Raw genomic sequence first — 72,089 nt, 5'->3', positions numbered from 1 at the left:
CGCCATATGCCACAGGAAAACTGGTTTAAGATAATGTAGTGCTAGAGGCACTCTTATGGTTTGACACCACGTTATGACCTTTGACTACCATGATTTGAATTGACTTTCGGTGATTTACTTTACCCTAGCATGAATGTACATCCTACATATGCCTTGTTTCTCTTGAAGATTTCTTCTTATAGTTTTAAAGTAGGAGATATCATAGAGTAGAACAGCCTTGCCAGGAACAGAACGTGTGGGATGTGCATTTGAAAGCATGGGAGAAAGAGAGAGGTGTGGAATGTACTTTTTGGTCTCAAAGTGCAGTGTTATGAGCTGTGGTGTTCAAATGTGCATTGTGTTGTACATTGAGAGATGAAGTATGTGATGTTGTAGGCAGTGGTGCACAGATGTGCATTGGGTTGTACATTGAGAAGTATTATGAAGTTCTTACTATTGGCTTTGACATGGCCTCATGTCATCCTGAATTCTGACTCTGTCTGGTTGAGCTTTTTGCGAGCACAGAGTGCTCAAGTTGTTTGGGTTAATTACGTTCAAGGTTGCTTTGTTTTGTTTTTGGAGAAGAGATTGTGGAATGTACCCTCAAAGGCTTACATAGGCTTTGTTAAGATAAAGGCTGGAACATGTGAAAATGCAGAGGGAACGTGGGAATTCCTTTTACCCTGGAATGCCTGCATGGAAGGTGGCCACTTCCTGTAAGTTTCCTTGGCATGAAAGGAAAGACTCTTGAACCTTCTAGTGTGTTATTAAGACTATAAAGATGAGGGTTATTGATTTAGAAACCGTGATTGCTTGAGCCTGAACAATGGACGCATCTTCAGTGCAGGCATGTAGTTGCTGAGTCTCCTGGCTTCGGCTGTAAGTCCCCCAGTCTGGAGTGTATCAGGATGAAGATTGCACCAGGTGAAGTGTTTGAGTTTTGATTGTTGCCATTGTGATGTGTGGCTAGTGGCTATGATCATTTGAGGTGTTTTCTTTATGATGTTTGAGTGAGTCAGAGTGCACATCCAAAGTAATCATTTGATGTATTTAGTGTATGTATCCTTCTGATTTATTGCAGGACGTCCAGTATTATTAGCTGCTTGTTTATTCATATTATTATTCATGCATCTAACTGTTGCATTTGCCAAGTGTGCTATTATTGCATATATATGTATATCGCTGTATACCAGCATCAATCATGAAGCAGGATTGAAAGCAGTGAACCATTGTTTGAGCAAAAGATCTTGCGAATACTATGGTCACAATAAGATGTTATGTGAACTAACTGCTTGGTGTTTGAATAATAACTTATTTTTCTTTGGTAAGGAGACTTGAAAACAAGAAAGGGGTGTGGTTATGGGATCCTGTTTCTCCCCCAGCTATGCATGCTTGCATGTTGGCTGGTGGGAGGAACAGGTCCTCAGTAAAATAACCAACATACACCGAGTGCGCCACTGGTTAAGGTTTATAGATGATGTTTTCTGTGTATGGGAAGGGGATGAGGTCAGTGCGCTAGAATTCATTGTCAATTTAAATGATAATACCAGTAACCTTAACTTCACATGCAATGTCAGTAAAACCAGAATAGAATTTTTGGATGTGAAAGTCTCAATACAAAATAACAGCATAGTAACAACTTTATTCAGGAAAGATACAGCAGGCAACTGCATGCCACCAGTGCACATCCAAGGCACCTCATAGAGAGCATCCCATTTGTGGAGCTTTTGAGACTGAAAAGAATATGTAGCTCAACACAAGAATTTGAAAGCTGTTCAAAAGAGATGGTAGGTAGGCTGGAACTGAGAGGCTATAAAAAAGCAACCCTCACACAAGCTTTAAATAGGGCCAATGAAAGAACTAGAGAGTCCCTGTTATCCCCTAAGGAAACATCTAGTGATGGGGAGGTAGCAAGCTCTAGGCTAGTTACCATGTACAGCAAACAGGAGTAAAGTAAAGTAAAGTCCACATTTGTAAAGCGCACAATCACCCGTAAGGGTCTCTAGGCGCTGGGGGCCGTCGGGAAGATTAAGCGAGCTATTGCCCAGAGTCACATGGTGCTGGGCTAACCTGCCGCCGGAGCCGGGGATCGAACCGTGGTCCCCAGATTCCAGCGTCAGTCGCCCTGGCCGCGGCGCCACACCTCTTCCCTAGGAACAGGAAAGAAAAATCAAATCGATAATCAAAAAGAATTGGCCAATTGTGCTCACAGATGGGGTGTTGGGAACCAGACTGCCTGCAACACCTACTATAACATACAGGAAAGCTAGATCTATGAAGAATCAACTGGTCAAAGTAAGTCCAGGGATTGGTACTGGCAGTACTTGGCTCAAACCCAAAGCAGGTTTTAACAAATGCTCATCATGCCGAGCTTGCAAGTTCGGCATAAATATACCCCACGACACTACTCCTTTTTCTGATGTGAGTATGCCTATTAAGGGTAGGTATGGATGTAGGTCAGAGTATGCTGTACATGTTCAGACGTGCACCTGTGGCTTGCGATATGTTGGTAGTACCAAGCTGCAGGTGCACGTCAGAATTTTACAGCATCTCAGGACCATAGTAAACAACGATAATGCTTATCCAGTGGCAAAGCATTTCAAGAGTGAGCACAACTATGATCTGAAATGCCTCTCTTATTTTGTGATCAATGCGATGGCCCCCCTGAGAAGGGGCGGAAATAGAGAAAAAGCATTAAGAAGATTAGAGACCCGCATGATTTTAGAACTGGATAGCAAAAGTCCGAATGGGTTAAACACCACTGAACATGTACACAATTTTTTATGAGCAGTATATAAGAATGCTATTGGGAATTGTATGTTGAGATTTTTTACCTATGAGAATGCTTATTTATTTATTTATGTATTCTCGTATATATATATATATATATATATATATATATATATATATATATATATATATATGCAGTTCCACTTCCTTCCGAAATGCCGGGACCCTTTAGACAACGGTGCAAATCAGGGGCGAAGGTTACCCTGTGTAAATGCAGGTTCACAGCGTGTAGCCACAACAGCTACGCCATGCACTCTCCTTGACAGCAGCAAAAGTTACTCAATCCCAGTCTCGTGCGTGCATCTCAAAAAGTATTTTATTCTTTCAGTTGCAGCATCATGAAAATTAAACATGGAAAAACCCAACGCGTTTCAGCGACTCCTTCGCCTTGGTCACGGGTAATTTACAATGTCAACATTTCAAACAATAAATAAAGTTTCACGTGAGAAAAGTGCTCAAAATAAACAAGGGACTCATGGTCCTAATCTCGCGGCCATCTTGGAGTGTAGTAATAACCTCAATGTGACCCATGCAAACGTCTTAAACCTTCCCACACCTAAATAAGTAAAGACAATCCAGTCATTTAAATCAGGTATTAGGGTCGATTATAAAAGCGTTATGAAGGAAAATCAAATGTCATTATGCCAAATGGAAAACTGTGGCTTATGATCTGTGCCAAAGGCTGTCACCATGATCAAAAACATAACATATGTTGATATTCACATATTGTTTAGACTCAAGTGAGTTAGTGTAACCAAATATAAGGTTATTTTCTTAACTTATAACCGGTGACCTCCCCACTAGGCAATTCAGGTCTGAATTTATACATCAATGGTTATTGGTACAGCTTATGTTTTGAAAAAGTCTCAAGTGAGAGATCATAGTCACAAGTCCATACGATCTTCAGTGCTCAACACCCCAGTGAGGTTTCCCTTCCTTTCATCATGCTTCCATACCTGAAATATAAAGCAATGGGCCAATCAGAACTCCTATGTTATAACTCCTCTAAGTCTTATCACGACCATGAGTTTTCAAAATCAGTGAAAAAGTGAAACAATAACATTTTAAAATCATCAAAGAAGCACTAAGTCGACTCTAGATACCATCAAATGCATACGATAATACAGTATTAATTTCAACATTCTATTTACATTATTTTTACATTATTTTTACAAAGGCAGGTTCTACATCTTCTCAACTCTACACCCCCGAACTTGTCACTCCCCCAAATGCCACTTCATCTCTTCTTCAGAGTTCAGACCTCTCGGCATCAGAGTGTCTAATTCGAGGATATACCTATTCTCCATCTGTCTGAGTTTGCGAATTTTGTCTCCCCCTCTTTTCATGACCGGGAGTTTATCAATTACAAAAAATCTCAATAGATTTCTGTTGCTCTTATGCAACTCCTCGAAGTGACGAGCAACTGGGGAGGTTTGATCTTTGTTTTCAATAGATCTCATATGCTCCAGGACACGTTTCTTTGCCGGGAACATTGTACTACCCACATACTTCCTAGAGCAAGGACACATGAGTACGTACACACAATACTCTGACAAACAGGTGAGATGTTTACTAATAGTTTTCTCTACAGCTTCTACTGGGAAAAAGACTTTCTTAATGTTCTTACTATACCTGCATGCCTTGCATTTCATACAGGTAAAAAAGCCATGAATGTCCGGGCTCTTTACTGGAATAGCATTCACGTCATTCCTACTCAGTTTGTCTTTCAGCGAGTGAGCCTTCCTAAACGTCATGTTCGGATTATCACCCAAAACCTCAGTTAGAGTAGGCTCAGTCTTCAGGACATTCCAGTGGCGTTTGAGACTCTTTTGTATCTGCCAAGATCTTGTATGGTACGTAGAGATGAATCTAATCACCTCATTTTTCTCAGTTGGTTTTGAGATTTCTTTGGCCTTCAACAAAGAAGAGTGACTGATGATACTAGCTTTTTTCAGAGCTGTCTCTATGACTGAGGGTTGATATCCCCTTTCAAGGAAACGTTCTCTCATGCATTCACTCTCACTCTCAAAATCGTTATCTGTACTACAGTTCCTCCGAGCCAGGAGGAACTCACCAAACGGAATGCTTTTTATCAGGGCTTTAGGGTGTGCACTCTCCGCGTGCAGAAGGGTGTTGCCGGCAGTCTCTTTACGGTATAAACTGGTTGATAGGCTACCCTCCCGTACCTTCACCAGTAGATCCAAGTACACCATGGTTTCTGCACTGATCTGACCAACCAAAACGATATTCAAATCGTTTCTGTTCAGGTCCTCAATAAAATCTTCAGCCTGCATCTGCGACCCTTTCCAGATGATGAACAGATCATCGATATATCGTAGCCATAATTTCACATGACCACGATACATCGGATGTGTCCTCTCTACTTGCTGCTCCCAGCCCGCCATGAAAAGATTGGCAAAGCTGGGAGCAAAGCAAGTTCCCATCGCCGTACCTTGCCTTTGTCGGTAATGTTTCTCATTGAAAACAAAAAAATTGTTTTCTAAACAGAATTTTATCATCTGCATGATCATTTCCGTATGACAGAAATATGAGATTGATCTCGCACTCAAGAATTTTCGGCATGCCTCCATACCATCCTCATGTCTAATCGACGTGTAGAGACTGCATACGTCAAGTGAAATGAGAAGGTAATCATCATGCCATCCAAAATTAGTCAGTTTGCTGATGAAGTCCCTACTATCCTTAAGATAGGAAGGAACATTCTCAACAAAGGGTCTTAAAAAGAAATCAATATATCTTGACGTGTTCTCAAGGAGAGAACCAATCGAAGACACTATTGGCCTGCCAGGAGGCTTGACGGGGTTCTTGTGCAACTTGGGCAGCAAATATAAACTTGCTATTCTCGGATGTCGGTTTAACAAAAAAGAATATTCCTCCCACTCAATAATACCATCCAGCCGCCACTTATTTAGCATCTCATGATAAGTGCTATTGCTCTTTTCAATTAGCTGGAGTGAGGATACTTCATAGCAATCTTCCATACTCAGTTGCTTCATGCCCTCCTCAATATAATCTTCCACATTCATTAAAACAACATTCCCCCCCTTGTCCGATTGACGAATAACAATTGAAGAGTCACATTCCAATGATTTAACAGCAAGCCTCTCTTGTTTGCTTAAATTATCATTTGACCACTGTTTTTTCTTGGCCAAGTTTTTAAAATCATTAATGACAAGGGTTTCGAAGGTATCAATACCACATGCAGGCAGTGTGGGGTTGAATGTGGACTTGGGCCTGAAAGGATTAGGGCAATTCAGATTTATTTTGTAGCCCATGGCTATAGCATCATTTGGTGTATTAGCTGGTGTCCCCAACTCCAAATCTTGCATAGCAATTAAAGTAGCCACCTCATCAATAGTCTCACGTGCAGGTTCAATATTTGGCACATTTACGGCAGTATTTTTGACCTTGAGTTTGTTCCATTTCTGTAACCTAAGCTTTCTAGTAAATTTAAAAAGGTCTATCCGTTCCTGGGAGTAGTTAAAGTTAGCTGAGGGACAGAAGGAGAGACCATATTGCAAAACATCATTCTCTATTTCAGATAATATATGAGAGGATAAGTTTACCACATTACGGCGATTCATTTTTCTTTTGTTTTCTTTGAACCCCGTGTTTCCACTCCCACTGGGGTTATTGTGTTTCCACTTTTTCCAGCCGCCCCTCCTGATTGGCTGTTCACTTGAGGTGTGCTTCCTCCACGATTTCCTCTTCCTTTGCCTCTTCCTCTGTTTCCTCTCACTTGTCCCCGTCCTCTGTCTATCTGCCAGCTTTGGGGTTGGTTCGTTTGATTCATCATCTGAAATTCCTCCCAAAAATTTGGAACCTTACTCTGATTTTTGGTTACATTCCTTGTTGTCGGTACCTGGCCATCCTCAGACACATCACTTTCTATTACTTCTTCCTCCGATATTACTGCCGCCGCACTCACGGTGTCAATGCTTGCTTGCACACCCTTTCTCTTGATGTTATCATATTTGCGGCTGAAAGTGAAGATCCGGCCTTCTTGATAGTCAATTTTATCTCTAAGGAACTTTCTTTCTTTTTTCCCAACAATCTCATCTTCATGTTTGGTCATTTTTTTATTAATTTCTTCCATTTTCTTTGTGAAATTCTCATTAGTATCTTCTTTGGTTAACTCATCCTTGAGCTCAGAGATCATCTTTAATAGCGCCATTCTATCTCTCCATGCGCGTTTAATCAAAATCGATAACATACGGTTGGAGCAGTCCATTAGATTTGCTGCCCATTCTTCTGCCAACTCTATGTCGGGTTCCTCATGCGAAGGGGCAATTAGGATCCTTAAGCCTCTAGGAATCCTCTTTTCCTCTTGGTATTTTTCCAGAGTAATTGCCTCCCACCACCGTGAAATTTCCTTACGTATTAATTTCTCCAGTCTCTGATACTTATTCACGGTTACTTTCACCGGGGCAGCAGAATCACTTTTTGCTGCTCCATTGACAGATTGCACAAACATTGATTGTGCCCTACGTGAAAATTAAAAATGGATGATGATGCAGAAGCACGAAGGAGATTAAGGGCACAATCAATGTTTGTGCAATCTGTCAATGGAGCAGCAAAAAGTGATTCTGCTGCCCCGGTGAAAGTAACCGTGAATAAGTATCAGAGACTGGAGAAATTAATACGTAAGGAAATTTCACGGTGGTGGGAGGCAATTACTCTGGAAAAATACCAAGAGGAAAAGAGGATTCCTAGAGGCTTAAGGATCCTAATTGCCCCTTCGCATGAGGAACCCGACATAGAGTTGGCAGAAGAATGGGCAGCAAATCTAATGGACTGCTCCAACCGTATGTTATCGATTTTGATTAAACGCGCATGGAGAGATAGAATGGCGCTATTAAAGATGATCTCTGAGCTCAAGGATGAGTTAACCAAAGAAGATACTAATGAGAATTTCACAAAGAAAATGGAAGAAATTAATAAAAAAATGACCAAACATGAAGATGAGATTGTTGCGAAAAAAGAAAGAAAGTTCCTTAGAGATAAAATTGACTATCAAGAAGGCCGGATCTTCACTTTCAGCCGCAAATATGATAACATCAAGAGAAAGGGTGTGCAAGCAAGCATTGACACCGTGAGTGCGGCGGCAGTAATATCGGAGGAAGAAGTAATAGAAAGTGATGTGTCTGAGGATGGCCAGGTACCGACAACAAGGAATGTAACCAAAAATCAGAGTAAGGTTCCAAATTTTTGGGAGGAATTTCAGATGATGAATCAAACGAACCAACCCCAAAGCTGGCAGATAGACAGAGGACGGGGACAAGTGAGAGGAAACAGAGGAAGAGGCAAAGGAAGAGGAAATCGTGGAGGAAGCACACCTCAAGTGAACAGCCAATCAGGAGGGGCGGCTGGAAAAAGTGGAAACACAATAACCCCAGTGGGAGTGGAAACACGGGGTTCAAAGAAAACAAAAGAAAAATGAATCGCCGTAATGTGGTAAACTTATCCTCTCATATATTATCTGAAATAGAGAATGATGTTTTGCAATATGGTCTCTCCTTCTGTCCCTCAGCTAACTTTAACTACTCCCAGGAACGGATAGACCTTTTTAAATTTACTAGAAAGCTTAGGTTACAGAAATGGAACAAACTCAAGGTCAAAAATACTGCCGTAAATGTGCCAAATATTGAACCTGCACGTGAGACTATTGATGAGGTGGCTACTTTAATTGCTATGCAAGATTTGGAGTTGGGGACACCAGCTAATACACCAAATGATGCTATAGCCATGGGCTACAAAATAAATCTGAATTGCCCTAATCCTTTCAGGCCCAAGTCCACATTCAACCCCACACTGCCTGCATGTGGTATTGATACCTTCGAAACCCTTGTCATTAATGATTTTAAAAACTTGGCCAAGAAAAAACAGTGGTCAAATGATAATTTAAGCAAACAAGGGAGGCTTGCTGTTAAATCATTGGAATGTGACTCTTCAATTGTTATTCGTCAATCGGACAAGGGGGGGAATGTTGTTTTAATGAATGTGGAAGATTATATTGAGGAGGGCATGAAGCAACTGAGTATGGAAGATTGCTATGAAGTATCCTCACTCCAGCTAATTGAAAAGAACAATAGCACTTATCATGAGATGCTAAATAAGTGGCGGCTGGATGGTATTATTGAGTGGGAGGAATATTCTTTTTTGTTAAACCGACATCCGAGAATAGCAAGTTTATATTTGCTGCCCAAGTTGCACAAGAACCCCGTCAAGCCTCCTGGCAGGCCAATAGTGTCTTCGATTGGTTCTCTCCTTGAGAACACGTCAAGATATATTGATTTCTTTTTAAGACCCTTTGTTGAGAATGTTCCTTCCTATCTTAAGGATAGTAGGGACTTCATCAGCAAACTGACTAATTTTGGATGGCATGATGATTACCTTCTCATTTCACTTGACGTATGCAGTCTCTACACGTCGATTAGACATGAGGATGGTATGGAGGCATGCCGAAAATTCTTGAGTGCGAGATCAATCTCATATTTCTGTCATACGGAAATGATCATGCAGATGATAAAATTCTGTTTAGAAAACAATTTTTTTGTTTTCAATGAGAAACATTACCGACAAAGGCAAGGTACGGCGATGGGAACTTGCTTTGCTCCCAGCTTTGCCAATCTTTTCATGGCGGGCTGGGAGCAGCAAGTAGAAAGGACACATCCGATGTATCGTGGTCATGTGAAATTATGGCTACGATATATCGATGATCTGTTCATCATCTGGAAAGGGTCGCAGATGCAGGCTGAAGATTTTATTGAGGACCTGAACAGAAACGATTTGAATATCGTTTTGGTTGGTCAGATCAGTGCAGAAACCATGGTGTACTTGGATCTACTGGTGAAGGTACGGGAGGGTAGCCTATCAACCAGTTTATACCGTAAAGAGACTGCCGGCAACACCCTTCTGCACGCTGAGAGTGCACACCCTAAAGCCCTGATAAAAAGCATTCCGTTTGGTGAGTTCCTCCGGGCTCGGAGGAACTGTAGTACAGATAACGATTTTGAGAGTGAGAGTGAATGCATGAGAGAACGTTTCCTTGAAAGGGGATATCAACCCTCAGTCATAGAGACAGCTCTGAAAAAAGCTAGTATCATCAGTCACTCTTCTTTGTTGAAGGCCAAAGAAATCTCAAAACCAACTGAGAAAAATGAGGTGATTAGATTCATCTCTACGTACCATACAAGATCTTGGCAGATACAAAAGAGTCTCAAACGCCACTGGAATGTCCTGAAGACTGAGCCTACTCTAACTGAGGTTTTGGGTGATAATCCGAACATGACGTTTAGGAAGGCTCACTCGCTGAAAGACAAACTGAGTAGGAATGACGTGAATGCTATTCCAGTAAAGAGCCCGGACATTCATGGCTTTTTTACCTGTATGAAATGCAAGGCATGCAGGTATAGTAAGAACATTAAGAAAGTCTTTTTCCCAGTAGAAGCTGTAGAGAAAACTATTAGTAAACATCTCACCTGTTTGTCAGAGTATTGTGTGTACGTACTCATGTGTCCTTGCTCTAGGAAGTATGTGGGTAGTACAATGTTCCCGGCAAAGAAACGTGTCCTGGAGCATATGAGATCTATTGAAAACAAAGATCAAACCTCCCCAGTTGCTCGTCACTTCGAGGAGTTGCATAAGAGCAACAGAAATCTATTGAGATTTTTTGTAATTGATAAACTCCCGGTCATGAAAAGAGGGGGAGACAAAATTCGCAAACTCAGACAGATGGAGAATAGGTATATCCTCGAATTAGACACTCTGATGCCGAGAGGTCTGAACTCTGAAGAAGAGATGAAGTGGCATTTGGGGGAGTGACAAGTTCGGGGGTGTAGAGTTGAGAAGATGTAGAACCTGCCTTTGTAAAAATAATGTAAAAATAATGTAAATAGAATGTTGAAATTAATACTGTATTATCGTATGCATTTGATGGTATCTAGAGTCGACTTAGTGCTTCTTTGATGATTTTAAAATTTTATTGTTTCACTTTTTCACTGATTTTGAAAACTCATGGTCGTGATAAGACTTAGAGGAGTTATAACATAGGAGTTCTGATTGGCCCATTGCTTTATATTTCAGGTATGGAAGCATGATGAAAGGAAGGGAAACCTCACTGGGGTGTTGAGCACTGAAGATCGTATGGACTTGTGACTATGATCTCTCACTTGAGACTTTTTCAAAACATAAGCTGTACCAATAACCATTGATGTATAAATTCAGACCTGAATTGCCTAGTGGGGAGGTCACCGGTTATAAGTTAAGAAAATAACCTTATATTTGGTTACACTAACTCACTTGAGTCTAAACAATATGTGAATATCAACATATGTTATGTTTTTGATCATGGTGACAGCCTTTGGCACAGATCATAAGCCACAGTTTTCCATTTGGCATAATGACATTTGATTTTCCTTCATAACGCTCTTATAATCGACCCTAATACCTGATTTAAATGACTGGATTGTCTTTACTTATTTAGGTGTGGGAAGGTTTAAGACGTTTGCATGGGTCACATTGAGGTTATTACTACACTCCAAGATGGCCGCGAGATTAGGACCATGAGTCCCTTGTTTATTTTGAGCACTTTTCTCACGTGAAACTTTATTTATTGTTTGAAATGTTGACATTGTAAATTACCCGTGACCAAGGCGAAGGAGTCGCTGAAACGCGTTGGGTTTTTCCATGTTTAATTTTCATGATGCTGCAACTGAAAGAATAAAATACTTTTTGAGATGCACGCACGAGACTGGGATTGAGTAACTTTTGCTGCTGTCAAGGAGAGTGCATGGCGTAGCTGTTGTGGCTACACGCTGTGAACCTGCATATATATATATATATATATATATATATATATATATATATATATATATATATATTCACTGAAAAAAACAGGTTTCACACCAGTTATAGTTAGCTGGAAATTTTCCTCGCATAAAACCATTGAAATTCCCACGTTATAGTTAGTTGGACTCACTATAACTTGCGCATGCAATGCACTGCTGATGACGTCACATATTACATCACTCATGACATGGTCAGTGACATCACTCATGACATCACTGATGACACCATCCAGTGAATGTGTGTCTTTCTGAAAAATAAATATGTTTTAAATATATATATGTAAAAGTTGATGGAATAATAAATGTTTAAATAAGTGTTTACATGGATGTTTTAAAAAAAAAAAGATTGGTTAACTGGCTTATTAAGTGTATCTTAGTGAATACATATATTAGTGAGTAATGTTTAAATATTTAAATATATGTATTAGTGTTTCACTTTGTGTATAAGTGGCTGCATGGGTTGGTGTGTAGCTATATGTGTATGTATATAGGTTATTAGATGTTTTTCTTAGTATCAGTATGAGTGTTTGTATGGTTTGGTGGGGGTATTACTTAGCACATAGATGCATGAATGAGTGACTCTCTGTTTGTATGTGTTTTGAAGACAGCAAATGTGCAGGACTGTATGGGTGGATGAGTGTGTATATGTGTGTGTTACTGAGTGAATGACTGTCTCACTAGTGTCTTTATCAGTAATTAGCAGCCCGTCCCGACGTTGTACGGGAGCAATTACGCTTTAGGGCCCCCGCCCGGCCCGAAGTTGTCCGTGGGTCCCCCGGAGCCTTCCTCCATATATTGCAGTATTATACCTCTATGTTTACTTTGTACGCTTTTGTCACCTGCACACGTCACTTTTTCCTCCTGTAATGCAGTATTATGCCTCTGTTTACTTTGTACGCTTTTGTAACCTGCACATGTTACTTTTTCCTCCTGTAATGCACCGTTTGGCTCACTTTTGTAATGCACCGTTTGCTTCCTCTTGTATTTTGTTGGCTCACGATTGTCATTTTTGCTTGATTTAATGTAACGTTTGCTTACTTTGTACGCTTTTGTAACCGGCACACGTCACTTTTTCCTCCTGTAATGCACCGTTTGGCTCACTTTTGTAATGCACCGTTTGCTTCCGCTTGTATTTTGTGGGCTCACGATTGTCATTTTTGCTTCATTTAATGTAACGTTTGCTTTTGTATTTTGCCGCCGCTCACCGCTCCTAAATAAATAAATAAATAACCTACCTCATCCGCCGCTCACCGCTTCTCCCCGCCTGTCCGACGCTCCTCACCGCCTGTCCGCCGCTCCTCACCGCCTGTCCGCCGCTCCTCACCGCCTGTCCGCCGCTCCTCACCGCCTGTCCACCGCTCCTCACCGCCTGTCCACCACTCCTCACCGCCTGTCCACCACTCCTCACCGCCTGTCAACAGCTCCTCACCCCCTGTCCTCCGCTTCTCACCGCTCCTCCCCACGCTCATGTCCACCGGTCCTCTTCGCGCTCGTGTACGCCGCTCCTCCCCGCGCTCCTAACGTCAGCACGCACGTCGCGGCCGGCGCTTCTTCCAAGGGACTACTTTTTTTTTTTGGGGTAAAATTTTGAAATTACGTATATTTATTACGTTTATATAGCCTATGTCCATCTGCACACCCTGACGATTACAACGATGTATCGGGTGTCTGGATTGGCGCTGTGGTTCCAGAGTTTACCCGCCTCAAAGGTTCAAAGTTCTTCCTTTATAATATTAGTATAGACTACATATGTTTTAATCTAATATATGTGAATATTGATGTATATAAGTGAGTATATGGGAGAGTGAGGGATTCTAACAGTTCCTGTTTAAATTAGTATGTGTTTCTATAAGTGATTGTTTAAGAGAGTAAGTATGTGTAAGTTTCCTTAGAAATAAAGTGGTAGTGTGTGTATAGCTGTATATGCAAATAAATGGATGTTGAATAGTTTATTTGCATGTGTGAGTATGTCAAAAGTAAAAAAAAAATTATTGCATAATTAATTACAATGTTTACAAATTCGCATAATAAAATAACAAATGCAAGATAATATCATTTCTTAAATTGATGCTTCTCAAGATCAGATACTGTTAAAAGTGATGCAGATTAAAAAACAATAGAAGGAGCTTCCTCTGGCACTAATCAGTCTATCTCCGGGTCTCTTTTTCTTTTCCCAGTATGCGACCCTGGAGTAACGGTTTCCCTGCTGGTCTTTCATCACGATAATCCCCCTGCTCACATTCTCTTAAGCATTTATTAACCTCTGCCAGGAATTTGACTCCCCGGCAAATCAAAATTGAGGAGGAACCTCCCAACCAGCTTGTAACTGCATGTCTGCATGAGCGAATGTTCATCTCTTAAAAAATAGATTTCAAATATTGTCGTCTCTGTCCTATCAGTGCCGGACATACACAGAAAAAATGGGCTAAAGTTTCATATTTATAACCACAGAGTCGACATTGCTCCGACTGATAGGCGTGTTTCCAAGAGGGAAGTAAGTCTTTTGAGACATGCATGCGCATCCTATAGTCTGTGAAAGCTTTTTTTAAATGACCATTGAAATGGGATGTAAGATATGCAAGAGGTTTTAGTGTTGTAAAAGAGTTAATGATGGTCCAGCCGTGACAACGATTTGCAAGGGTATGTTTATCCTCCAAAAAGGATTTCCTTTTCGCTGCCCCGTTGGCTAGTCTGCTTAGGGTTGATTTGTCTGTCCCAGCTTTCCAGGCTAGTTCCAGGTTCAGATTTTCCACACAGTGTTTCAGGTGCTTCCCTCATGTATTTCCAGGATCGTTCTCTGCCCGTTGTTTGATTTCTTCCCAACTAAGCCAGTCCATTGTATCTGGATCTGCGGATCGAAGTTTGTTACAGATTTTCACGAAGCCGCTCATGCTCCGGAAACGCTGATTTTGCAGTCCAAATTCAAGCCTGACTTGGGAAACTGAGGCGGATTTTGGGAGATTGAAGACCGCTTTATAGATTTTAATCTGTAGGTCGTTTAGAAAATCGGCCTCCTTGCCACACCAAGTAACTAGGCCATAGGATAAGGTGGGCAGAATTTGAGCTGCCATGACTTTTAAAAGGTGCTTTTTGTTTGGGCAGTCCATTTTTCCTTTCAAAGATCGATACGCAAAAATCAAAGATTGGGCTTTTGCTTGAATTACTGCTTTATGCTCCTTATGATTTCCACCTTTTGATATTGTTATTCCCAGGTATTTGTATGACTTTTGTTCTTCTACTATATCCCCCTTTGCCGTCCATTTGTACTTAAGTTTTTGCGGATCTACTAGGCGTACCACTTTTGTTTTGTCTTTGTTTAATTCCAGCCGTTCCCGATCCAAGTAAGATGACAATTTGTTAATGGCTCTTTGTAGGCCGATAGGTGTTTTACTCAACAGAACTATGTCATCTGCATATTGCAAAAAATATATTGGGTTGTTAGCCAAAAATGGAGGATGATTTTCTGCCGATTCCAAAGCACTTGAGAGGTCAGAAAGAAAAAGGTTAAACAGGGTAGGGGCTAGTACACATCCTAGTTTTAAACCTTGATGCGTAGGAATCCTCATGGTTGTACTGCCCCCATTACCCAGTTTCACTCTTGCCCAGGTGTTCCGGTATAGGGCTATTATAGCTTGTAAAAGTTGGTTTGGCAGGCCCCAGCTCTTTAATTTACCCCACAGGCGCTCTCTGTTCACCCGGTCAAAAGCAGACTTGATATCGATGAAGCAGGGTTACAGCCGGGCTCCCTTGGCTACCGCGCTGTCCATTAGGAGTGACAGACAAGTTAAGTTTGTTATTGTCCCCATTCCTTGCCTGAAGCCAGTTTGATATTTGGGAATTATCTTGGTTACTCCTAGCCAGGCTTGTAGCTCAAGTAATAAGCAGGAGGCATAGAGCTTAGCCTCCACATCAATTAAGGATATCAGTCTGTAATTTGTTGGATTGCGATGATCTCCGTGCTTAAATATCGGGTGGATAATATTTCCTTTCCAAGATGTGGGAACGTCTGCTTGTTTATATATGTGGTTAAATAAGAGAGTTAAAGTCTCTAGCCACAGGTCTTGATCGTGCTTAAAGATAGCATTTGGCAGCCCATTCGGGCCTGCGGCTCCCTCTGACTTCAATCTTGATATAATCGACCTTAAATCTTTTTTGTTTATTAGATCGGCCAACTCAATTTCCCCTTTTGTGTCTTCCTTGAGCTCCGGTCTTTCCTTATAGTTAGTTCCATTCTGTTTGTCCTCGACTTCCTGTATTGCCCATAAACTTTTCTCAGAGACTTGCTCTATTTCTCTGTATAAAGATTGCACATGGCGGGTCCGAATATCCGCTCCGACTCCTGCTTCCTGTTGGAGATTTGTTCTTTGATTTAGATAATTTATGATTCCCCAGAAGTCACGACTATTAGGTTGTTTTCCCGCAATTAGGAGTTTGTTCCAAATGTTTTCTTTGTACGTGGCCTTTGCGACCCTCACGGCCTTTCTGTAGATGCTCCTTGCTTCCCTTAGGTTAGATTTGTTTGTCGCTGTCCCCACTATATTATTTTTTTGACTGGCAAGTGCTCGTACCTCCTTTGCAACCTTTCTTTTTTTAGCACTTAGGTCCATATTAAACCAGGGCTCCTTCTTACAATTGGCACTACTCTGGTTCCACGTCCTTGCTGGAAACCTTTGCAGTAGATCCAGTATCATTTTCTCCCAGTTTAAGACTCGGTCTTCCTCCTTTTGGATCCCTAGATTAACCAGCTGGGCTTTCACGAAGGCCTCAATTCTGCCCAACCCTTCACCACGCCACTTTAGTTTTTTTAGATTAAACTTAGAAGCGTGGCATAGAAGGGAGGTCATTCTTGGCGCGTTGGTTGGTGAGATGTTCAAGCTTACTGTTTGGGGGAAGTGATCACTTTCAACTCGTTGTACTATTTTGAATAGATCAATGTATGGAAGTAGTTTGTCGCTTACAATAGTGTAGTCAATTGTGGAGTTAACCCTGTCACTCACACTCAAATAAGTGACACCTGCAGGCCTGTCTCCCATTATGTTGCCGTTCAGGATTGACAGACCTGCTTCTTTTAGACTGGGCGCTAGATTTTTTCCACGGCTGGTTACTGACGTCTTCGCCATCTCCATATTTTCTCCTGTAAGGACACTGTTGAAATCCCCGGAAATAAACAAAGGACAATGTGAATAGGATCTTTGCATTACTTTAATTAATGCCAGTAGGCTTGCATGTTTCTCCTTTTGTGACTTTCTGTCTGGGTGGATATAGACATTAAATAGTATAAATTGCCACAATTGAGTCCCGGATGGCGCAGATTCTGAAATTCTGGTCACTTGAACCCAATTTAAACCCACGTCCAGCTCTTCTGATACCCAATTGAATCTTTGGGCTATATAGGTTGATAAGCCAACATGAGGATGCCCAAAGGCTGAGAGGCGTTCCGCAAATATGTGGAGTTCTTTAAAACCTGGGATTGAAGTTGGAATTCATTTCCATGACTCCTAGATTAAAATTATGTCTTGTTGTTGAAAAAAGCCCAGCGTTGCATGATCATGCGCCATTTCTTGGAAGCCATGCACGTTCCATGAACAAACTGAAACGCTACTTAGCTTTTTTACCTTCTGAGGGGGCTTCTTATTATACATTCCCTGGTTTGAGTCAAGGTTGGGTAGATTTATTACTCAGGACCCTGGGTATCCAAGACCAGTCCGTGTTGTCAGAGATGTAATGACCTGGTACTTGCGGGATGTTTGACGCGGGGGACCTAGAAAGTACTGGCGAGGAGGCCCGGGCACCTCGCAGACAAGTGATTGGGCGTCCTGTATTTTCCTTTCCCTTTTTTTGATTGCAGGTACTGTTTTGCAAGGGGTAGGGATACCTTGGGCGCGTGTGTTTTATGATGGAAATTCCCCATGGGTCAAACTGAGATCTTGCCGAGTATATCTTTTCAGTTAAGTCTTTTGAGGCCCAGGTTGTAACGGTTTCCTTGATGTCCGAGTTGTTTTTGTTTAATTGAAATTCAACGGTATGAAGGTCCTGTGTGTTTATCTCTTTTAGAGATGATGTTTCTTTTAATAATTTTAACAGGTTGCCTCGATTGAGGATATCCTGTGGCCCCTTAGTTGAATATTCCGGGATGAAAGTTAGTTTGAGCTCAAACTGATCTGACCGTTGGGCGAGCTCCTTTACTCTTTGATCCATGTTGGAAGATAACTGGTTGTTAACTTGAATGTTATTGGGCCTCTTATCGCTCGTTTGTTGTCCATGTACTTCAGGTGCTCCCTCCGCTGAGTTTATTGTTTTGTGTGTCGGTCCTGCATTAGTTGACTTTATTAGATCCGTGTACGCCGTCCTTTGTCGAAGCGAGCATTTGCGTTCCTTTCCGAGAACTGTGACTTGCAATGGGGTTATTGCGGTTTTGAATCCTGGACCTGCTGATTCCACTAGGGCATTGTGTAGATTTCTTTCAACTGTTGAACCTGTGGCCTGCACGTTTTTGACTGTCGTGTCCTGATGATGACCCATCTTAGGTGTACTTTTCTTCTCCTTACTTTTATTTGTCGGAACTGGTGCCAGATCAGATTGGTTGCAACCACCAAATCCCGCCGGTTGTGAGGATTTTGATTTTACTTGCCGCTGCTCCTGCCCTTCATATTGCTGGTCCAAACTTATTTCTCTGTGAGGGTTGAGACCTGTATTTGGAGCTAGGCTCGTATCTCCTATTGATTGGATGGGAAGATTTTTTATTCCTTTGCTGGTGCCACCATTCCTTGGTGAATTTAATGTAAGTGACTTGTCTACTGAATTAGTATTACTCTTCTCTCCCTCCGATAAGTTAATTGGTGATTCTAATATGTTAACCTGGCGACTTTTATTTTTGAATATGGGAAAGAGGTTGCCCAGGTCTGTGTTCGGTTGCCTTTTATACTTAAACCTGGCCTTTCTTGCTTTTTTCCTTTGCCTCTTTGTGGGCTTGTCCTCAATAATAGCTTTTTGGGAGGGCAGGGTATCTTCAATGACTAAGACTGTATTCCCTGCACCCACTTCCTTTGATGATCGGTCTTGATCTGTTGTTGATTTTCTTATTATGTCGCCTTTTACGTGCTTACTCTTAACCGTTAATGAGTTGTCCTGGTTACATTTATTTTCTTTCTCTTGAGTATGGCTGCGGGGTTGTTTTACCTCTCCTAAGATATCCATCAGGATGGCCGGCAGGCTTGCTAGTTTTTCAAGTATTATTCCGCCTCCACAACTACATTGTTGTTTGCATGGGCTGGTGGTAGCCACTGATTTCCCCCCATTTGTTAGCAGCGAGGACAGGGAGTCCAGTTTTGCGTTGATCCCCGAAATATGATCCGCCACTAATGAAATGAGGTCAATCTGAACCTCCATTTTATTTGATTGATAATTTAGCACCCTTATGGCTTGGTCTAGAGTACTCAACAGGGCGTGAAACCATGGTGTGGATGACTGGTCTTTTTGAGGCTTCCTTGGGTCCTTAAGTTCTGAATCCGAAGTGCACCCCGATGAAATTGAGATTGGCGCAGCCAAATTGGTGTGGAATTGGTTTATTGGCGTGATGATGCGGTTATCTACAGAGGATTTTCCGTGGTAATTTTTCCCTACGTAGCAACGGGGAGTTGACACCAACATGCCTGGGCCTGGGCTTGCCTGGCGATCCTCAAACCCCTGCTCTAATCTTGGGGCTCTCCCTTGAGAGTCAATGTACTTTGTTATTCTCTCAGTAAGATCCTCAAGTTGGGAATCGTTTGATAAAAACAAAGGTTTTAACCATGGATCCCCTTCTTGACCAGATGAGTTGAAAAAATTGCCATGACCAGTGATTCTCTCCTGGGAGCCCTTGAGTGCCTTTGTGTGGGCATTAGCTTCAACCAACTCCGTAATTGTGGAACATTTGCTCTGAATCAGACGAATCTCCTTTGGAGGGGAGTCATCAATGGGGGGCTTGTTAACTCTGCTTCCCTTGTTTTCGTTTGTCACTATAGAAGTGGTGGCGTGGTGCACTTGGGCAGTTACTAGTTCCAGTTTACCCTTAGATGGTGAAGCCGCACACGCTGTAGGTGACGGAGACCCGTAGGGGCATTTATCCGGTTCTGCGGACTTTTGGCCCGTGGGGAATTGGCGTTCTGAGGCGTAATAGGGCTTGGGAGCTTGCAGGCCTCAGATGTTGGTGCATAAATCTCTGCCATTGAATCCTTTAAGTAAAAGAATTTTAAGAGCCCGGTTTTCCGTCTGCAGGCTGATGTATGTTCTGGAGTTGGTGCTGAAACCAACCTTTCCCTCGAGTTTAGCCTGGTCCCTATTTCCAGTTGCGGTGTTGTATCCACAATTTGCTTCCTTGATTTTTTTCTCGCTTTTTTATTTTCCACGGGTTGGCGCGTTTTTCCTGATCTCATTTCCCCAAAAACCAGCACTTTGCGTTCTTTTTTGTCCTGCTCTGGGGTCTGGCTGGGGTCTGGCTGGGTGCGTAATAGCGGGTTTTCCTTGTGACTCGATTGATGAAATAGAGTCCTGCCCCTTTCAGTGTCCGTGAGCAGGCCTTTCAGTGTCTGGAGCTTGTGATACTACTTGCTGCCAACTTGATTGATTGGATCACTGAAATATTATCGACGGCCAAAATATTGTGTTGCCAAAATATCGTTGACTAATTATCGACTACAAAAATATCGAGTTTATATACTTATTTAACTAACTACAAAAATATCGAGTAAATAATATCGAGTCTATAAAATATCGACTTCAATAATATAGACAAACAATATATCGACTACAAATATATCGTTTGTAAGCTAAATAACCCTAACACTACAAAAATATCGACTACCAATATATAGACTACTAAAATATTGTTTTTGTGATTTATCGTAAAATATATCTTAATTTTTTAAATGTAAATTAATTGAAATTAATTTAATTTAATTTAATTTCATTTAATTTATTTAATTTATATTAAATTTTATTTTATTTTTACCCTGTACCCCTGTACCCCAAAAACCCAAAACTGACCTGGCCTGAACCCTAAAAATACCCCTTTACCCAAAAACCCAAAACTGACCCTGAACCCTTAAAATACCCCTTTACCCAAAAACTAAAAACTGACCCTGAACCCTAAAAATGCCCCTTTACCCATAAAATAAAACCTGACCCTGAACCCTAAAAATACCCCTTTACCCAAAAACTAAAAACTGACCCTGAACCCTAAAAATACCCCTTTACCCAAAAACTAAAAACTGACCCGGAACCCTAAAAATACCCCTTTACCCAAAAACTAAAAACTGACCCTGAACCCTAAAAATACCAATTTACCCAAAAACTAAAAACTGACCCTGAACCCTAAAAATACCCCTTTACCCAAAAACTGAAAACTGACCCTGAACCCTAAAAATACCCCTTTACCCAAAAACTAAAAACTTACCCTGAACCCTAAAAATACCCCTTTACCCAAAAACTCAAAACTGACCCTGAACCCTAAAAATACCCCTTTACCCAAAAACCCAAAACTGACCCTGAACCCTAAAAATACCCCTTAAAAAACCCAAACATATTACATTTTAAATATAATTATATACTTACCAATAATTACGTTGTAATGGTATGCGTTGTAAAGGTACCTACGTTGTAAAAACATGCGTTGTAAATACATGCGTTGTAATGGTTTTTGCGTTGTAAAAGTTTCGTTGTAATGGTAGTGCGTTGTAAAAGTTGCGTTGTAAAGGTTGTTTCCCATTATAATTTACTTTTCCAACTCCAGTCAGGCATATATCAGGGTAGGTGTTGGACACTGATTCTAAATAAATGTTCCCACATATTATTTGTGATTTACACTATATATAATATATTTGATCATTTAGTATTTTTTATATAAAAATGTTTATTTTTGGTAATAATTTATTTTAAAAATATTACTTTTAATTAATATTTTTATTTTAAATGTTTTAAATTTATGTGCAAATTTGTATCTTGTATGACCTATTTTTGTAATTATTTTTCACATATTTAATTATTTTATTTGTGTTATAAAATAATATTTATGTTATTTTCTGATATTTTTTATTTGTATTTTTATCCTTTTTATATTTTTATAATCTGTTTTTAATGTATCTGTATATTGTTCTAAAATTAAATAGATTTAACTATTTCTTACATATTTTATGATTGTAATTCTTATATCTTTTTTCTTCTTCTTTTATTAGCAACATTTTTTTATTAATATTCGATAAAATTATTAATAAATATTTTTAAATATTATTTTATTTTATAAATATTTGATTAAAATAATAATAATTATTTATAATTATTAAATTTTTTGAAAGTATTTGATTACATTATTAATATTTATTTATAAATATTAAAATAAAAAAGTAAATTTTTTTTTAATAAATATTTTTTTTTATTTTTAATTAGGTATTTTACATATATTATCCCATATTTATCTATTTTTTCCTATTTTTTTGAAGATTTTTATATAAAATGTTTAATTTTTAATCAATATTTTATATAAAATAATTATATTTATAAACATTTGTATTTTTTTAATTTTATACTACATTTATAGATTTTTACACTTTTTATTACATATTTTTAAATTACTCCCCACCCTTATCCCCTATTAACCCAACATCCCGCTCCTAAATATTAACATTAATTTCTATATTTATATAAATATATATCTAATTTTCTAACATATATTTTATAATTTTTTTAAGTTTTTTTCCAATTTTTGAGTAGATTTTTATATTTTTAAATAAAAAAAACATTTTTTCTGTAAATTTGTACTTTTTAATTTTTTTTTTTAAATATACAAATATTTTATAGATTTTTACACTTTTTATTACATATTTTTAAATTACTCCCCACCCTTATCCCCTATTAACCCAACATCCCGCTCCTAAACATTAACATACATTTCTATATTTATATAAATATATATATTATTTTTTATATTTATTAATAATATTTTATTAACATTTTATCTATACTTTTTTGATATTTTTTACTATTACTACATATCGATATTAATACTACTCGATATTTTTGACTCGATATTTTTGTACTCTATATTTTTTTCACATTAAATAATACGATATTTTCTACTTCGATATTCTTTTTTTCGATATTTTCCTATACTCGATATTTTTGACTCGATATTTTGTCCTTTCGATATTTTGGAGTCGATATTATGACTAGTTACCGATTGCTTGCTGACTCAAAAGGGGGCAAGACCCCAGGCAACCGCTATTTTTGTCGAGTTTTTGTCGGGTTTTTGTGGGGTTTTTGCCTCTCTAAAGTTGTTTTGGAGTTCCCATGGTGGGAAGACAAACCGAGTCCCGGATACCGACTGCGGAGTCGACACCCGTGGTGAAACCCGTGGTTTGCTTGGAGCCCTCCAGCCACAAATGCCCCGACAGAGGCTGCTCCTGTCTGCACGACGCGCCCAGGTGGTACTGTACACAATTTGCAGCTCGTGGGGGTCGCACCGGGTCTCAAGTTCTGGGCAGGTTCTGGGCAGTCTTCACCTGCTTAACATGCTTAACATGCACTGAAACTCTAAAGCTCTGAAGCTGGCTGTCTGGCTGTCGAAGGCTGTCGTGTGGGATGAGAGTTCATGTGCGGTGCTATGCTGTGGGATGGTAGGAGGGGCTGGAGAGGCTGGTGTGGTCTGATGTGGGCGCTGGTGGCGCTGGAGCAGTCACCTAACCACCGCCCCCTCACAACCAGCTACCCGCCGACTCACCCTGTCACTCGCGGCTCCAGTCTCCCCCCGCCGCCTTCAACCGCGATGTCTGGCGGTTAGCCACTCCGAGCTGCTTCCGCGCTGCTTCTCACTGGGGGCTGGGGCTGTCCAATAACCTGAGGGCCGGGGTTCTCCGCGCAAGTCCCGGTGCGGGAGCGGGAGCGGGTGCGGACGCGGATCTCTCACGGCTCTCTCGCGGCTCCGCTCTCCGTGCTGCACAACTCGCTACACTCTGTACTCTGCACTCTGTGCTCGATTCTGTGCTCGATCACATGTGAGTATGTGTGTGAGTAACTTTTAGATGACTGTCGATGTGTAACAGGATGTATAGGTGTATCACTACATATGATGAGTGAGTATATGTATGAGTGACTATATTGAACTGTTCGTGAATGAGTGCATGTGTATATAGATGGTGGAATTATTCAATTGGTTGTTGTAAGTGGTATGGCTATCTCCATTTTTTTGTAAATTTTAGTTTCTATTTTTGAATATTTGTTTCAAGGGTTACATTACAGTGAAAGGAGGTCTGTCACTCTGTCACAAGGATGGTGTCATCAGTGATGTCATGAGTGATGTCACTGACCATGTCATGAGTGATGTAATATGTGACGTCATCAGCAGTGCATTGCAAGCGCAAGTTATAGTGAGTCCAACTAACTATAACGTGGGAATTTCAATGGTTTTATGCGAGTAAAATTTCCAGCTAACTATAACTGGTGTGAAACCTATGGTTTTTTCAGTGAATTTAATAGGTTTTTTAAATGCTAATTCCTAACTATAACTGGTGTGAAACCTATGTTTTTTTCAGTGAATTTCAAAGGTTTTTTAATAGCAAATATCTATAGGTATGAAAAGTAATATTTTTTATAACGAATTTTATATTGTATAATTATGTAATAGTATTTTTTTTATGTTTATTTTTTTTAATTTTTTTGCCCCGGAGCGCTCCCGGGGCGCGTACCGATGCGCTCACCGGTAAGTGCAGAAATGCCGCGACCGTTGCGTGTTCCGGTGAGCGTCCCGTTAGCGCTATTGCCGCGAATGAAAACATCATTGTGACGTATCGCGTAGCCGCGTGATGCGTCTTATGACGCACGGCGTAAACGCACCCGGAAGCGCCCGAGCGCATACGATCGCACTACGTAAACGCCCCTGAGCGCGACCCGACGCGCTTACACTACGCGCCCCGGGGCGCGACCCGGGGCGCGTAGCGTAAGCGCGTCGGGTCATGTGACCTGAAAATAACACTTTTCATTGGTTCAGAACACTTTTGGTTTCCAAATGATGAAAGCCCGGGTCATGTGATTTGAAAATAACACTTTTCATTGGTTCAGAACAGTTTTGTTTTCCAGATGATGAAAGCCCCCACCTTTTTTCCTCATTCTCACTTTGTTGTTTGAGTGAGGAAGACCTGTTGGTATTGTTATAGAAATGGCTACAGTAGCAGCAGCAGCTGGAGCATCTGCACCACCTCCACCCCCACCACCACTACAAGGACCACCACAGCATCACATTGGTGGTCAAGAAGAAGAGGAGGAGGAGGAGGAGGAGGAGGAGAGAAGGCAGAGAAGGCATTTCCTGCCTGAAGACAATGCCCCATTAAACCTAAAGAGCACTTTATATGGGAGTTTTTTGAAATGCAAAGGGGTGCAAAGAAGGTTAACGCTGCAAAGGTGACCTGTCTCATCTGTGGTGCTGTGCTATCCAGGGGTAACCCTACAAAAAAATATTCCTTTGGGAATCATACAATGATTCGGCACATGCAACGTTTGCACCCCAATAACTATTCTGCAGCAGAGGTGCGAGAACTCTGTAAAAACCTACCACAATCATCTGCCAGAACCTCAGCAACCAAAGAACCTACTCCATCGGGTCCAGAGGCAAGTCAGATGATTCCAAGTATACAACCAAAGTTTGGGGAATACAAAATTGTTTGTAAACATTGCGGCAAAACAATTTGTTATGGTGAGCAAAGCATTACACTAATCAACGTTGCTGGCGATAACCACAAATGCCGGAAGAAACCTTCATTTTTTCCTGATTTTTTTTGCTCCAGTTGAGCCGTTTACAATTCCCTGTTTTTTGTTTCTCCCCATAAAAAATAGAAAAAATAATAAAACTGCTCAGAAAAGCCAAAAAAAGTAAAAAAATGTTCAAAAAAACAATAAAAAAATATAAAACAACAAAAAGAATTTAAAAAACAGTTCTTTTTAGAACTACCTCTAATTTATAAAAAAAAACTATATTTTTAAAGAAATCTCTGTCATTCTTTTTTCTCCAGGGTACGCGTACCGGGGCGCGCACCCCAAAAAAATAAAAAATAAAAAATAAAGGAGTGAGCATGAGGGAAGGACACAGAGAGAGTGATGTTTAGAGAAAGAGAGCTAGAGGGAGCAACACAGAGGGACTGTTTAATACATAGTAAAATAGAGAGAAGGTGTAATAGGGTGTAAGTGAGAAAAGGAAAATGAATAAGGGAGCGAAAGAAAGGAAGAGAGAGGAAGAAGACTAAAGCAGAGGTAGTAGGAGAATGTGAGTGGGTGTTAAAAGTAAAAGGAAGGACAGTAAAGGATGGGGAATGAGGGTTAGTGACGGAACCGGAATAAATGAACAACGGTGAGGGAGGGTGAGAAAAGAGCAGTGAGTGTAAGTAAAGAGGGGTGAAAGAGGGTGGATAAAACTGAATTAGGGTAAGACATGGGGAGTGACAGAGAGAAAGGACAGAGAGAGTAAAGGAAGGAGTGACTGAAAGGGTCTGAGTGAAGCAGCAAAGAAAGGTAAGTGAGGGAGTGTGGGTGACTTGTAGGGGTAAGCATAACGAAAGAGTAGTGACAGAGTGAGGGGACAGAGACATCGACGGTAAGAGAGACAGAGTGAGGGAACAGAAGTGAGGAACTGTGAGGACAGACGGACTGAGAGAACGAGTGAGAGGAGTGAAGTAAATGAGTAAGGGAATGACTGAATGAGCAAAGGAAGGGAAGAGAGGGTAAGGGAAGTAAAGCAGGGAGACTGAAAGAAGTTGAATGTGGTAGGACAGTAGGGAAAGAGGAGTAAACATGGAGGATAAGAATAAGTGAGGGAAGCAGAGTAAAGAAACAGGAGTGAGGTAGGGTGAGAGAATATTAATGAGGTTAAAGCAAAGGGTGATGACAAATTACATTTTTTTACTCATACTTACCATATAATGAATGTACATTTAATTACATGTTTTAACTACACTTTGTATCTGTGAAAGAGAGAAAAAAATAAGTTATAATTAGTAAAATATATATTTTAAAATAGAAGAGACAAGTCAAGAGGTTAAAAATCACAAAAGTTTACTAAGAAATAAAGTAAGAGTGAAAGACACAGAAAGGGAAATAAATTAATGTAGAAGGACAAAAAGAGGGAAAAAGAAATAGAAGGAGAGCAAATTACTAAGAGTAAGGCAGATACGTTCAGTGACACAGAAGAAGAGAAGAAGAGAGAAATGAACTGAAGGTAAGAAAGATACTAAAAGAATGTGAGTTAGCAAAACTAAATCAGGAAACAGGAGTAAGTAAAAAGGAAATAACTGAGAGAGAAAGGAGTCTGATTGAGGATGCATTTACAAGAATGAGGAATGGAAGATGACTGAAAGTGAGTGAATGGGAGTCACAGAGTGAAGGGATGAAGAGAGAGAGGATAATATAGAATGATTGAGGGAAAAGGAGTGAGGAAGTTAGTAGACAGAGGGACTAAGGGAAGGACTCAGTGAAGTGGAATACAATGAGTGAGGAAAGGAAAATGAGTAAGGGAGGAAAAGAAGGAAAGAGAGGGTAAGAGGAGTAAAGCAATGGAACAGAGAGAATGTGATTCGGTGATGAAAGTAAAGAGAAGGACACTGAATAATAGGAAATGAGAAGTAGTAATGGAACCGGAGTAAAAAAAAGGGGATGAAGAACTATAAGAGAGGAGCAGTGAATTTGTTTTAAGAGAAATGATAGAAGGTAGATAAACATAAGTGAGCATAAGACAAGGAGAGTCAGGGACTGAGGACATAGAGGTAGTGAAGGAAAAACAAAGAGAAGAGGACAAAAGAAAGGAGCATAGAAAGATAAGTCAGGGAGAGTGGGTGAGTTATAGTGACAGACTACGACAAAAGAGCTGAATGAGTAAAGAGGAATTACTAAAACAGGAAAGAAGGAAAACACGGAAAAGGGAAATAAAACAGAGAGACTGAAAGTTGAAAAGTGATGCAAGGGAGAGAGGGGATGCAGACAGTTGAAATGGGAATAAAGGGTTGTGAAAGAAGTGGAGTAAAGGAACGGGGGTGAAAGAGAGTGAGAGAAAGACATTATAAGTGAGTAAAGAGAGCTGAAAGAGGGTGGAAAAAGGAAAGTGAGTGTGAGACAATGGCAATACAATTTAAATTACACAATACAAACTATACAATAACTTGTACAACATGTTACATAGTTTATTTTTGCTGTTCTCAGAATTTATTGAATTTCACTTAAAACAGTGAGTTCAAACTACTCATCATATGACAGCGGGAAAAAAAACACAATCTAAAAGATTGTGTTTAAAAAAAAACATATAAACTTAAAAATCACAAATGTACACTAATCTTTGATTCACTTACTTTTCCTTTAGGCCAAATAGTACATCATGAAGGTCCTTTTCATTGGAAAGTACTCTGCTGTTCTGTAAAAAATCCATTTCATCGACTTTCTAGAAGAAAAGCTCCAAGAACATCTGAAAAATGTTTCAATGTTTTCATATCCTCCTTGTGTTCAGTCATGACTCTTTGCTCATTCCTTCACTTTTCCTTAAGGCCAAATAGTGTCAGATGTATCAGTATATTTTCAAATTACTTAAAACAAACTCTGAAATTACCGTTTTCCCGACGTTCTGAAAGAAAGACTTATACAACATTTTCACAATGTTTAAAAATTCATATTTCCTTCTCTGGCTCACTCATGTTGAACATTTCCTATAATACTGATATCACTTACTATGAGATCCACTTACCTTACCTATATGAGAACTAGAATTTTTATATTATCTTCATCACTTTTACTCACAATATAATTTTAAACAGCAGATTAACTTTTATTAACTGCTCCCGTCTTTATAGGCTAATTACCTTTACTTAAATTTCGGTTCTAAAAACACTAGGTAAGAATTTTTTAAGGCAAATGTTGTTTGAAAGTCAAATGAGTATCATTACAGTTAGTCCAACCTTTTCGACATTTTAAATACATTGTATAATGCCCTGATGTTGTTGAAGGACCGTCATGATAAATAATAGCTACAGTTGCAAAGGTTCTTCCTGAAATTGATAACTGAGAAGCCACAACATTTTTAATAGAAGTTGTCAATTTCGTTCCATCAGGTCTACATCGTTGGAACATTAAAATTACATACTGACCATAACTTTGTAGAAATAATGTGGACAGCATTGCAAACTTACATTGGGTACATACCATATTGTGATCAGCTGCTTTAACTAGATTATTGAAAGACACTGATTTTCAGTCTGGTAAAGTCAAATATATAAATCTTTCAGTGTCTATTCTAGTACTACTTGATAAACTACAATTGTCACAGTCATGCTGCCATTGATAAGAAAGGCCAAATAGATTTTCTACATCTACACCTTCATCTTCTAATACTCCAAACATATATATTAAAAATTCCTGACAATCCTGCTGAATATTCTGTGAAATTTGATTTTGACCAGAACATATGTCTAAAAGATTTCGAATTTCTGAAACACTTTCTATTTTTGCCCTGTCACTGTTACATTTCTCAAACACAGAATTCAATAAACAGCAGAATGTTTGATCTCGATTTTCAACAATCTATTGACTGTTTACAAGACATTGAATCATGCAATTTTGAGGAGATTCCAGATGAACTAATGCTGGAAGTTTTATTAAACTATGAAAATTCTAACCAATAAATTTTTATTTCATAATTAAAAATTGTTTGAGACATTATTCATTTGTATATGTAATTCATGAAGTACTACCAAAATTATTATATTTATATTATAATATAAAGTGAAACTTACAGTATACTGTGCAATTTTAAAACATCATAAGGGAGCAGGGTAGACTACCCATGATCCCCTAGGTCTTCTCAGGGAGAACTTAAAGGATCTGTTTCTGCTTTCCTGACAGACTATGGTATGGATTCTATATACCACAATAACTTCTGTAACAACATGCAAGATATCTACAGAAAAAAAAGGTGTACATTGAATTTAAGACTCTGCTTTGGTACCTACATGTTGGTACTTAAATCACCCACACAACACAACAACTCTATTCAGAGCTATCCTACCTCTAAGCACTTTAAATTATTATTTTACTGTTTCACTAGGTTTTCCCCATGGTACGCTCCCCGGTGCGCGTACCGGGCGTTCCCCCTGCGAAAATCGTTTTTTTTTTCCCCGCGGGGCCCTTTTATGGCCCCCACATCAAACCTAGGGGGTCAGGGGGGATCTACCCTACCCCTTTTAAGCATTTCCCCCTTTGTTTTGCCACCTCTTGTGTCTCGATCCTACCGAGACACAAGATGGCGGCCGCTCTGGACAGTTTGGAATGTTGACAAGACACCCGAGAGCCAATCAGCTTTCCGCTCGCGAACTCGCGTAGCGCGCTGGTACGCTCCCCGGTGCGCGTACCGGGGTGCGCTTATAGATATATATATTTTTTTGAACCTAAATTACACAAAATCCACTGGAGCACATATCTTGAGACATATCAAAGGCACATCGGGCTACCAGTCCCTACAATTTTGCCAAATTTGGTGAAAATCCATTCAGCCGTTCGGGCTAAAAGTGAGTCCAACCGCCCTATGGAAATTAACATGGGGAAAACACGTTTTGGGACCCCCCCTTTTATCTCGGCCCCCGCTTGACGAATCCCCCCCAAACTTTCAGGGAAGGAGCAGAGCGGAGCGGGCCATCTTCTTTGAGAAATTCGCGAAGATTCGTCCACCGGCGCCAAAGTTATTCCCAATAGAATGTTGCGCATTTCCTATGGAAAGTAGATCCTAACTATAACTACCTACTGGCGACCGCCAGTAGGTTATATATATATATATATATATATATATATATATATATATATATATATATATATATATATATATATATATATATATATATATATATATATATATATATATATATATATATATATATCCAATACACCTCCTCCAAAAAGAAAGAGCGGAAGCCTCACGGGGGAACAGGCAGGAAACACTTTATTCGGGCAAATTCGGCATAATGCATTTCGGCCACCACTGGCCTTCGTCGGATGCCTTTGAATGTCCAGGCTGCTATGAAACACCTAAAATAAGTGTCCGGCTCCTCCCCCATTGGTGGGGATCCGCTCCGCCCCCTTACCCTCGTGCTTGCTCACCAACACTGCAGTTCTATGTTGACTACAGGTCCCAGGATACACCATTGATCCAGGTAGGTGCTGCAGGGGGGATATACTGTCCAAAGTGGAATAGCGGTATTGCAGGACAACAGTCAGTGAAACTAAAAGCCAATTTTCCTGTTTGTAGTGAACCCGCAGTGTCTCCTTGTGTCCCCCGCATACTGCTGCAGCCCCGCGTTCCAGGTCACCATGCTGGTAGAGGCAGGAGTGTAAAGTACACCCCGCCCTACGTTTCGCTGCCAACCAAATGCTCCTGGACGACGAGGCGGACCACGGAACTTCCGATACCTCGGAGCGCCTCCAAACTGCCGAAGCAGCATTGCCAATAATGTCCACGGCCAACTTGCGCAGCAGGGACTTCCGAATCACGCTACTGGCAAGCGTGAGTAACATCCAATACACCTCCTCCAAAAAGAAAGAGCGGAAGCCTCACGGGGGAACAGGCAGGAAACACTTTATTCGGGCAAATTCGGCATAATGCATTTCGGCCACCACTGGCCTTCGTCGGATGCCTTTGAATGTCCAGGCGGCTATGAAACACCTAAAATAAGTGTCCGGCTCCTCCCCCATTGGTGGGGATCCGCTCCGCCCCCTTACCCTCGTGCTTGCTCACCAACACTGCAGTTCTATGTTGACTACAGGTCCCAGGATACACCATTGATCCAGGTAGGTGCTGCAGGGGGGATATACTGTCCAAAGTGGAATAGCGGTATTTCAGGACAACAGTCAGTGAAACTAAAAGCCAATTTTCCTGTTTGTAGTGAACCCGCAGTGTCTCCTTGTGTCCCCCGCATACTGCTGCAGCCCCGCGTTCCAGGTCACCATGCTGGTAGAGGCAGGAGTGTAAAGTACATCCCGCCCTACGTTTCGCTGCCAACCAAATGCTCCTGGATGACGAGGCGGACCACGGAACTTCCGATACCTCGGAGCGCCTCCAAACTGCCGAAGCAGCATTGCCAATAATGTCCGCGGCCAACTTGCGCAGCAGGGACTTCCGAATCACGCTTCTGGCAAGCGTGAGTAACATCCAATACACCTCCTCCAAATATATATCCAACGAAACAATGATGAGCATTGATTTTTAACTGATATTGTGGGACAAGGATAAGATGGTCATGACAGGTTTTGATATAAGAGTTTCGAAATTCTGAACACAAGGATTGTTCCAAGATCACTATGAAATGGTTGAAAGCATATATGAAAAAAAGTAATGATGATATTTTGTCATTTATCTAAAAAAGAACTTGCACAAATAGGGTATATTTTAAAGATTTAGGTGTGTATTTATGTATAAAATGTTATGAAAATTCAAACAAATCTGTTTTTTTCAGGGTTACACAGTAGGTTTTTCTTAAAGACACGGTAGCACTTTTTTTATGCATATATATTAATCACTTAACCAGTATATATAGGCCTCCATATAAACAAATCAGAAAAATGTTCAAATTGGTGTAATTAAAGTTGCTTTTTGGAAATTGTGAACAACAGCATTTATGCAGATTACAAGGATGTATGACGTTACAACGCATACTTTTACAACGCCTACCTTTACAACGCATTTTTTACACCGCAACATCCATTACAACGCATGCCATTACAACGAATTCTTTGAAACTACCTTTACAACGCATTCCACTACAACGCATACTACATTTACAACGCATACCATTACAACGCATTACATTACATTGCATGTAAGGTAAGTGTTGGATAGTGTAGGGATAAAAAATACTATTCTAACTCCAGGGGGTGCAACAGTAGGGTAAGTGTTGGATAGTGTAGGGGTAAAAATTACTATTCTAACTCCAGGGGGTGCAACAGTAGGGTAAGTTTTGGATAGTGTAAGGGTACTATGTGTTGTAATGCTATGCGTTGTAATGGTATGCGTTGTAATTACTGCGTTGTAATGGCATGCGTTGTAGTGGTGTGCGTTGTAGTGTCATCCGTTGTAATGACTGCGTTGTAAATGCATGCGTTGTAATGGAGTTTGCGTTGTAAAAGTTTCGTTGTAATGGTAGTGCGTTGTAAAAGTTGCGTTGTAAAGGTTGTATACCAGAGTTCAAGAGAGGTCCAAAGAAGTCTTTTCTATGAGCGGCAAATTCAGACCCAATGTAAGCTTGAGCAGGTTTATTTAATGACCCTAAATTGCGGATTTTGCACAAATTGCGAATTTGCACATTCAACATGTTTACATATGTATGTATTGAAATATCAATGTGTGAGGGTCTTTTATGCAATAGCTTAGGTTCTTATACATATGCATTTTTACACCGGGTTTTATCTATATTTATATATTTATATAATTTCATAGTATACATTTTTTCTGGTTTGATTGCATCTGTATTTTATCAGCATTCATGCTGCTATATTATAATTGTGTGTAAAGACACCAAGACCTCACTGCTACGATATTACCACCCTACCCCTGTTTGTTTATAAGTGTGCAGATATGTCAAAATGCATTGGTATCTGTGAAAGAATAACAGAGTATTTTCTTTATGCCTATCACCACGAAGGTCATGTGACTCACAGGAGGGGTTTGCAATCTTTAAAACATTGGCATTGGCTGACTATCTTTCTGTGTGAACAAGAGCTCAAAACGCATAGCAGAGAGGAGGTTAAATAAAGAAGATCTACCTGCCAGAACCGTGTGGTCCTTCTCTCTCCTTTTCACCCGAGAGAATGCTTGATTCATATATTTATATATGTATAAATATATATAGAGAGATATAGATATATATATGTTCATTTGTTCAAAATCTTAAATCTCCGAAAGTTCTTCACCGATTGCTTTGAAATGTTGACACAACATTTGGATTTGATTAGGCGCGTGTTTATATATACACAACGTTGGATTCGAATACGCGCGTATACGCGTGTGTTTTTAATCGAAAGGCCGAACATACCCTACCGATTTGGTTGTTGCGCAACAACTACAAGGGACGCATAGAGAGAATAGTCTACATATATTAGGATGGACAGTTGGTGTCAGGATGGCAGACCGAGAAGTGGGTGGAGGGAGGGGGGAGGAGTTGGTTCACTTTGAAACATTAAGAAGGGGCGCATAAAGACAATAGTCTACATAAATTAGGGTGGACAGTTGGTGTCAGGATGGCAGACCGGTAAGTGGGTGGAGGGAGGGGGGAGGAATTGTTTCACTTTGCAACATTAGCGCATGTTTATATATACACAACGTTCGATTTGAATACGCGCTTGTCCAATACTTGCGTGTTTTTAATCGAAAGGCCAAAAAGACCCTATCGATTTACTTGCTGCGCAACAACTACAAGGGACGCATAGAGACAATAGTCACAAAAACATATTGTATACCCACAAGCATTGTGAAATTAAACATATTAGAAATGTGCGCTTACTCTTTTCTTTCTCCTCCATTTAACCACACTGAGCCACAGCAACGTGTGGCCGGGTACAGCTAGTATATATATATATATATATATATATATATATATATTTAATCACCAAGTTGCTCCGTTACCAAAGGCACACCATTGAACAGCCGGTGCAAGTTCCAGGGACGGGCTTTCCCTGTTAAACAATTTTTCACCAAAGAATTACTCGCACTCCGCCAGGAATATATTTCTTAATGCAGGTTTATTTTGATGCCTTTACAGCAACAGCTTCACCAACGCGTTTCACAGCATCCGCTGCTTGATCACGGTTACAAATATTGGTCCCTTTTCTGTTTCTCCTTATATACCAGTAATTCACATTAGCCTTATTATGAGGCATTGTGGTACTTGTAGTTACTTATTTACATTTTTTACATTTTTACCAATCAAGTGACGTACTTTGCTTGCCTATATTTACACACAATTGTTCTGTTTTGCTGACTTTGAATCAGTATGCATGTGCTGTAATTCGGGTATAATTCCAGTGAAATATGTAATTATATTGAGAACCCCATATTCTCTGTAGCTCAGTGTCTATTGTTTAACACTGGTTGGCGGTGATGTAGACATCTACATGTTTATATATATAGGGACTTAGTGCCCTTATTTTATATTAGAAGATATAAGCTCCATTCACATACCAATATTTGCTAATGGGTATACAATTGCTTCTCACTCTATTGTTTCACATATATGTTAGGGACTCAGTGCCCTATAATCCCCCACCCTGTGCACATTGTCATATTCATTTATGTAAGTCCATTTCCAGTCTTTTAGCCTTTTACAGGTGCACATGAAGTTCCTCGTCTCCATTGAGACCCCCAGGTATCTTAGTTTTGAAACGAATGATTAACCTTGATTCCATACGCCGTAGCGTCATCAGTCTGTTTCCCCCTCTTTCCTTTATTGGAACTGTGGCCAAGCCACTATATGTCATGTCTTTCCAGGTCTTTTTTTCTTTGTCATGAGTTAGCATGTGTTTTGCCATAGCATAACTCAAATCATGGTTTTCTATAGCTCGGATGTGTTCCAATATCCTTTTCTGGAGAGGGCAGATGGTACTCCCGATATATCTTTGTCCACAAAAACACTGCAGCAGATAAACCACATGAGTTGTTTTACAAGTGATTGTACTTTCTATTTTGAAAGTCTTTCCTTTTGGATCCTTTAGTTTAGTGAGATTGCGTCCAACTTGACAGGCTTTACATTGGCTGCATTTAGTAAAGCCATTTCGTTTTTTCTCTAGCCAGTTTGTAGATTTTTTTGTTCTTTCAAAGTGGCTATTGACTAATTTGTCAGATAGAGATGGAGCTTTCCTGTATGTTATTTGTGGGAACTTGCCAATCTCCTTCCCTATATCAGGATCCTTTTCTAGGACATGCCAGTATTTCTGTAGAGCTTTGCGTATTTTGTGACTTTCTTTGGTATAGGTTAGTATCATTCTGATTGGTTCCCTGGTTGTCTCATGTATTTCTTTTTCTTTTTCTTGTTCTTTTTTAGGCATTAATGTTTCAAGTCTGCTTTTTTCTCTTGCTCTTCTCTCACCTTGATCAATATCACGCTGTTTGTATCCTCTTTTCTTGAATCTGATGGCAGTTTCTTTGAATTTTTTGTTCATTTCTTCCTGATTAGAGCAGTTTCTCCTCATTCTTATAAATTCCCCATAGGGTATAATCTTTTTCAAAGATGCTGGATGAAAACTTTGACCATGTAACACGCTGTTCGTGGCAGTTGTTTTCCTGTGGACTGTTGTCTCCAGATGACCATTTTCAACATATATTCTGGTGTCCAAGAATATTATTTCTTTCTTGCTGATGTTATGAGTAAATCTTAATCCTTCTTCATTTCATTTAAGATTTTCAAGTACTCCAAGAATTCTTCATTGGAACCATTCCAGATTATATATATATGAATGCTCCCTGTCCCACTGAAGGTATGTATATATATATATTCACTGAAAAAAACATAGGTTTCAGGCCTGATATAGTTAGGAATTAGCATTTAAAAAACCTTAGAAATTCACTGAAAAAACTGTCGATTTTAGGGGTGTTATAGTTAGCTGGACATTTCACTCATACAAAACCATTGAAATTCCTCCGATATAGTTAGTTGTACTAACTATATCTCGCGCGCCCGCAATTCACTGCTGATGATGTCACATATTACATCATTCATGACATGGTCAGTGACATCACTGATGACATCTCAAATGACATCACTGATGACATCATCCAGTGAATGTGGTTTGCTTTGTTATTTAAATATGTATTATATATATAGCAATTTGCATTGAAGAATGAGTGGATATATAAATATAAATATCTGGATGGAGGATTTAGTAGCAGTGTGATTGACTGTTTACTTGAATAATTTAAAGTGTCTCTCTAAATATATTGGATAGTGACTAAACTGTGTGAACATCTGTATCACTTTGTCAGTTGTTGTAAAAACTACTTCTCTAGTTGGTTACTAGCTATTTGAAAGTCTATATTAGGTATTGATTAGTTAACTAAGTATTTGTATGGGAGTGTGAATGTGTGTGTGGTTCGGTGGGAGGTGTGTGACTACCCAAAGATGTGTGAATTGTTGATTTAGTAGGTATATGACGTTAAGACTACATGTAATAACAGTTGTTTGGGTGAGTGAATATCCTTATGGGTGTGGTGATGAGCAAATATCTCTCTTAATGGTACATGTCCAACAAAGTAGAAAAATAAAAGGCAATGTATGTGTCAGTTGTTGTTTATAAATAAGTATACGTAAGACTCACTGATTTAATGCGTGACTGTATAGATAACTGTATACTTGTAATAGGGATTTTATAACACACTAAGGGCTAGATGTAGGTAATTCCGATTTACCTACTCTTAAATACCGAATTTTACCGATTCGGTATTTAAGAGTAGGTAAATAGGAAGGAGGCAGATGTAGGTAATTGTAAATGCAGAATTACCGAATCTGTAACATTCGGTATTTACCGATTCTGTAAATACAGAATCGGTATTTCTCATTGATTCCTATGGGCTTTGAAGCCCATAGGAATCAATGGGAAATACCGATTCTGTATTTACAGAATCGGTAAATACCGAATCCTGCAAGGGTGCAGGGGGTGTCACTTTGACACCCTCTAGCACCCCAAGTACACGCTTGTGTGACATGTGGCACACATACATGCCCTAAGGGCATGTCTGTGTGTCACATTGCACAGGTGTGCATGCACAGATGTGCATGCACACCTGAATTCGGTATTTTACCACACAATAGGATTGGGTGGTAAAATACCGACTCTTAAGGGCCTGTGGCACTGTAAACTGTGCCACCTAGATTTGGAATTACAGAATCGGTATATTTACCGATTCGGTAATTTACCGAATCGGTAATTTTACCGAATCGGTAAATATACCGATTCTGTAATTTTCAGCCCCCTACATCTGAAAACCCTAATACCGGTCAGAAACGGCCGAAATCGGCTGTTTCCGACCGGTATTAGGGCTCCTACATCTGGCCCTAAGTATAATTTACTATCTATATGAATAGATAAAGTGCTGTTTGTATAAGTGTATAGCTAAGTAAATGTAAGTATGATCCATTGTTTGCATAAGTGAATAGGATGACTTTATAAGTGAATAGGATGTGTGCTGGTGTGTAATGTCGATATAGGTGTATAAGTATATTTGACAGTGTTCTTTTGATCATTGACTGCATGTATGAGTGAATCTGTAGGTAAGTGATTAGATGTGTGTATAGATCTAGGAATCACTGAGTGGTTTTTTAGAAACTTGTATCGGTGTGTCAATGGATTTAAATATGGTACTCTGTATTTTACAGTGAGTGACGAAAGGTTATACTAGTGTATGATGAGGTGTATCGTCACGTGGATGATGTCATCAGTGATGTCATTTGAGATGTCATCAGTGATGTCACTGACCATGTCATGAATGATGTAATATGTGACATCATCAGCAGTGGATTGCGGGCGCGCGAGATATAGTTAGTACAACTAACTATATCGGAGGAATTTCAATGGTTTTGTATGAGTGAAATGTCCAGCTAGCTATAACACCCCTAAAATCTACAGTTTTTTAAGTGAATTTCTAAGGTTTTTTAAATGCTAATTCCTAACTTTATCAGGCCTGAAACCTATGTTTCTTTCTGTGAATTTCAAAGGTTTTTTAAATGCTAATTCCTAACTATATCAGGCCTGAAACCCATGGTTTTTTCAGTGAATTTGCAAGGTTTTTTAAATGCTAATTCCTAATTATGATGTGTGTGAAACCTATGGTTTTTCTGTGAATTTCTAAGGTTTTTTCAATGCTAATTCCTAACTATAACGTGTGTGAAATCTATGTTTTTTCTGTGATTTTACAAAGTTTTTTTAAGTGCTAATTCCTAAATATAACGTGTGTGAAACCTATGGTTTTTTCAATGAATTTCCAAGGTTTTTAAAATGCTAATTTCTGTATCAATTTTTATATTTTTTATATATTTATTTTCCAACAAACTGCCTTTGTATATTGTAAAACATTGACTGTATCCTTTAATATGCAACGGCACAGCTAGTTTTTTTGATTTGGATAAAGTTAACCAGTATAGTCTACATCTTCAATCAAAATATAAACAGTCAAATTTGTCAATAAATTTTTTTTTTCAACGTGCGCGCAACGTGCGCGCACCTCGTGATTTTTTTTTTTTTAAATGATTTTTTTGCCCTTTGGGGTCCTTCAGAGACCCCCTGAGAAGGCCTAGGGGGTCAGGGAGTCTCTACCCTGCCCCCTTTTCACGTTCTCCACAATTGTTTTTGACTCAGTTCTGCCTCGCGATTTTTTTTTATTTAAAAAAAATTGGTTTTTTCCCTTCGGGGTCCTTCAGGGACCCCATGAGAAGGCCTAGGGAGTCTGGGAGTCTCTTCCCTGCCTCCCTTTCAAAGCTTTTACGAAAATCGGGTAAAACGTCATTTATATGCGACGGTCGCGCAACGTGCACGCATGCGTGCGTACACGTTGCGCGCACGTAAAGTCATGTGACATGAAAACAACACTTTTGAATGGTTTATAGTAGTTTCTTTTCCAGAATCTTGAAAAACCCCACCCACTTCCCTCACTATCTCTTTTGGTTTCCTGAGAGAAGGATCTCTGCTTTTTTCCAGCTTTTTTCATATCAAAATGGCAGAACAGCAGCCACAGGATTCTTCTGAGTTTGTGTGTGAGTAACTCTATAGATGAGTGTCCGTGTGTAATAAGTTGTATAGGTGTATGAGTACATATGATGAGTGAGTATATGTATGAGTGCCCATATAGAACTGTTAGTGAATGACTGGATGTGTATGTAGATTTTGGAATTACAAAATAGGTGTTCTAACTGGAATTGGTATCTCCGTTTTTTTGAACATTTTAGTTTCTATTTTTGAATGTGTGTATCAAGGGTTATATTACGCTGAGAGGAGGTCTGCCACTCTTTCACAAGGATGATGTCATCAGTGATGTAATTTGAGAGGTCATCAGTGATGTCATCAGTGATGTCACTGACCATGTCATGAATGATGTAAAATGTGACTTCATCAGCAGTGGATTGCGGGCGCGCGAGTTATAGTGAGTACAACTAACTATAACGGGGGAATTTCAAAGGGTTTTTTTTTTTGGGAAAAACCTTTATTGTAGCATTCAATAAAATACAAGCATGGGCCTACAACCGCAGGGGCCGGCCGTGAAACAAATTAAGATCCCCTATATCACAGTACGACACAGCTCATCAGCCGACAACCCTGAGGTCCGGCAGCGATTCAGGATAGAACTTGTATTAGAATGCACAACTGAGTCCCAGGATGAGACAGAGGTTCCATTTTATATTATTTAAGAAAGGATCAGGTGCCATACAAACAAACAAAAGAATACAGGGGACAGGGCAAGAGACAGGATATGCACGTAAGAACCGCTATAATGGAACATTGGCGCCAAAGCATATGGATCGTTGCAAACGACAATACAATATATTTCAATGTTGAGCGCCAGTTCTCAGGGCCTGCCCACCCGGGAATCAGGATATCATAAAAAGCATAAGCACTAACCGCTATATGTATCAACAAACCATTTTGCATTTCCTAAATAGCGAATTTTAAGGAATCGCTATTTAGGAAATGCAAAACGGTATGTATGTACAAAATCGCTTTCCAATAGCGATTCCTTAGCATTCCTAATTTGAGATTAGCAAATTGTCATTCGCAAATTACCCCTTCATTTCCATGGGCCAGGAGGCCCATAGGAATGAAAGTGCAATTTGCAATTAGCAATTTGCTGATCGCAAATTAGGGATTTTTCCAAGGGTGCAGGGGTGTCTCAAGAACACCCTGCTGCACCCCTGAAAATGACATTTGGGGGCATATGGCGCACATACATGCCCTAAGGGCATGTATGGGCGTCATATGGCACCTTTGGTTTTTTTCAAAAAAGCTTTTTGATAAGAATTCGCAAATTACCACCAACTAGAAGTTGGTGGTAATTTGCTAATCCTTAATGGCATTTTTTCCATAATATTTGTTTGATACATTGCATTTAAGGAATCGCAAAATTTGCAATTCCTTAAGTGCAATCGCAAAATAAGGATTAGCAAATTTTGCTAATCCTTATTTTGCATCAAACTTGTTTGATACATTCCATTTGTCTATTTAGCATTCGCAAAGCCCGAAATTCGCAGAATTTCGGCCTTTGCGAATGCTAAATAGCTTGATACATATAGCGGTTAATCTCAAAGGTTTTTTAAATGGTAATTCCTAACTATAACGTGGCTGAAACCTATGGTTTTTTCAGTGAATTTCAATGGTTTTGTAAATGATAATCTTTAAATGTATTAATTGTTATATTTTTTATACTGATTTACTACATTATTTTAAATTATTTATTTTTACATATTTTATTTTTTAAATTACATTACATATTTTTTATATAAATTGAAAAAAAAATGTTTTTACACCTCTCTGCAACGCAGCCCCCTTACGCGTTTGCAGAGGGGGAACTAATTCCCCTTGCATACTGGGGGTCTCTGGGGGCCAACTAGCCCACCAGGAACCTCCAGTATTCCCCAGGGGGCTGCATTGCAGAGAGGTGTAATGAGGCCAAACCCTTTTTTACACCTCTCTGCAGCGCCGCCCCCGGGCACGTTTGCAGAGGGGGAACTAATTCCCCTTGCATACTAGGGGTCCCTGGGGGCCAACTAGCCCACCTGGAACCTCCAGTATGTGCCAGGGGGCTGCATTGCAGAGAGGTGTAATGAGGCTATGCCCCTTTTTACACCTCTCTGCAACGCAGCCCCCCGGCGCGTTTGCAGAGGGGGAACTAATTCCCCTTGCATACTGGGGGTCCCTGGGGGCCAACTAGCCCACCTGGAACGTCTAGTATGTGCAAGGGGGCTGCATTGCAGAGAGGTGTAAAGAGGCTTTGCCCCTTTTTACACCTCTCTGCAACGCAGCCCCCTGGCGCGTTTGCAGAAGGGAAACTAATTCCCTTTGCATAAAGGGGGTCCCTGGGGGCCAACTAGCCCACCTGGAACCTCCAGTATGTGCCAGGGGGCTGCATTGCAGAGAGGTGTAATGAGGTCACACCCTTTTTTACACCTCTCTGCAACGCAGCCCCCGGGCGTGTTTGCAGAGGGGGAACTAATTCCCCTTGCATACTGGGGGTCCCTGGGGGCCAACTAGCCCACCTGGAACCTCCAGTATGCGCCAGGGGGCTGCATTGCAGAGAGGTGTAATGAGGCTATGCCCCTTTTTACACCTCTCTGCAACGCAGGGGGCTGCGTTGCATTGTCCCGGGGGACGGCGGTCCCCGGGGCAGTGTGGGGGGGGGGATCGGGGCCCCCCCACACTTCTTTATCACTTTGCCCCCGTGATTTGGTAATTAGAAAAAAAACAGACCGGGTTTTTAAAAAACATTTTTTGGGCCTTGGGGGTCCTTGTGGGACCGCCTGGGCAGGCCTAGGGGGTCAGGGTGTTTCTACCCTGCCCCCTTTTTGTGTTCCACACGTTTGTTTTTCTGATTTCTTGTGCCTCGGTCTACCGAGCACAAGATGGCTGCCAACACTTCCTGGTTTGAAGTGTTGAAAGCCAATGAGCATGCAGCTCGTGCTGATTGGCTGCCACTGTCTGTCAACACTCCAAAACAGAAATTGTTGGCAGCCATCTTGTGCCTCGGTAGACTGAGGCACAAGAAAGCAGAAAAACAAACGTGTAGAACTCAAAAAGGGGGCAGGGTAGAAGCACCCTGACCCCCTAGGCCTGCTCAGGGGGTCCCACAAGGACCCCCAAGGCCCAAACAATTGTTTGTTTTTTTGAAAAATCGCGGGGTATGCGTACCGTACACGTACCGTACGCGTGCCGTACTCGGACGGTACGCGTACGGTGCGCGCTTATAGATATATATATTTTTTCTCTTTTTATTTTCTCAGGAACTACTGGAGGGATTTACACCATTTAAGCAAAAGCGTGATCTGCGAATCAGACTCTACCATTTTGCCAAATTTCTTGTAATTCCGTTCAGCCGTTCGGGCTGTAGCCGTGTCTAAACGTCCTACGGAAAATAACATGGGGAAACACGTTTTGGGACCCCCTTTTTTCTCAGGCCCACTTGACGAATCCCCCCAAAACTTTCAGGGAAGGAGCGGGCCATCTTCTTTGAGAAATTCGCGAAAATTCATCAACCGGCGCCAAAGTTATTCCAAATAGAATGCTGTGGATTTCCTATGGAAACTAGGTCCTAACTATATCTACCTACTGGCGACTGCCAGTAGCTAATATATATATATATATATAAATATATATATATATATACACAATTTCCCAATCCCAAACGGACAAGGTAAGGGCCACTCAGGGGAGTCTTCGGGAAGTTCTTTATTCAAACAGCATGGCATGATGCATTTCAGCCTTACAGCCTTCTTCGGATGCCGCCGTATGCAAAGCGTAACTCCACCCCCACCATTAAATGTCCAGGTCTCCCTTATTGGTGGAAATCCACTGACCTACTTACTTTCAAACAAGCATTGGCAAAGCTCGCCTGACTTTAAAAATGCTTACGCACACCAACAGTATATGTGCAAGCTTGTGTTTCCATGCATTAGCATATAAAAGCCAGACGTATGGGCTTTGCAAATTTGTCGGTGGCAGAGCTACCATTGGTACAGCAGGTGCAGTGGCACTGGCACCAAGAGCCCGAAGGGACTCATTGAACCCTGAAAATTGCTGTATTTCCTACCCCTTCAACAGTCAAAGGGCCATTTGCTTGCTTGCGCCTTGGCCCATTGTAATCTCCCTACACCACAGTGTATAAGTAAGTAACTTGTCTTTTCTCCAGGATTTGGATCTTTCATAGTTTCACATACTTGAATCATTCCCCCGTCATCGAAGTGGGAGTTCAAGGTTCGCAGGCAGGGATGCCTGCAACGTCCTTCAGACCTGAAGTTCAGAGTAAACTTCTAGACATCCCTTTTGAGGTAGAGACATTATTTGGAAGACACATTGAGGCGTTGCAATCCATAAAAACATACATGGACGTTGCTAAATCATCTGGATTTCCAAAAAAGCACTTCAACACCCCTTCAGGGGTAACAAGCGCTATATAAATGCAAACCTTTTTTCCCTCTTTTATCCTTCCGCTATTCTTCTGAATCCAAATAACTGACTAACCTATCCACCACTCAAATTACTTTCATATTTCACTATATTAATTGAACACTAATCCTTTATTGGTTCTGGAGTAGCGTGCTACTCACCAAAAAAGCGCTTCAGCGCCTCGGCAGGGGTAGTAAGCACTACATAAATGCAATTACAATAGTTACAATACTCTATGTTTTTAACATGTATATAAGTGACTGCATAAATAAGTAAATCTTGTATCATAACTATTTATCTACAAGTGCTTCACTATTAAATTACAAAAAAAATTAAAAGAAAGTTCAACACTTGAAAGCCAGAGTTTATTAAATGCATCTTTAATCTACATATTCTACCTTTCTTATGCATATATATCTATATATACCTTCCATGTACTTATGTATCTATATATTTATTACTTTTCTTCTAATTCAGCATATCCAATGCACTACCCTATTTCTCACCCTATACCTCTTTATATATATCCTCTACCTCCACTCTCTCATTCATCCCAAACCCCATACCACTACTATGATCCCCAAAATAACTCTTTGTAGACTCTTCCCTACTCTAGCCCTCCTTGTATCATCTTATACCTCCTTACTATTCAGATCTCCCAAACAAGACTTTCTAAATCCTTCCCTCTGACTCGTCCCACTCCACCTCCCTTTTACTCACCTCAAGCCTCCTCCTACTGCTATGAGCTCTAAAAAATAATTTAAAAAAAATTCTAAATCCTTCCCGCTTTTACCCCTCCACTATCATTTCCAATCCAAATAACAGACTCATTTTGTCCACCACTCAAATTTATTACATATTTCACTATACTAATTCCCCACTAATCCTTTTTGGGTTCCAGTGTAGCATGCTACTCGCCGAAAAAGCACTTTAACACCATATCAGGGGTAGCAAGCACTATATAAATGCAAATCTTTTCCCTCGTCTGTCCCGCCACTATCCTTCTAAATCCAAATAATTGACTAACATATCCATCACTTAAATTACTTTCATATTTTCAATATACTAATTCATCACTAATCCTTTATGCGTTCGGGAGTGGCGTGCTACTCGCCGAAAAAGCACTTAACCCTTTTACCGCGGTGGCAATTCCGCCACGGTGCGGGCTTTCTCTTGCGTGGGCGGGGCCGCGTCGGCCAACGGACGTGCGCAGCACTATCAAGGTAGTGCTCGCGAAGGCCATTGGCCGACGGCAGCACTTAAGGGGTTAAACACCTTAACAGAGTTAGCAAGCGCTATATAAATGCAAACCTTTTCTCCTCTTCTATCCCTCCACTATCCTTCTCAATCCAAATACCTGACTAACATATCCACTACTCAAATTACTTTAATATTTCACTATACTAACTCACCTCTAATCCTTTATGGGTTCCGAGTAGCGTGCTATTCACCAAAAATAAGTACTTCAACACCCCATCAGGGGTAGCAAGCGCTATATAAATGCAAATCTTTTCCCCTCTTCTATCCCTCCACTATCCTTTTCAGTCCAAATAACTGACTAACATATCCACTACTCAAATTACTTTCATATTTCACTATACTAATTCCCCACTAATCCTTTATGGGTTCCAAAGTAGCATGCTACTCGCGGAAAAAGCACTTCAACACCATATCAGGGGTAGCAAGCACTATATAAATGCAAATCTTTTCCCTCATCTGTCCCTCCACTATCCTTCTAAATCCCAAAAATTTACTAACATATCCACCACTTAAATTACTTTCATATTTTCAATATACTAATTCAGCACTAATCCTTTATGCGTTCCGGAGTGGCGTGCTACTCGCCGAAAAAGCACTTAAACACCTTAACAGGGGTAGCAAGCGCTATATAAATGCAAACCTTTCCCCCTCTTCTATCCCTCCAATCCTTCTCAGTCCAAATAACTGACTAACATATCCAGTATTCAAATTACTTTCATATTTTACTATACTAACTCACCACTAATCCATTGATGGGTTCCGAATAGCGTGCTACTTGCCGAAAAAACGCTTTGACGCCTCCTCAAGGGTAGTAAGCTCTATATAAATGCAATTAAAATACAATACTACAATTCATGGTAACTCTGGGGGCGGGGGGGGGGCGGTGATACTCTGAATAAAGAGAGAGGAATACAAGTGTGCCTAAAGAGTAAAGACGCCCGTGTTTCATGTTATCCCCAGGACACACGCTATGTGTTAAAACCTTTATCATTTGGGGTTAGTGTACCCGCCACGCCTTCTCTACATGCGTGGGAGTTGCTTTCCCTGTTCAGCACTTCCTGCTCCGTTATCACTCTGGAAGGTCTGTGAACGTGGTTTCACTGTGGGTACAAGATGGCGTGTCTGGTTAGGAGTTAAAAACTGTTTATGTATTTGAAGGCTCGAATGTTACTGGCGATATAGACGGGTGTTGATTAAATATAACTACACGGATATAAAGTGGGGCGCTCCCACCCCATGACTGACGCACTGGATCTGCTAAATACAACAGGCATTCGTTACAATACCACAGACGAATTATGTGGTACGCAATTTTTAACCCTAAAACATATACAGAATTATAGCAAATTAGGTCCTCATTTCGAGTAGGGCTCCGCCTGATATCATGTATCTCGGTTTTTCAACAGTCGATTTTTCCACCCTTTTTTTTTCCGGGTGTGGGAAACCAGGCCCAATTTTACCGTGCAGTAATATCCCATAGATAGTAAAATTGCACAGGGTTTCAGCTGCAGTAGCAGCCAATCCACATTCCCGTGTGTTTTCCCCCTGGCGGCATTGTTTACTTTCCCTGCCAGAAAACTGCTTCCTTTCCCTACCCAACTCCCACAAAACCAGCCCCTCAGCTCCACCCCACCAAGTGATCCTCGGACACATTTAACACCTGCTCAGAACAGGTGGTAAATGTATGTGTTAAACCCCACAGAATATTTAACTCCGTGTCTCATTACCAACCGGAAATATCGGCCCCACAAAACAATTCTTCACTGTATGGGGTTAACTTGTAATTGCATGATACTTAAGACATTTACCGCATGGAATGAGTACATTTGCATCAAATTTACATAGTGGTAAATCCACTCCAGTACTGTGGAACTCATAATTAGGGCCTAAATAGGATTTCATACAAAACATGTGGTGCAGCGAGGCCATGTTTACAGGCAGCTGTGGGACTGGCTGTGGTGGGCTTGTACTCCACACTAACAAGAAGTGAGAGCTCTGGGAATTTGTAGGCAGTTGGCGGTGGTTGCAGCTCTGGGAGGATACAGCGACCACTCGGCTGTAATGTGGTTGCGTATGTTTGCTGGGTTTGTATCCGTTGCTGGCTCTGGGAGGGTAGAACTAACTCCGGGAAAAAGACAGGGGCCATACCTGGCCCACAGCTGTCTATAAGGTAGGGTTAGGCTTGGCTGTGCAGCACCCTAAAGTTCAAAATGTGTTGTGTCACACGGGGAATGTCCATCTAGGCGAGTCCTTCAGTAGCTCCGCTGGGAGTTGTGTAGATGAGGTATACAGAGTCGACCAAGGACAAGGAGCTTGCAGAAATGTCACACACCTGCAGAGGCTATTATTATTGTCCCAGGTTGTTTTCTCCGGGTATAGCCCCCTTCTACTGGTACTGGAAGTGGGGTTGACTTGTAAAAGACTCAGGGGCAGATTTACAAGCCCCTTGCGCCTCTTTTACGTCGTCGCTGCGTCACTTTTGTGACGCAGCGGCGGCGCAAAAGATGCGCCATGCTGCGGGGTATTTACAACGTGACGCATCTGGGAGATGCGTCACGTTGTAAAGCCCTGCGCCAGAAGAAGGCGTTCCTGCGCAGGGGGGGGGTCGTTCCGGTGCAGGAACGCCTCCTAAAAGTGGCTGAGTGAAATCTACAAGATTTCACTTAGTCACTTTTGAGCTCATGCTGCGTCAAAACCCTGTGTCTGCTTGAAGCAGGTGTAAGGATTGACGCAGCATTGTAAAAATAGAGACCCCCAGAGCATTGCTGGAGCTGGGTTGCACTTGCGACGCAACTCCAGCAATGCGCCGCCTTTACGGCACAGATGCGTGACGCATCTGTGCCGTTTTTGCCCCATGGTGCGCCACATTGTAAATGCGGCGCATCCATGGTGGCGGAGGCGTGGCGCACAATAACTGGCGCATCCCTGCTGATATGCAGGGATGCGCCAGTTATTGTAAATCTGCCCCTCGGAGTCTGCTCCCAAGATGTTGTGCAGAGGCTTGGTGAAGGCCTACTTGTGTAAATAAGTAGGGCGGTGAACCGGCACCGGCAAAGCAAGTAGCATGACTGGCAATATTGGCTTAAGGAAGTATTATTGGAGCTCAGATTCCATGGTGAGCATGGGGCAGGAAAAGAAATAGTAAAGCAGAGATCTGCTGGAGGTGGACAAGTACTGAAATGATGGGGATTGAATTAAAGCTGAAGATGTTGGACTCATACCTCAATGGAAATGTCAAGGGGATGGCCAGAAAAATTAAATAGATTCTACTTTATAACATACCTTGATTGAGACTGAGGAAGTGAGCAAGGCCAACTCGTGTTTCGTCTTCTCGCCCAGAGGAAAATTTGAGAAACATTTGAAAAATTATGAATTTTACAGCACAAAGTTTCAAGTTTCAAGTTTCAAGTTTAGGAATTTGTATAGCGCACTACTCACCCAGAGGGTCTCAAGGCGCTTTGGGGGAGGGGGTGCATTATTTATCGAATAGCCACGTTTAAAGTTCCTTTCTGAAGGAAATGTGGTTCTGAGTAAGGCGGAGGTGAGTGGGGAGAGAATTCCAGGTCTTGGCCGCCAAGTAGGAGAAGGATCTTCCTTCCATGGTGGATTTATGGATGCGCCGAACTGCGGCGAGGGCTTGATTGGAGGATCTTAGTTGGCGGGTGGGTGTGTAGAAGGACAGTCGTGTGTTGAGGCATTCGGGTCCTAGTTTGTAGAGGGCCTTGTGTGTGTGGGTGAGGAGACGGAACGTTATTCTCTTGTTGACGGGAAGCCAGTGGAGGTCTTTCAGGTGACCGGTAATGTGGTCTTGGCGAGGGATGTCCAATATGAGTCTGGCTGATGCGTTTTGGATGCGTTGGAGTTTTTTCTGTAATTTGGCTGTGATTCCGGCGTAGAGGGTGTTTCCATAGTCCAGTCGGCTAGTGACCAGTGCGTGGGCGACAGTCTTTCTTGTCTCGGAGGGGATCCAACGGAATATTTTTTTGAGCATACGAAGTACGTTGAAGCAAGAGGAAGAGACGGCGTTGACTTGTCTGGTCATCGAGAGAGAGGAGTCTAGGATGAAGCCTAGGTTACGTGCGTGGTCTGTGGGGATGGGTGCTGTGCCCAGGGCCGATGACCACCATGAGTCCTCCCAGGCAGAAGGGGAAGATCCTAGGATGAGGACTTCCGTTTTGTCTGAGTTAAGCTTTAGGCGGCTGCTTTTCATCCATTCGGCTACTTCTTTCATGCCCTCCTGAAGGTTGGTTTTGGCGGTGTTAGGGTCTTTGGTGAGGGAAAGGATCAGCTGGGTGTCGTCAGCGTAAGAGATGATGTTGAGGTTGTGTTGTCGCGCGATGGATGCGAGTGGACTCATGTAAACGTTGAAGAGGGTGGGACTGAGTGATGATCCTTGTGGTACTCCGCAGATGACTTCGGTGGCCTCTGATTTGAATGGGGGAAGTAGGACTCTCTGGGTTCTCCCGGCGAGGAACGAGATGATCCAGTCCAAGGCTTTTCCTTGTATGCCGATGTTGCTGAGGTGTTGAATGAGGGTGCTATGACAGACTGTGTCGAAGGCGGCGGAGAGGTCGAGTAGGATGAGGGCGACTGTTTCTCCGTTGTCCAGTAGTGTTCGGATGTCGTCTGTCGCTGCAATGAGGGCGGTTTCAGTGCTGTGTTTGGCTCGAAAGCCGGACTGTGAGGTGTCGAGGGAGTTGTTGGATTCGTGGAAGGCGGCGAGCTGGCTATTGACGGCTTTCTCAATGACTTTGGCAGGGAATGGGAGGAGGGAGATGGGGCGGTAGTTCTTAAGTTCAGAGGGGTCTGCTGTGGGTTTCTTCAGGAGGGCGCTGAGTTCGGCATGTTTCCAGCTTTCTGGGAAGGTAGCGGAGTTGAAGGAGCAGTTGATGACATCACGTAGATGTGGTGCATTGATGGATTCTGCTTTGTTGAAGATGTGGTGGGGACAGGGGTCGGTTGGCGAACCTGAATGGATGGAGTTCATTAGGCGGATGGTGTCTTCAGTGGTGATTAGGTTCCAGGCGTTAAGGTTGTTAGAGGGTGGTTTAGTTTCGGAGGTGGGTGGAGTTGATGAGTTCAGGCCTCAGCAAGGCCCAAAGGTACCGAAAGGGTTCGCCCTTCTGTGTACAAAGTCCTTAGACTTACAAATGAAGTTGGCAAGGAAACTGGAAATACAAAAACATAGTTTAATAAACCTTTAAAGGTGGTGATACAACCTCCACAACACTTCTACAGTATTGTACAGAGTAGCACACTGAATACAAGCACATGGCCCCTTTTATACACAGTGGAAGGGGTTCAGCTTACAGCTTAGACAGAGGTTACAACCACGTAAGGACATTTCCAAATATATCAGTGGGTGGAGCTAACAGTATTTCTAGAACATGGGAGGGCTATGCTAATAAGGAACAACTGTTACTTCTGCTGAGCATGCGCTACACTCTCAAGAAGGACTAATAATAACTGTTGCTAGGTAGAATCCACAGTGTAACTGGCAGAGAGGTAGGACAATCAGAACATTGAGCACATGGCAATGTAAGGCATGAAAATGGTGGACTCGAAATACAAAATGAAATCCCTATACTAGATATTTGGACTGATGCATTATGGCTTCAGCTAATGCTTAATAATACCGCTGTTTTATTTACAACAGACGACCCTTTCAGCGTTAGCTGAAGCCATTCCATTTCATAGGGTAGTCATCAAACTCATCTTGAATGTCAATGCTCATAATGTTAGAAATCTCTTTAGTTAGACTCTTTTGATAAGCAGCTTCGGAAACAGCTTTCTTATTGGGTATACAAGAGGTAATGCAAAGAGAACATATCATAGGACCACATTGAATACACATACAGCAAGTAAAAAGAATTACTACTATTATACAAAGGCCAGTGAGGATCTTCCAACCCCATGTATTAAATAAGGTCCAAAACCAACTAGAGAAGGTCCATGTACCATTATCTACATGTATGTCAGCAGCTATTTTATGCAGTTTATTTATGGCATTATAAACAGAAGGCGAGTTGTCTGGGATGAAGACACAACAGCTACTTCCAATAAGTCTACAAGCTCCTCCTTTTTCTGCTAATATGACATCTAACACCATTCTGTTTTGCAGGGCAACAATTCTAGTAATTTGCAACTCTTCAGTTACGTTTCCTAGTGCTGCAGCAGTTTGGTTGGTCACTGCCTCTACAACTCTAGTTAATCTTCTTATCTTTCTACTGTTTAGGGCAGCTCCAACAAAAAAGAATAACCCTAGGTTAAAATCTACATATTGCTGCAAACTAGTGTCGGTCTGGTCCACATCATCGATAGATAAAGTACGTTTGTATCTATTCACAGTGGCATTATTCAACAATTTCAAGTCTTTATGATAAGTGGCAGGTGCTAAAAACACTGGTGGTAATAAAAACGATACATAGCATACTCCTGACCAGCCAGCTGGTAATCGATAATATCCTCTATTACCGCATACAAAATATGTATTATGGGATGCTAAAAATGTGCTATTATTCAGACCATCTATATTTAAGACTTTAATACAATCACTAACACCTACAGGGATGTACCCAACACTTTGTACGCATAAGTCAGCTTGTGCTTGTGCAAATGAGATCACAAATTTTTCACTTTCGACAGTGTCTCTAGTGTTCGTAAAAATGTAGGGAGTAGACTCATTGTCCGGTCGATATTCTTCCCACTCCCATATTGTTCCATTGGCTTGTGGATAGCCTTCTTTATTCTGGTGACATTCTTTGTTTAGTCTAAAAAGTAATCTTCCAACAGCAGGCTTTCTTGTGGCAAATAGAAGAGTATACCAGGCACGACAAGAACCATTATGAGAGAAAGGGAAAGGTATAAACGGTGTTCCCCCCTTCTTCTGGTGCGCTGGCATCATACCACATATCCAGCAATTTGTTTCATTTGTAGCAGTGTGGGTATGATGTAGCATCTGAATGAAGGTGTTATTTACAAAGGACAAGCGGTGTTTTGATTCCTGATAGGGGAGCGTATAAAAGAAATGCTCCTCTGGCACCGGTGTAGAAACCACATATAGATCACGGGCAGGAATTACATCCTCAACAAACCACGTGATAATGGCAACAACTGCCACACTAGCAATTAATCCGAAGGCGCAGATCACTTTCTTTCTCTCCATGTTGAACAAATGTCTCGCAAATCTTCCTGAAACTAAAAAAAAAGGCTGTCAGAACTCTTCCCCCAAGGCGGCTGTTGTTCTCTTCACCAACGGGCCAAGACGGGTGTCACTACTCTAATGCAAGGCTGATCCCCCCCCCTTGCCTCATCGGCTCTCCGTTGCACCAACCAAGAGGCCGTTCTGACAGCAGTCTAAACAGCAGAAAACTTCTTCCTGGGTCGAAGGTTGTATTTTCTTACTCCAGAAGTCGTCGGGTCCGGGAAGATCTCCTCTTGCTCATCAGGTACCACAGCAGGGCCTTTCTCTGTAGTCAGGATTTCTCGATGGTCAGTCAACACGGCAGGCTCCACCAATCCGGGTTGCACTCTGCGACAATGAAGGGAGTGAATCCAGTTCTTCCGGTTGGTCACTCGGACGGCCGTTCTTGTTGCGAGCAGAACCTGCTCGGGACCGCACCATCGGGGCTCCAGGCCACTCGTCCTCTCGAACGCCTTGATGAGGACGAAGTCACCGGGTCGGAGACTATGACCCTCACCTGTGGACCGGTCAGGGAGTGCTTCTCGAACCTGTTGATGAATAGAAACCAAGTTATCCGTTAATTGTGCCAGATAGTCATTCATCAATACACAAGGTACATCATATACGGAACTTGGTTTGGGCACTCCCCAAATATTCATGGGACGACCAAACACCACTTCATACGGTGTAAGGCCGGTTCGGGAGTGTGGTACTGATCTTATTGACAACAATGCCAAAGGCAAAGCGTCGGGCCAAGTCAGAGAAGTGGAAGCCTGGATCTTTGCTAGTTTAAGCTTCAGTGTTCCATTGTAGCGTTCCACCAAGCCAGCCGACTGTGGATGGAACACTGCATGAAACTTCTGTTTTATCCCCAGACATCTCAGAACGTACTTGATAACGTCTGCTATAAAATGAGGCCCGTTATCACTCCATAATAGTCTACAAACACCATACCTAGGGAAGAACTCCTTCAGTAGCACCTTTGCTGTAGTCATTGCAGTAGTGTCCTTAGTAGGGTAGGCTTCAATCCATTTACTGAAAGCACACACCACCACCAAGACGTACTTTAGATTATTACAGCGTTCAAGTTGGATATAGTCCATTTGCAGGACTTCAAAAGGTGCAGTAGGTATTTCAAATCCTCCTGCTGGAGTCCGTGTTCCTTTCCCTGGGTTGTATTTAAGACAGATCATACAGGTCTGTACCACTCTCTTGGCCGTGCTAGCAATCTCTGGATGCTCCCAAACTTGCGCAAGCAATTTCACAATCGCTGAAGCTCCAACATGTGCTAGCCCATGTGCCATTTGAACCATAGGTTGGACAAAAGCTGTGGGCAACTTCCACCTATCCATTTGTTTGTTGCGCCAACAACCTTCATCATCCAGTTCTCCATTTTCAGACCATTGCTCTCGTTCTTTATCAGAAGCAACTCTCTGTATTTCCCTCACTTCTTTCCTAGCATCATGCCATCGTTCTGCTTGTGACTTCACAACATACATTGAAGTGGAGTCAGGTCTCATTGCAGTTTCTCGTGCTACTTGGTCAGCGAAAGCATTTCCTTGCCCTACTTTGTCAATAACTTTCTTATGTGCACTGCATTTCACTATAGCTATCTTCTTAGGAAATGTCAGGGCAGTCAAAAGATTGTGCACCAGTTCTCCATACATAATTTGTGTTCCGTGTGATGTCAGAAAACCTCTTTCCTTCCAGAGCAGGCCAAAGTCGTGCGCTACTCCGAAAGCATAGCGGCTATCTGTATAAATATTCACACACAACTCTGCACTAAGCTCACATGCTCGTGTCAATGCTATCAGCTCCGCTGCCTGGGCTGATTTCTGTGGTATGCGTGCTGTTTCCACGATAGTATACAAAGTAGTGATGGCATATGCTGCCGAAGTCGTACCATTCGGTAGCTTCAGGCAGGAGCCATCCACCCATAATTCTCCATCTACATCTGAGAAAGGCGTATCCTGGAGATCGATACGACCCTTTGTCTGTTCCTCAGTCACAAAAATACAATCATGTGCTTCTTGTGCCTCAGGCTGAGTCGTCAGGAATGGTAACAATGTTGCTGGATTTAACGTAGCACATCTCCTCAATGTGATATGGGGAGCCAGCAACGTTAGTTCATATCCGGTCAGACGGGCACTTGTTAAATGCTGCGTCTTTGTTTGATTCAAAAGGGCGTCAACAGCATGGGGAACCAACACTAACAGCTTGTAAGATAACACTATTCCCTCACTCTGACGTATTGACACAGCTGTCGCTGCGACCGAACGAAAACACCCCGGCAATGCCCGAGCGACAGGATCGAGCAATGCCGAAAAATATGCACACGGACGCTGCCTGTCCCCGTGCATCTGTACTAACACAGATGACGCACATCCATCTCTCTCATGTACATATAATGTGAAAAGTTTCGTGTAATCAGGAGTGCCTAACACTGGTGCTGAACAAAGGGCCTGACGTAACTGTTGGAAAGCGTTTTCACATTCATCTGTCCAAGGAAGGGGAATTGGAGTGTCTTTTGTCAATAGCGCTAACAGTGGTTTGACTATATGTGAAAACCCCAGTATCCACTGCCTACAAAAGGACGTAAGACCCAAAAATGCTCGAACATCTTTCTGTGTAGAAGGTGTTGGTGTGTCCAGGATGGCTTGGATACGATCTGATGTAAGTGCACGCCCCTCCTTAGACAAAAGGTGGCCTAGGTAGGTCACCTTAGGTCTACAGAATTGCAATTTCTTCTTAGATACTTTATGATTGTGAGAAGCCAAAAAGGAAAGCAAAGACAACGTACAAGTCTCACATTGCTCAGGGGTGTCAGCAGCCAACAAAATATCGTCGACATATTGAATAAGCACTACCCCCTCAAGCAAGACAAAGGAATCCAACTGTCTTTTCAATGCCTGACTGTAGATACTAGGGCTCTCAGTATAGCCCTGTGGAATTCTACAAAATCTACACGATCGATTATTCAAAGTGAAGCCGAAAAGGTAACGGCTATCAGGGTGAATAGGGATCGAAAAGAAGGCGTTCTTCAGGTCGACAACCGAGAATGTTGTCGCTGTTGGTGGGACCAAGGTAAGGAGTGTCGTGATGTCAGAAACAACAGGGTATTGGGGAACCACTATCTTGTTCACCTCCCTCAAATCAATAATAAATCGATATACCCTAGTATCAGTGTCTTTCTTCAAGATTGGTAAAATAGGACTGTTACAAACATTGTATGGGACTTCTTCCACCACCCCCACTCGAATGAGATCCTGCACAATCTGTATGAGCGCCTCCTCACCCTCCTGTGAAATCCTATATTGAGGCAGGCGTGGCAACACAGCTCCCTCCTTTACACTAATGCGAACCGGGGGAATGACCATCTGTCCCACATCAGTGTCTGAAGTAGCCCACAACGTGTGAGGTAAAGAGGCTAATGCAGCACTTTCAGCGACCATACACACTCTCTCTTTTGCAGGGTAATTGTCATTTAAAATCACGCGTACTCCTTCAGGGGAGCAGCGGATTGTGGCTCTAAAATGTTTCAGCATGTCTAGACCCACAATGTTGTCAGGCGTGTTTGAGGAAAGCAAGAATGGACATGGTGCTGTAAATTTGTCGACATGAAATGCAAGGGGTTGGGATAATGGGCTAAGAGAAGGTGTTCCATCGAACCCTACAGATGTGATCGTTAAGCCAGACAGGGGAGCCCTCGGAACCAATTGTTTAGACAAAGCGCTACGAGTAGCCCCTGTATCAACCAGAAACTGATCAGTAGAACCCAAAACATGTGCTGTAACATAAGGACCCCTCTGATCTACTGGTACTTCAACTGATTCCTCCCCCCATCCTACGCAATCCTATGCATATTGGGAATCATGACTTTCGGGGTGCACATAGTCAGACATCTGATACTGATTTCGTCTATCAAAGGTATTAGACCCTCCTTGTTGTTGCTCCCTAGATTCGAATCTAGCCCTGTCATTTAGGTTACCTCGTGGTCCAGAAAAACCCCCACGATTTCTCCCAAAACCTCTACCCCGTCCCATAGCCCTGTGTTCTCGCGCTAAAGGACACTCATTGGCCCAGTGGCCTCGTTGCTTACAATATGCACATTGATCTTTAGCCAAGTCTGTGCGGTTATATGTAGAATCATAAAAACCCCGACCACCTCTATTATTTCCTCTCTGGGGTGGTCCATACACTTTTGCTAACATAACTTTTGTTTTCAAATCCTTAGATTTCTTATCTTCATTACTTTTTGCTTCTAGTTCCTGACGCTCGTAATACTGAGCCATTGTCAGGAGGGATGCCGGAGTCGAAGTCGTCCAGGAGCTTTCACTTGCTTTCAACCGAGCTGCTACTCCCGGTAATAAATTCGAAACATATTTGTCTACAAACAGATGTCGACCCGTGTCATCCGTCAGAGACTGACCACTGAAATCGTGAAAAGTTTCTTCAAATCGCGTAAAGAAGTCAGAAACTGATTCATCTATCTTTTGCTTGCAAGATGCTAACATAGTCCAGTCAATCTTTTTAGGGGGAATAATCGTCTTTAATTTAATCAAAATAGCAGCAGGGAGGTCTAGAATGAGCTGGGGTGGTTTCTGCGCAGGTTTCCTAGCTCTGTCCTCCTCCTCAATGTCTTCCCATTTAGCTTTAAACGTCACTAAATCATCAATTTTCCGTACTGATCTCCACATGTCAGGGGGTAATATAAGAATAAATCAATGTCAGCTAATGTCATAGTACAAGAATTCAAAGCCCCCTCAACTTCCTCATAAAAGGCAGCAGGATTTTTCCGTGGGTCAGGTAACGCTTTCTTTAAGGCCATAACATCCGCTCTATTCCAAGGAGTATATACCCAATTATAGATAAAATACCCTCGGGCATCAGCTGAATCTTTATCTGAACTAGTACCCGCTCCTTTAGGAGGAACATACAAAGGCGCTGCCTCTCGCATAGGTTTAACATGCACAATATCGACCTTATCTGAAGAAAAGATAGGTGATTGTTTCCCGTCGCCACTCAAATCCGTCTCTTTGTCGTCCACCGTCTTTTGTCGCTTTTCTTCTCGTAACCGAGACGCCTCATCCCGCAATACGAATAACCGTCGAACTGCATCAGCTGCCTGGGAAGGAGAAAAGAGACCTTTACGCAATTCTTTCTTATCTTGTATTATGTCATCAGGTTCAAGAACAGGAGAATATTTTCGAAAAGCCCCGACTACTTCATCAGAAAAGGTTTCAAGAAAATAAATTTTTTCCCTGTCCGGCCATTTTTCAAGAGACAACAATATTTCAGCAAGAGGAATTGTACCCTTAAGAATACGATAAGAAATTTGTCGGAGCTCCGCCATACGATCAGATGTTAGCTTAGACCGCGTGTCTACCTTATCTTTAAATGATCCAGAATCCTCATCTTCCCCTTTCGGAGCAGACGGGCCAGCATACGGAGGCGGAGAACGATCTAGTAATGAAAAATCATCATCAGCATTATTAAGGACAGGATAAAGAGGCCGGCGAATGGGATATTGGCCAGATATCTGCAATCTACGTTCCTTTTCCCGTTTTTCTTCCGCATCTTTTTGTTCACGTTGTCTCATTTCTTGCGCCTTCTCACGCACATTCTTCCTCTGCTCTTTCTCAATCAGCGCATGTTCACGTTTCTCACGCTCACGTACTTCTTTCACCCACATTCGCACACTCTCAAACATATCTTGTCTCGCTCGGCGCTTACACAGGCACTGTTCCACATACTCAATTTTGCGCACATCAAACGAACCATACAAAGGCCATCTCAACTCAGGATCCTTCTTGGTATACTTCCTCCACAATGTGCTGTACATTATAGGGGAAAGACCAAACTTAATATACATGTCCCTATTCGGCGTCCCTTCTGGGGGAGCCGGCTGCGATTCTTCAAGACTTAACCGGTTTCCACAGCAGCACCACTTACGTAGTGCGCTAAAAGCAGGCATGCTAGAAATAGTGCGAAATACACAATATTATACAGAAAAATGGCACTTAATCGTTGCGCCGCTCACAACCATATGTTGGAGAAAAATCTCCACATTGCCTACCTATATGTGTTGCAACGCATATATACCCATATTCATAATCATAATATGATCGATCATCCAAACATCTCCATATCCATATCCATAAGCCACAGCAAGCGTATCCTAAAACTGCCTTGCTAATCACTGGCTACCATAAACACTCACAGTAATTACCATACATTGGTCCTTACCAAGCACGAGCGTCCAGATTCCACTTGCCAAGTTCCACAATTTGCTCAAACAGCTTATCCACAGCAAACCGACAGAAGAGGTCTCAGTCGAAGACCGGCGCCACCCAGATGGTCAGATCGGAAGGAAGGAAGAAATACCTCAGGATGCCAGGACTAAAGACGCCGCTGGCAGTGATCACTTCCCCGGCAGAGTTCCACTCCTTCCTCACGACCAGTCCTTCGAGCCTCCGAGTCGCCGATGAGCCCCACGTGACGGGCGCCAATTGATGAGTTCAGGCCTCAGCAAGGCCCAAAGGTACCGAAAGGGTTCGCCCTTCTGTGTACAAAGTCCTTAGACTTACAAATGAAGTTGGCAAGGAAACTGGAAATACAAAAACATAGTTTAATAAACCTTTAAAGGTGGTGATACAACCTCCACAACACTTCTACAGTATTGTACAGAGTAGCACACTGAATACAAGCACATGGCCCCTTTTATACACAGTGGAAGGGGTTCAGCTTACAGCTTAGACAGAGGTTACAACCATGTAAGGACATTTCCAAATATATCAGTGGGTGGAGCTAACAGTATTTCTAGAACATGGGAGGGCTATGCTAATAAGGAACAACTGTTACTTCTGCTGAGCATGCGCTACACTCTCAAGAAGGACTAATAATAACTGTTGCTAGGTAGAATCCACAGTGTAACTGGCAGAGAGGTAGGACAATCAGAACATTGAGCACATGGCAATGTAAGGCATGAAAATGGTGGACTCGAAATACAAAATGAAATCCCTATACTAGATATTTGGACTGATGCATTATGGCTTCAGCTAATGCTTAATAATACCGCTGTTTTATTTACAACAGAGTGGACTGTTCTTTGGAAATGTTCTCAAAGCTATTATGTATGTCGGCGATTTTGTTGTAGAAGAAGGAGGATAGCGAATCGCAGAGGTCTTGGGAGGGAGTAATGTCATATGAGGCTGCGGTGGGGTTGGTAAATTCTTTGACGATGTTGAATAGTTCCTTGCTGTTATGGGCGTTGTTGTCAAGTCGATCCTTGAATGCTGATTTCTTGGTGGATCGGATCAATTGGTGGTGTTTGCGGGTGGCTGTCTTGAAGGAGGTCAGGTTGTCAGGTGACCACCCTGGCGCTTTCAGAAGCGGTCGCTCCCTTCACCACAGCTCCTGCCTGGTATCGTTGACCGCGCTCCTGTGCCTCCTACTATCGCATTAATTCTGCTGCCTCCTAATAGCATAGCGCTATAGTGCGAATGCCACTGTAGACTTAGAATAACATTTATAGCGCTTTGTGATTATACTACACAGCGCTTTGACTCGCGCTCGCATAAACTGTTGCGATATCTGTGCTGTATTGTGTATGCTGCATTGCCTGTTTTTGTGCAGATTATCATCGCGCTAACAAGACACACTGTCTCAGCCTTTGTTGACCATTTGTGACCCAGCCTACCTCTAGTTTCGTTTCTGGCCGCCATCATAATTGTTGTTGCCTCAGAGCCCGTCCTCCACTGCCCGCCCCGCCTCCCAGCTGACCCTCCCTCCCACGGACTGCACAGCCCGCTCCCATACCCGTAAGCGCTGTGACCACCCTGGCGCTTTCAGAAGCGGTCGCTCCCTTCACCACAGCTCCTGCCTGGTATCGTTGGCCGCGCTCCTGTGCCTCCTACTATCGCATTAATTCTGCTGCCTCCTAATAGCATAGCGCTATAGTGCGAGTGCCACTGTAGACTTAGAATAACATTTATAGCGCTTTGTGATTATACTACACGGCGCTTTGACTCGCGCTCGCATAAACTGTTGCGATATTTGTGCTGTATTGTGTATGCTGCATTGCCTGTTTTTCTGCAGATTATCGTCGCGCTAACAAGACACACTGTCTCAGCCTTTGTTGACCATTTGTGACCCAGCCTACCTCTAGTTTCGTTTCTGGTCGCCATCATAATTGTTGTTGCCTCAGAGCCCGTCCTCCACTGCCCGCCCGCCTCCCAGCTGACCCTCCCTCGCCCCTCCCCCTCCACTATCCATATATGACAGATGCTTTTGCGCACAGCGTTCACGCGCAGCGATCGCGCCCCATGCGCGCCAAAGGTAAGCCCGTCTTCGCCCGTCCGCGCCTGGACCGCGCCCAGCACCAGACCCCCTGGCCCCCGCAACCCGCACTCCTCCCGCATAACGTATGACGCCGCTACCCTCCAAGCCCAGAACCCCGGACGCACACCTCTATGCTGCGTAGTTGCCCCAGGACACACCCATGGACCCTTCGCCTGCCACTCCTGCAAATTTTCCAGCATCAAGACCCACACCACATCCACTAACCCCAAACACAGCTTCGACTCCAACCACCTGAAGTGCATCCTACTGAACACCCGCTCAGTCCACAGACACACCACCGAACTCTGGGATCTACTCGACACTACATCACCGGACGTCGCCTTCCTTACTGAAACATGGATGAACGCATCATCAACACCCGATATCGCCATAGCCATCCCGGACAATTACAAAATCATCCGAAAAGACCGCACCGTCCAAACAGGAGGAGGCATCGCCATCGTCCATAAGAACACCATCAAAATCACGACCTGCTCCGACGACAACCTCACAACCGCCGAACACCTCCACTTCCAGATCCACACCGACCCCAGGACCACACTCAGAGGCACCCGCTCCCATACCCGTAAGCGCTGTGACCACCCTGGCGCTTTCAGAAGCGGTCGCTCCCTTCACCACAGCTCCTGCCTGGTATCGTTGACCGCGCTCCTGTGCCTCCTACTATCGCATTAATTCTGCTGCCTCCTAATAGCATAGCGCTATAGTGCGAGTGCCACTGTAGACTTAGAATAACATTTATAGCGCTTTGTGATTATACTACACGGCGCTTTGACTTGCGCTCGCATAAACTGTTGCGATATTTGTGCTGTATTGTGTATGCTGCATTGCCTGTTTTTGTGCAGATTATCGTCGCGCTAACAAGACACACTGTCTCAGCCTTTGTTGACCATTTGTGACCCAGCCTACCTCTAGTTTCGTTTCTGGCCGCCATCATAATTGTTGTTGCCTCAGAGCCCGTCCTCCACTGCCCGCCCCGCCTCCCAGCTGACCCTCCCTCGCCCCTCCCCTCCACTATCCATATATGACAGATGCTTTTGCGCGCAGCGTTCACGCGCAGCGATCCCGCCCCATGCGCGCCAAAGGTAAGCCCGTCTACGCCCGTCCGCACCTGGACCGCGCCCAGCGCCAGACCCCCTGGCCCCCGCAACCCGCACTCCTCCCGCATAACGTATGACGCCGCTACCCTCCAAGCCCAGAACCCCGGACGCACACCTCTATGCTGCGTAGTTGCCCCAGGACACACCCATGGACCCTTCGCCTGCCACTCCTGCAAATTTTCCAGCATCAAGACCCACACCACATCCACTAACCCCAAACACAGCTTCGACTCCAACCACCTGAAGTGCATCCTACTGAACACCCGCTCGGTCCACAGACACGCCACCGAACTCTGGGATCTACTCGACACTACATCACCGGACGTCGCCTTCCTTACTGAAACATGGATGAACGCATCATCAACACCCGATATCGCCATAGCCATCCCGGACAATTACAAAATCATCCGAAAAGACCGCACCGTCCAAACAGGAGGAGGCATCGCCATCGTCCATAAGAACACCATCAAAATCACAACCTGCTCCGACGACAACCTCACAACCGCCGAACACCTCCTCTTCCAGATCCACCCCGACCCCAGGACCACACTCAGAGGCACCCTCATCTACAGACCTCCAGGAACCCGTAAACAATTCAGCGAAGACATCACTGACTTCATCAGTCCACATGCCCTCGCCTCCGAGAACTACATTCTACTAGGAGATCTCAACTTCCACCTGGAAAAGAAAAACGACAGCAACACACCACCCTACTTGACAACCTGGCCAATCTCGGCCTCAAACAACTTGTTGACACCCCCACCCATGTCGCCGGACATACGCTCGACCCAATCTTCACTTCCAGCAAACACATCTCCTTCGATCGCACCACAGCTCTCCATTGGACGGACCACAGTTGTATTCACTTCAGCTACAAAACCACCTCGACCCACAACCCCCCACAACCTATTCCCCGAAGAAAATGGAACAAAATCACCACCGACCAACTCCTCACATCGCTAAACCAAAACCCACCCGCCCTCTCATCGGACCCAAACCAAGCTGCCATCAAATTCAAACAATGGATCACTCACAGCGCTGACGAATTAGCCCCCTTAAAAAACCATCACACCAGACAAGACAGCAAAAAGGCCCCCTGGTTCAACGATGACCTTAAGAAATCCAAAAAGCTATGCCGTACCCTCAAGAAAACATGGAGAAAAAACCCAACCACCGACAACATGACCACCTTCAAGGCTGCCACCCGCAAACACCACCAGCTGATTCGATCCACCAAGAAATCAGCATTCAAGAATCGACTCGACAACAACGCCCATAACAGCAAGGAACTATTCAACATCGTCAAAGAATTCACCAACCCCACCGCAGCCTCAAACGACATCACTCCCTCCCAAGACCTCTGCGATTCGTTATCCTCCTTCTTCTACAACAAAATTGCCGACATACATAACAGCTTCGAAAACAGTTCCAACGAACAATCCTCCCCACCGCCCTCAGTACCCAAACCGCCCACTAACAACCTCAGCGCCTGGAACCCAGTCACCACTGAAGACACCACCCGCCTAATGAATTCCATCCACTCTGGCTCGCCAACCGACCCATGTCCCCACCACATCTTCAACAAAGCAGACTCCATCATCGCTCCCCATCTCCGTGATGTCATCAATTGCTCCTTCATCTCTGCTACCTTCCCAGAAAGCTGGAAACATGCCGAAGTCAGCGCCCTCCTGAAAAAACCAACAGCTGACCCCTCGGAACTTAAAAACTACCGCCCCATATCTCGCCTCCCATTCCCGGCCAAAGTAATTGAGAAAGCCGTCAATAGCCAACTCGCCGCCTTCCTCGAATCCAACAACTCCCTCGATCCCTCACAATCCGGCTTTCGAGCCAAACACAGCACCGAAACCGCCCTCATCGCAGCAACAGACGACATCCGCTCACTACTGGACAACTGAGAAACTGTGGCCCTCATTCTACTCGACCTCTCCGCCGCCTTCGACACTGTCTGTCACAGCACCCTCATACAACGCCTCAGCAACATCGGCATAAAAGGAAAAGCCTTGGACTGGATCATCTCGTTCCTAACTGGGAGAACACAAAGAGTCCGACTTCCCCCATTCAAATCAGAAGCCACCGAAGTCATCTGCGGTGTACCACAAGGATCATCACTCAGTCCCACCCTCTTCAATGTTTACATGAGTCCACTCGCATCCATCGGGCGTCAACACAACCTTAACATCATCTCCTATGCTGACGACACCCAGCTGATCCTTTCCCTCACCAAAGACCCCAACACCGCCAAAACCAATCTTCACGAAGGCATGAAAGAAGTAGCCACATGGATGAAAAACAGCCGCCTTAAACTTAACTCAGACAAAACGGAAGTGCTCATCCTAGGCTCATCCCCCTCTGCCTGGGACGACTCATGGTGGCCTTCGGATCTGGGCTCAGCACCCATACCCACAGACCACGCACGCAACCTTGGCTTCATCCTAGACTCCTCACTCTCGATGACCAAACAAGTCAACGCCGTCTCATCTTCCTGCTTCAAAGTACTTCGTATGCTCAAAAAAATCTTCCACTGGATCCCCACCGAGACAATAAAGACGGTCACCCACGCACTGGTTACGAGTCGACTAGACTACGGAAACACCCTCTACGCCGGAATCACAGCCACATTACAGGAAAAACTCCAACGCATCCAAAACGCATCAGCGAGACTCATTTTGGACATCCCTCGCCAAGATCACATTACCGGCCACCTGAAAGACCTTCACTGGCTTCCCGTCAACAAGAGAATAACATTCCGCCTCCTCACCCACGCACACAAGGCCCTCTACAAACTAGGGCCCGAATGCCTCAATACTCGACTATCCTTCTACACACCCACCCGCCAACTAAGATCCTCCAATCAAGGCCTCGCCTCAGTCCCGCGTATCCAAAGATCCACCATGGGAGGCAGATCCTTCTCCTACTTGGCGGCCAAGACATGGAACTCACACCCACTCACCTCCGCCTTACACAGAACCACATCTCCTTCAAAAAAGAACTTAAAACCTGGCTATTCGATAAATAATGAACCCACTCCCCAAGCGCCTTGAGACCCTCTGGGTGAGTAGCGCGCTATATAAATTCTTGAACTTGAACTTGGTTGGGTTTTTTCTCCATGTTTTCTCGAGAGTACGGCATAGTTTCTTGGATTTCTTAAGGTCATCCTTGAACCAGGGGGCCTTTTTGCTACCCTGTTTGGTTTGGTGGTTTTTCAAGGGTGCTAATTCTTCAACACTGTGAGTGATCCATTGTTTGAGTTTGGTGGCAGCTTGGTTTGGGTCCGATGAGAGGGCAGGAGGGTTTTGGTTCAGCGATGTGAGGAGTTGGTCGGTGGTGATTTTGTTCCAGTTTCTTCGGGGAATAGGTTGTGGGTCGAGGTGGTTTTGTAGCTGAAGTGAACACAACTATGGTCCGTCCAATGGAGAGTTGTGGTGCGATCGAAGGAGATGTGTTTGCTGGAGGTGAAGATTGGGTCGAGCGTATGTCCGGCTACATGGGTGGGGGGTGTCAACAAGTTGTTTGAGTCCGAGATTGGCCAGGTTGTCCAGAAGGGTGGTGGTGTTGCTGTCGTTTTTCTTTTCCAGGTGGAAGTTGAGGTCTCCCAGTAGAATGCAGTTCTCGGAGGCGAGGGCATGTTGGCTGATGAAGTCCGTGATGTCTTCGCTGAATTGTTTACGGGTTCCTGGTGGCCTGTAGATGAGGGTGCCTCTAAGTGTGGTCCTGGGGTCGGTGTGGATCTGGAAGTGGAGGTGTTCGGCGGTTGTAAGGTTATCGTCGAAGCTGCTCGTGATTCTGATGGTGTTCTTATGGACGATGGCGATGCCTCCTTCTGTTTGGTTGGTGCGGTCTTTTCGGATGATCTTGTAAGCGTCCGGGATGGCTATGGCGATGTCGGGAGTTGATGATGCGTTCATCCAGGTTTCTGTAAGGAAGGCGATGTCCGGTGAAGCAGTGTCGAGTAGGTCCCAGAGTTCAGTGGCGTGTCTGTGGACCGAGCGGGTGTTCAGCAGGATGCACAAGGTGGTTAGAGTCGGAGCTGTGTTTGGAGTTGGTGGGTTTGATGTGGGTCTTGATGCAGGCGAACTTGCAGGAGTGGCAGGTGAAGGGACCGTGGGTACGTTCTGGGCCGGCTTCGTAGCATTGGGGTGAGCGTCCAGGGTTAAGGGCTAGGAGGGTGACGGCGTCATACGTAATGCGGGGGGGGTGCGATTTGCGGGGGCCAGGGGATCTGGCGCTGGGCGCGGTCCAGGTGCGGACGGGCGTAGACGGGCTTACCTTTGGCACACCTTCGGCGCGACCGCTGCGCGTGAACGCTGCGCGCAGATGCATCTGTCATATGTAGGTAGTGGAGGGGGGAGGGGCGAGGCAGGGTCAGCTGGGAGGCGGGCGCGGGGTGGAGCTACGGGCTAGGAAGCACAACAAACAACAAAATGGCTGCAAGTGGGAGAAATCGAAACTGGGCGAGCCTGGGGGACAGACAGAGGCACAATCGGGCATAAAGTACTTTGCTGATACAATGCGGTCACAACAATGCGCAGATTTAATTATGCAGCACTCAAGATGGTAAACGCACAATGCACAAAAAATGGAAAATGCGCAATGCAGGCAGCGGCAGTGATGCGGGGGAATGATCGCACTAATGACTCAGCTGGAAGGCGCTACGATACCGCGGGACAGCTTTCAAGTGCTCTCAGGTCACGGAGTCACTAAGCCTTGGGAGCGTGGGGGAGCGACCTCTTCTGAGCTAGTCAGGAGAGTCACGGTGCGGGATGGTGGGGCAGATCAGCAACTATCTGTGGGAGGCAGGGTCAGCTGGGAGGCGGGCGCGGGGTGGAGCTACGGGCTAGGAAGCACAACAAACAACAAAATGGCTGCAAGTGGGAGAAATCGAAACTGGGAGAGCCTGGGGGACAGACAGAGGCACAATCGGGCATAAAGTACTTTGCTGAAACAATGCGGTCACAACAATGCGCAGATTTAATTATGCAGCACTCAAGTGGTAAACGCACAATGCACAAAAAATTGAAAACGCGCAATGCAGGCAGCGGCAGTGATGCGGGGGAATGATCGCGCTAATGACTCAGCTGGAAGGCGCTATGATACCGCGGGACAGCTTTCAAGTGCTCTCAGGTCACGGAGTCCCCAAGCCTTGGGAGCGTGGGGGAGCGACCTCTTCTGAGCTAGTCAGGAGAGTCAAAGTTGAGGGAAGTTTGCCTAAAAATTCAGCGTTTTCCAGGCAGTTGTCAATAAGCGCTACGTAATGACATGGATGCTTGAAATATACCCATGAGGGACTCCAAGTCCCAGATGTTTAGGCAAAACAGATTTGCATACGGCTGGTCCATGTCTGCAATGATATGAGTGAACTAAACAATTACAGATTGGAATGAGTCCTGGAATAATTACAAGTGGCTGAGATTAATTTACTTACTCCACCCATGGCTCTTATATTGTCTAATCTTATTCCTACGACCACCAGTATAGCAGGAACGGGCACTATGTTAGCTATATTGTCCGCACTATGCCAATGACAGTCACCTTTTCTAAGTGTCACCATTATGGCCCTAAAGGCCACACGATGCAAAGAAGGACGACCTTATGCTAAAGACTTCATAATCCCTCCAGGTGTCTGAATATGACAAGGAGGGCCAGGTCAAGAGCACAATATTGCTTAGAATGCCAAAGTGTACCAGGAGTGACTATCAGAATGCACAGAATGTTTATAATATCCTAAGGAGGGCTTCATTATGCCAGGGTTACCATAATGACCACATTGCACACAATATTCCAAGTAGGGATGCAAGAATGCCTTGGGTGCCCGCAGAGTATGGCCACTGTATGTTAATCAAAAAGGGATACGAGGGGAAAAAAGGCTATCTAGGGCAGTCCCCCACTCTACAAGTCTACAACAAGAAGCCCTCTTAGCCTGCATGTAATGAATCTCAGACTCAGTAACTTACGGGGTCATGCCTCCCGTCCACACACCGAGTGGCCAGATCAGGTCAGTGCTGCGTTACAGGTCCAGACATGCGTTCAAACATACCAAAACCACTGTGCACAGGATACAACACATAAAGAAAATATGTGTGAAAGCAAGGAAAGCACCTCACGGACGTAACACCCGAGGGGGTTCCCGGTTTATGTATGTCCGGTTTACCCACTTCTCATCATCGGTTGCTTTCCTTGCAGGGAGGATGAAAATGTGCAAAGGAAGATGTGCACAAAACAGGATAGAGAAACAGGAAGGAAGTGTACAGATACACTACCTAGTAGGATAGAAATATGTGTTCAAAACTAGCAAGTACCTACACCCAACACCAACAAAACATAAAAATATATATAAAATAGTGTGGTTTGGCTGGCTGAATCAATTTTATTCTGGTGCTGCCAAACTGCACTGTTTAAAAAAAATGGTTAAATTGATACCATTTAATGTTGTAATTGGACCAACATGTTTCATTGCCTTGTCATTGGCAATTTCATCAGGGCAAATGGTTGGGTCTCTTATTCTTAATCCTCCATTTGGAAACCTGTGCACATACATACATAAAAACAACAGAACACAGCTGTGGTAAGGTGATGAACCAATGGGAGTCTACACATATCTCACATTCATGCCCTTGGCTATTACCTTGTGCTCGCAAACACTGGGAATACCGGCGAGCATCAACTAGGACGGCGTGTCAGCTGATCACGAAACCGTCTTGGAGACTCCTCAAGGTGAGTCACCTGAATAGAGAGACATAATTCGCCCGTTTCATGTATCTCATAGTATTCGATCTCATTCATTATTCACATGTTGCTGCTTGCGCAAACAAGTTGCCTATAATGTACCAACAAGTAGCTGTTATAAGTCGGTTTTGCAAATTCCCCAACCATTGTCAGGTCGGTAAATAGTAACGCTACATAAAAATTGTGTCGCCATGTGGGTTGTTGACTCCCTCCCCCCAAACAGTTGCACGGAGCTTCCGCTCACTTTTTATACTCACTCAGTATGCGGGGAGAGCGCAAAAGCATAACCCGCTCGAGCGAAATGCCCAGGGGGTGCGTGCCTACCAGATTCGAAATTGACGCGCATGGACCAGGACGCGGAGCCAACGCTCCTCGCTTTAACATACCACTGCCGAGTCCCTCCGGCGCTTCCGACGTCTCGCAATCCAAGCCTGGATTGGGACGCGGAAGTAACCCGGGGGGGACTCCGCCCCTCGCGCTACCTGGCGGCCATATTGAGTAAGGGGTGAAGTCAGAGTCAGGAATGACCTGACTTCGTTCGTGTTAAATGTTAAAAGTGAAGGCGACCCAACTAAAAGAATGAAGGCGACCCGATTTAAAGGACTAAATCAGAGGTCTTACACTGTTAATTCTTAAAGAATAAAATTTAATAAACCGTCCAGTGGACGACTTATTGTGACCAAGCCAATCGAGTGTGCCGGTGCTGGTTACAGACGGAGCCCACCGGCAAGTAGACATTCAAGGGAACCGGGGCCATCAGGGATCAAAGCACATACTCGTGCCAGGCAGAATGATAAAATGTCACGTTCTGACTGCCGTACAGCCACCCCATTGCATTGATGATTCATAGAGAAACAATACAAATAGTCATGCTGAGTCTAAGCTGCTGCCAGGTTGGAATAATCGTTTAAGACGAGCCTGTAATATATCTACCGCCTGCTCACTTTATTCCATTCGATAGAATCATTAAGACCCTCTTTGTCAGCCTTCTCAGAATAAATCCAGCGTGCTTCTTTTTTGGCAAGTATTGCGTCTAGGTTATGTGTGTTACCCATCACCTTCTCTAGTACTGTCCATTGCAAATCACTGGGCCCGTGGTTTCTTTCAATGAAATGTTGGACCAGACGTGTGGTGAGTTTTCTCGCTCGGATGGTACTAAGGTGCTCCTGAATGCGCACTTTCACCTTACGTGTAGTGAGGCCTATGTAATGCAACCCGCACGTACAGGTAATCCTATAGATAACGTGTGTGGTGTTACAGTTACTGAATTTAGTCAGATACCACGTCTTGCCATTGTGTAGTTTAACTTCTTTGGTTGCAGTGGTCAATGGACATACAGAGCAGCCACCACAGGGGTAGTGACCCGCCGGGATAGAATAGGTCTGAGGGTTACTAGTCGTCGTCCTTGTATGTACCAATTTGTCGCGCAGGTTCGCTGCCCTTTTAAATGCAAAGCGCGGGACTGGCATCTTATCATTAGGAGTGTCCAGTAGATTCCAGTTTTTCCGGATGATTTGTCTGATCTTGGTGGAAAGTGGGTCAAAAGTGGTCACCACAGGTACACAAGGTTGATTGGTTTTTACATTGCGTTCAAGAAGGGCGTCACGAGGGGTGTTGAGGGCTCTTTTTCTTGCGTGTTTGATGACTCTATTGGGGTATTGTCTTTGTTTTAGTCTGTCGACCAGACCAGCGGACTGGTCTACATACGCCTCGGTGGAGGAGCAGTTTCTGCGGTACCGGAGAAACTGACCCACCGGCAGATTGTCCCTCAGTGCACGCGGGTGGAACGAGTGGTAGTGAAGAAGAGAGTTTCTATCCGTGTCTTTCTGATGGACAGTGGTGGCCAACTTTGTATTCTGCACTGATATATCCACATCAAGATATACCGCTTTGCTGTTGCTGATTGACCACGTGAAGCGGAGGCTTTCATCAGCTTGATTCAACCAGTCAAGAAAAAGACGTAATCGGTCCTCTGTACCTGTCCAGATACAGAGGACGTCGTCTATGTAGCGCTTCCATTCCTGGATGTTTCTTAGGAATGGATTAGAGGGGTGGTAAATCACATTCTCCTCGAACTGGCCTACATAAATGCAGGCCAGGCTCGGAGCAAATGTAGCCCCCATAGATGTCCCAGACGTCTGTAAGTACAATTGTCCCTTGTACTCAAAAAAGTTCCTCGTGAGAGCTAGCTCTATACATTGGAGGACAAAAGACACAGGCGTGTCATAGAACCATTCCATCGCCTCCAGGGCACGAGCTGCTGCCACCAGCGTCGCGCCCTGGGGGATGCTGGTGTACAATGATTCGATATCGATCGTGACCAAGAACTGGTTCACGGGATCAAAGGTCTTATCTTTCAAGATGTTTAGGATATCTGTGGTGTCCTGCACGTATGATTTCTGAGTGATGACTGCTTCTCTGAGAAAGAAATCCGAGAATTGAGATAAGGGTTCGAGGATGGATTGTATGCCAGATACGATTGGACGTCCTGGTGGGGGGCGCTGTGGCTTGTGAATTTTCGGCAAGATGTAGAATGCCGGGACGCGAGGGTTTGTGTTAATAATGAAGTCTGCTTCCTTGGTGGTAACCCATTTCTTTGAGACCGCATCTGCCACTAGATTTTTGATGGTACTGGCGAGTTCCGGCGAGGGGTCACGCATAATAGGGCTGTAGTTGGTACGGACGGATAGAAGTCTAAGTACTTCCGTCTCGTAGTCAGCGGTATTGAGCACGACCACTGCCCCGCCCTTGTCCGCTGGCTTGATGGTAATCGCAGGATTCAATTGCAGTGATTTAACGGCTTGCCAATCCTCTCTGGTCATATTGTGGCCCTGATGGAAATGAGTTTGTTGTTCCAGGATCTCCACTTCATGTAGCACTCGTTGCTCGAACACCGCCACTTCAGGACCTACAGCCGAAGTTGGGGGGCAGAACATCGATGGCCGGTGTAAATTGGTGTCAAACAATGACATCGGGGTCTTCTCTTTATCATGGAAAAATTTGTGCAGTTTGATTTTCCGCATCATTTCGGATAGCTCAGTTCTGCAAAGGAACGAGTCATGCTGAGGTGTAGGCACGAAGCCAAGTCCTTTATTTAATACTCGCCTTTCGGCGGCCGTGAGTATGTAGCTAGATAAATTAACCACGATGTCATTCTCTGGGACTGTGGAAGGTGTATCTGACTCAATCATTTCTGAAATGTGCGCCCCCTGCTCCGTGTCACACTGGGTGAGAAGGTCTGCCATGTTGGTGGAGTTTTGCCCTTGCCTCTCCCTCTCTGGGCCTGGCCGCCTCTCCCCTGATGACCCCCCGAGCCCTGACCTAAAAAAGCTCGCAGTAATGCTCCTAGATCGTCTTCAGGTTTGCCACCTGTAGCAAAGTTGACACGGTTGCCAGTGGAGGTGGATGGGCGATCTGATGCCTCCTCGTCTTCACTGCTGGTGTTGTCAAACTGCCAGTTACTCGGTGTGCGTCTGTATCCCTGCTGGCCCCCTCGATTGGCTTGCTGTCTCCCCCTCCTGGACTGATATTGGCCCCTTGGTTGTTCTTGTGGCCTCTCGTAATACTCGTCCTCTGTGTATGGAAAAGCCCACTTGTGAGTGTGCCTTTCTAAATTCTTTTTCAAGC

Source organism: Lissotriton helveticus, chromosome 12 (assembly GCF_964261635.1).
Source record: "Lissotriton helveticus chromosome 12, aLisHel1.1, whole genome shotgun sequence".
Taxonomy (NCBI): Eukaryota; Metazoa; Chordata; class Amphibia; order Caudata; family Salamandridae; genus Lissotriton; species Lissotriton helveticus.
The sequence above is the reverse complement of the archived record's forward strand: the minus strand, read 5'-3'. Positions refer to the sequence as shown.